General features: G+C 31.3%; 1 protein-coding gene across 2 annotated transcripts; it reads left to right on the forward strand.

The window, feature by feature from the left end:
* Positions 1-15,022: 15,022 nt before the first annotated feature.
* On the forward strand, positions 15,023-46,699 carry LOC110021942 (tRNA wybutosine-synthesizing protein 4). 2 transcript variants are annotated; one of them, XM_020720673.1, is made up of 13 exons: positions 15,023-15,214; positions 16,212-16,300; positions 16,396-16,538; positions 16,800-16,847; positions 16,960-17,041; positions 17,450-17,548; positions 27,649-27,752; positions 27,850-27,897; positions 29,417-29,500; positions 29,717-29,781; positions 39,618-39,669; positions 39,959-39,997; positions 46,252-46,699. In XM_020720673.1, the coding sequence occupies exons 1-13, from the start codon at positions 15,132-15,134 to the stop codon at positions 46,303-46,305; spliced, it is 990 nt and encodes a 329-aa protein (XP_020576332.1). In that variant the 5' UTR covers positions 15,023-15,131; the 3' UTR covers positions 46,306-46,699. The 2 variants fall into 2 exon arrangements, with proteins under 2 accessions (XP_020576332.1, XP_020576331.1); XM_020720672.1 differs by having other exon boundaries at positions 15,024-15,214; positions 17,450-17,552; positions 27,632-27,752; positions 46,252-46,698.
* Positions 46,700-51,236: the final 4,537 nt, after the last annotated feature.

Consider the following 51,236-nt stretch of genomic DNA (forward strand, 5'->3'; position numbering starts at 1 on the left):
TCTAGACCTCAACCAAAAGTGAGGTCAACATATGTAAATTAGGATCTTTTATTGGTGAAACCCCACACTAAGTATTTTTAATATTTATATTATTACAAGCTTGAGTTTAGAGGTATTGACTTGAATGGTATGATTTTTTATACTGTAGTGTATTTTGTCTACAATAAGATTTGAAAAATCTCTAAGTAGTTTGAGTTGTTCATTTTCTTTTGGTGGGTTTGATAGTTTTACTAGCTAATATCATTTTAGTCTTCTGTGATTTTCTAACTTTTTAATATTTCTTTTTCTATTTCAAGGTTAAGTGAAATAACTTTAATAGATTCAATCCTTTGCATGCAACACTTAAACTAAATGGTGATCGTAAAACAAATTACAGTTATAAGTCAATTAGTAAATAACCAACATTAATTAAAATCATAAATAAATGCAATAAAAAACACAACCTAGCACTGCGATGCTAAACACGTAGTGCGGCAACACAATCAAAATGTCATTGTGATGTTAGTAAGGTAGTGTTGTGGTGCTAAGCTATACAAATTGAAAACTTATAGATATTAAAAAGAAAACTATATAACAAAGCAACAAAGATACATTAGAATAATAACAAGCTTAAACACAATTGAAATAGAAGTTCAAACATTTAAATAATATTGTCCAAAGATAATATATTAATATCATTCCCCAACAACGGTGCACAAAACTTGATTTGTGGTGTAGAAGCACACACATTATCATGATAACGTACGTGTATATTAAGTATTATATAGATTTAGAGTCTAAGTATCAATCCCACAAAAAACTATGTTACTTCTTGAATTAATCAAATTATTATCCTAAATGTCTACTCATTTTATCCATTTAAATCAATTTTAAAATTGAGATTGAAAATACAGTTTCTACAATAAAAAATATCTTTATTTCCTTTAATTTTTTAGGTAAAAACCTCCCTTAAGTAGTGTTGTGTGTATATTTAAATCTAATGAAACTATGTATATTTTCACCGACAATCGAGAACAAAAATACTCTTTAACCTTTTCTAAGGTCATAAGAAGTATTGAGATTTTTTATTATAAATTAGTTCCCTAAATTAAGTAAAACCCAAAAAATTCTTTGTTATCCTATTGATTGCACTATCCAAGAAGCAATAGTTCTATTCTTCCAAAAAAGTGTGCATTATCTTAGTTGTTCCACAAGATTTTCTTTTGAAACTCAAATATCATAATAAATTTTAACAGATCAATTCACCAAATTCAATGTAAATGAAGCACAAAAAGTTAACACATCAAGATCATATACTCAATTGAATTTAACACTTTAGATAGATCCAAACAATCTACACACACACTTGACAAGAAAATTAAGACTTAGTTTCAAACCATATTTACAAAATATACATGAAAATACATAAAAATATTAAACTAAATACAAGAAAATATAAATAAAACATCATGATCCCAACTGTACATAATGTATTTGGATTTCCTTACTGAGATTCATCAAAGTGCTCCTCAAAATACACTTTGCTTTCACATATACATTTAATGCCCTCCAAAAGTCCTTTTTCCTTTGTTATAACATCCCCCTTTGTCCTACATTAACAAAAATCAACATAAACAATGTCAAAGTACATAAAAATTTGAACAATGTTGGTTTATGACTTAAGTGCACAATGATGTGGTGTTGTGGTGCTCCAATGGGCATTATGGCACAACATTTTAGAGTGATAGTGTTGAACTCCTTGGGTTTTGGACTCTTTTGCTGGGTCCGACTTCTAGGCGCTATAATAGTAGTGCCCCAATGTTGCTATTATGGGTCTCGGTGTTGCTGCATTAACTTTATTATATTACATTGTTACAATACTTTTATCATATTCCATAAATTTCCTGCATGAAACTAAACAAAACACTATAAAAAAAATAAAATAATATAATATTTATTCACAAATACACAATTATTTTTACATATTTTTACACTTAACACTCAATAGAATGAATAAAAAATTAAAGTAAATTAAAACAATCATATTTTGCTTACAAGTATTATTAGTTCATGTCTATGTCCATAAGAATGACTTAATAGAAAATGTGGTTTATTGCTTATTATTGAAAGGCCATGTCTGCTTATACATCATCTTTTAATATATGGTTGTTTTTGCTAGTCTACTAACTTCTATTTTTTTAATTTTAGATTTTCTTAATGAATTTCAAATATAATTCGAACTAAAGTTAGGTTTAGGGCATGTAGGAATACAATGACTAAGGAATGGTGTGAACACGTGATACTTTGCAAAGCCTGAAGGACTCATTCCTAAAAGAGAACAAATTGAGCAATAAGAAGACCCATAGTCAGATCTTATTCTAGGCTAAGTTACATAAGGGGAGAGCTCGATTGCTCATTTTACATTTCTTCCAAGTTGTACCTTAATACATGGTCACATCAACATTTCCCCATTATTATTATTTATTTTATATATTACGTGTTTATTTAGGTGCGTGTATTTTTCTGTGCACCATACATCAAATATTTTTTTTAGGATTCTTTGACATGTCTATGTATGTGTATGCCATGTTTCTGCCTTATAGGCTCCTACGATTAATTAACTATTATATCTAATCAAATCATCTCAAAGAAAATTTAATAAAAAAATTCAACGAAAATAATTAAATCCCATAGAAAAACTAATAAATAAAATATATTAGAAAATTTAGGAATAACAAATCATTTGTATATACGTATTGATTCATTCCTTATCTTTGGCATTCACATATTACACATAATGACACATTTTGCCTATGAAGATAACTGTCATTCTTAAGAAAACTACTTTAGAAATATCTCTTAAAACTCATCGCATGTATTCCATACATTAGATTACATATCTAGATTTTTAAAATAAAATCAAATAAAACATTTTAAATAAATTTTAGAAACTATAAAATGTTGTATTAGCTAGGTGTTGTGCATACTCATATTTTTAGGCTAATTAATTTATATGGCCGAGTTGCATGTCCCACCATTTTTTTACGATCTGAATAGAACCCTTATCTCATTAATCTGCATATGACCAAACTTTCAGATTATAAGATGTCAGGCGGGTTAGTTGATTACCCTTTTAGGCAAGGTTATAAGTCCAATAAAACCGGACATGATTCACTCTCTGTGTGTTTGATTCTGTAGGCTCATTGTATATCATTAGGTTGGGTTTAAGCTTCCTGCCTTATCAACAATCTTTTTCTATTTGTCTTGGATTATTTAATAGACATAGCTACACTCATCTATATTTAGTTTTCTTATATCTTATTGTTACACATTATTGTGTTTATACTTTGTGTTTAATTATGGATTGTTTGATTGAATTTTATTTTATGTACTATTTTATGTGAATTGCCTCATATTCATGCATTTATGATATGCTCTTAAGATAAGAAAACCTATTTTAAAAACTTTAATAAATTAACTAAGTAATTAAGATCAGTTAGATTTTTTTAATTAAAATTTTTTTCTCACTTTTAAATTTAAAATATTTTTCTACATCTCTAAGATGAAGATTATAATAAAACTTGTAATGCATTAAAGCCCCAAACAATAATGCATTTTTAAAATATACTCAATTTGTACACAAATAGAAGTTCCATTAACCAACAACAGATTATATTTTTTTAATGCAGCTTCTAGTACATGGATAGTTTTTATTTATGATACCAATGGTTCTTTATACATTAGATAGTGGTGATCCTATCCCATATAATATTGTAAGTCTAGCTGAATAATTTTGGCTATATATAATTATTCTATCTTTTTTTTCTCATTTGTTACCCATTCTTATACTACTAAAAGTTATAATCTCTACATGTTTCTAATTCAATACCAAAATTTTATCCATCCATGATTTTTTTTTTCATTCTTCAATTTGATTTCAAAAGAATAGTTTTTTATAGAAAAATTCATATTTGTTGATTGAATGTCTGATAGCTATGGTGGGTTCAGCGCCTTCTTGGTTAAGTGGTTTAAAGTTTAATAGCCTAGAATGACATTTCCATTAAATCATAATTATTTCTGCTTAATTTTCTTTTATTCATACCATTATCCATCACTTCTTTGAGCATTATATTATTTTTATGTCTTTGATGATTTAATAAATTTTATTATATAATTTTTTTTATGTAGAGAGATAGTTGCCTCATTTAGATCTGATAATTCGACCATTACCATATGGATGACCAATTCCAAAGCATAGACTACTATATCAAAATAATAATGTTTAAATCATAGTTTCCCTTAATGTAAACCTAAGCAGACAAAATAAAAAACATATATTTTTTATTAGGAGTACCATTTATAAGTGTTTTTTAGTGTAATTATCTTAGGAATCCTAGAATTTTTGGTAGATGATGTGCCCCTAGTGCGTGTTATTTTCCTGCATGTTTTATGTAAATTTAAATTCCCAGTAACAGTGTCAAAAACTTGACCTGTCTCGAAATTACACAGTAATTTAGCTTCCAAAATATGGCAAAAAACTTGACTCAATTTATATTTAGTGGTTAAAATCAAAATGTTATAAAATTTGTAAAATAGTTCACACACTAATGGTTCTATGCAAGTGCACGTATCACTTCAAGTAATATAGGATTTTCTTTAAGAACCTCAGCATCGATCCCACAGAGAGCGCAATAAGAAATCTCTTATGCTAATTCTAGTCTACTACTATCAAGTTTTAGTTTGGAAGATTGAAATTTTTATGATAATAACATAAATCACTATATTCAAACTATAAAAATTTAAAGTAAGACAAGTTAAAATTGGTTTAATGAATGCTAACAGAAATGTAATTAAAAGAACTAAGTTTACTAAACTAATTTTTAAACTTCAAAGTTAAATTTAGTAAGACTAAACAAAGTTTTGTGATGAAGAGTTCAAATTTAAGAAAGCATTCTTCCCCTTTACAATGAGTACATGGTTAGTGAAGTAATTCAAATCATTTAAAATTGTATTGTGTCAAATAGGAGGAGTTTTATTCTTTACCCTCTGTCAAGTGCATAAAAAACATTGACTAATCTAGAGTTTAGTCCCTAATTATGTGGTTAGGTTGGGAGGATAACGACTCTCACTCTAGAGCTCTCACTTCTCCCTCGCTTGAGAGCTAACATTCTCACATTAATTTCCAATCAACTGGACAAAATTGGGGATTTTAATCTGTCACCTTAAAATCTCCAATTTTGCATCCAACAAAGTATATTTCCTTATTTATTTGCATTCAATCCCATGGATTACATTCTTACCCATAAAATTGAATGTGACTCTTACCTTATTGTAGAAAGCATAACTATTTCGGATCTAATATTTCTCAACAAATTCTAACCTTTCAATTGACCAAATCAAAAAGTAAATGAATATTAGAGTTCAAATCATTATTAGAGTTCAAATCATAGTTCAAATCATCAAAAATTATTGACATTTAAAACCGTATAAAACAAAATTAATTCTTCACAAAACCAAATCTTATTATAAGGAGAATGATAAAGAAGACTACTCAAAATTCATGAGAAAGATACGACAGAACATGGATTTCATATAAAAAAATAAGTTTATAAAATAAAGAAAGAAAAGAACACAACTTATCTCGCACTCCTTCCCAAGCAAATCCCTAGAAGTTCCCTTTAAGCACTTTCTCTATTTGCAATCACACTCAATTCTCTCCTAGAAATGTAATGAAGAAGAAATCTCTCACCTTCTCTCTCCTTTTACAACCCTAAAAGAAAATTCCCTCCTCTCCAAAGCCTTCCTCTCACTATCACGCCACACTCATGCCCTACACTGCTCTCCTTTTTTAATTAGGGGCTGCCTCCTTTCAAAAAGAATTCAAAATTTCCTCCCAAATTTTCATCAAAAGTCACACCTTTTGAATCCCAAAAAATATGTCAATTCATTCAAGAGATATATCCCTTCATTAAAGAGTCTTTCAAACTATCTAGATGTATTGAATCACTCCATGGGGCATTTGAATCATTTGGAGCCTTCAAAATCCGCTCAAAATTCCTCCTGAACCGTCTTAATCTATCTTATATCGTCTCTGGCTCTTCTAACGCCAGTTCTTGCACCTCAGGCTCCAGTTCTATGGATTTTGGCACCTCTGGCGCCTGTTCTCTAAATTTTGGCACCTCAGGCGCCACCTTGCAGCAGCTCCACTGTTTGGCTCCATTTCAGCTATGTTTCTCCCCATTTCAGTTGTGTTCACTCCTAATAGATATACCTACAAAATAATCATGAAAACAACATTTCTTTAAAGTGTAATTTTATTTGAAAAACATATGAGAAATGTAAAATAGATTAAGCATAGAAATACATATCAAAATGTGTCAAGTCAAAATTTTCTTTCTTGCTCATTTTTGCTCCAAATTGAACCATTTTTGCTTCATTTTCTCCAAAATTCTATTTCTTATACCTGAAACCAAAAATATGCAAAATAACTTCCTTTAAAGTGTAATATCATTAAAAATCATTAAAATTGAGCATAAAATATATATAAAAAGTAGGTAATTTTTAGGCGTGTCAAAATCCCCCAAACTTAAACGTTACTTGTCATCAAGTGACTTTTTTACTACATAAAACTATGACTTAGGATAGAGATTAATTTATAAACTTCTATACTTTAGTTTAATAAATAAAATTTTATAATTTAAGAAAAACTTTTAATAACTTAGATTAAAACTATAAGTATAAGAATACTTAGTAATCAAATCTAAGATTTCTGAGTCTCCATTCATTTCAAGAAGAACTGTAATTTGTCATATCAAGGATACTTAGAATATCCATATAAAAAAGAATTTCATGAAAACTTTACTATTAATGGTGCTAATACTCAAATATAAGTTTAGAAAAATGTAATAAAGACTTTTCCTCAAGCTGATTCAAGTGAAGCCAATTTTTTATTAGGCATCTCCTATTCTGTATCTTTCCAATCCTTTCTTTTTTTTTTCTTTTTCAAGTGAAGATTACTATATGCAGATAACCTTTAATAATTTTGAACTTTACTATCCTCTTCTTAAAGTTAAAAATTTTTACATTTCTTCACTTTATAAATTCATATTAATTTTGATGATTTTTCATAAAGTCTCATTTTTTTCTTATTACATAAAACTCTAAGACTCTTAATACTTCAAAAATACAATTTCCTTTGCTTTAAATAGAAAAACATAATCTTATCCTTTCATACCAAATACTTTTAACTTTAGAATTAATCTTCATTATTAAAAACTTTTACCTAAATTTACCATAATATTTACAAACATAAATATAGTCATTAAAAGTTAAACTCCAATTCCAAGGTAATGTTACATTAATTTTAAAAATATAGTTAATTGAGGACAATAGTTTACTTCTTTTTATAAGAAATTTTTTTTTCTCCCAAACTTGAATTTTTAAATATTTTACACTTAATTTCATAAAATATAGCAGGAAGAAAAAATAAAAGTTGAATCTACTAACTACTACAATATCCTATCAAAGTCATATACGTGTATAATCGTGATAGAATGACAGCAGGAGAAAGTAAATCCAACCTAAAACATACTTGCAATAATATTAAACTAAAAGGAATTATACTAACTTTAAAATTTATTTTTCTTCCTACCCCCACACTTGATTTTAAACATGTATAAAATTAAATACAAAAATATAAGCAGGAAGAAAAATAGTTCATAAATTATGTCTATCACAAACATCTACAAGTATTCTTTGGGATGGAACAATATGCAATAGAAAGTAAGTCTAAACTAAAACTAGCTTAATAAAATGGAAAGAAAGGTCTAACAAGTAGAACAGAATCTTTATATTATTGTTCCAAATTTTTATATTATTGTAATATAAACACAAATACACATGATAAATGAGGTCAATTCTTCCCTTAACTCATTGCATCTCACCAACTTACTTCAAATTTCTAACGGAACCACTACACAGATATATTGGGAACTTATAAATGATTTTATAGATTTTAATCCCAAAGATAAGATTATCCCTATTACATTAGTTCATGTGCACCAACCTCAGACATCACTTTATCCTAATAATTAAGCACCTCTAGTAGTTATAAGGTTAGTGTAAATTCATCCACATGTTAATCATCAAATAGGTTAGCTACTCCTATCAAATGAAAACAAATTCAGAGAAAAGAAATAACAAAATTGAGATGGAATTGTCGTTGTTAAATTTATTGATGCCTCTTGTAAAACTTAAGTCTAAGTGAGACCCGAGTCGTAGTGGACTAGTCAATCCAACTACTACAAGAGAATATATAAGTCTAGCCATAATAAGAAGTAAAGGAATCACCTTCATCATGACACACAAAAAACTAATCAAACCACTAACAATCCAAAATTCTACCAATCATCAACCAAACTAATCATCCGCACTAAAGCAAACACAATACAATACTAACATTCATAACTCTCAAGCACACTAAATCAAACCATACTGATAACTAGGGTTGTCTGTCATAAAGGGTTTGTTTAACATCGTCAGCCGACAAATTATTCCACCTGGATCAAAATTCCATTTATCAATCACCCAATCTTTTCCAGATTAAGGGATTCTTACAAAGTCCTTGAATTTAAAATTCTCTTTCAGATTTTTCTTTTTAGATTGATTCATATCATTGTTCTTCATATTTCTTTCTAGATCCAATATTCTTCTAGTAATTTTCTCCATTTTCATATTAATATCATCCTTAAATTTTATAAGAAATGGATCTTTATAAGATACTTCATGATCTCCCAAATCTTGAATCAGATTCTCTCTAGATAATTCAAATTCTGGATCAAATTTATATAGGTTACTCTTTTATTCAGGGTTGTCTTTCAATTCTTCCCCTTGGTACTAAGTAAATCATAGAAGTGTTCTTTCTATATTTATCTTAGTTGAGGAAACAGGTTTTCTAATTCCTTGGGAATTTTTTCCATTGGTGTTTAATCTCTTTATCCTCATTTTTCAACTCAAAGTTCTTTTGAAACATATCCTCTAATTCTCTTCTAAATATTAGTTATTAGTTCAATAATTTTAAATCATTCATCTCCTTAGGGTTTATCTCAGGGTCACTAAGTAAAATCTCTTTGGAGTAACTATTAATTGCATTAATTAATTGCATTAATAATCAGCTCTAGTTGGTTTTTATATTTCTTATTGTGACCTCTTGATTTTCCAGCTCACTCTTTTGACTTTCCAACAGACCCGCCAATTGAATCACATCCTCTTCTAACAATGACTCATTTTCCTCATTGAGTGGGTTGGAGTTAAATCCATGAGGAAAAGAAAGTTCATTATTATAATAGCCATGATTATTCCAACTGCATGTCCTATTGAGTTGATTATCTTCCCAAAATTGGTCTTCTCCTCCAAAATTATTATTCTAGTTAAAATTCAAATGATTTTCCCAACCTAGATTATAATAATTGAAATAATAATTATGTATCTCATGGCTAGTTTCAAAATAGTTAGGCTCAATCAATTGTCCGAATAAATTTTCTTTAATAAATAGGGTCCTTGAGGATAACTTTCTATGTATTGATCTAACTTCCTCTCAATATCTGCAACTTTAAAAATTAAAATAGTGAGCATATCTTCTTGAAAATTTTGTACACTCTTGGGGTTTACTCTTTCAAAGCTAGTAGCATTATAATCTAAATCTGAATATTCAATCTGAATATTCATTATTTCATTATATCATTGATATGTCATTTCTACATTAAATTCATGGAGTCTTTTCAAATCTCTCCCAAAAGTTCTCTCCAAATCTGACCTGTAAAATTGAATGTCTGCAGCTCCTGAACTACGCATACAAATCTAAAGACTTAACTAATAGGACTGATATAAAAAATATTTTTAGTATTTTGGACTTTCTTTAAATTAAACACATAATAATTAAAAACATTATATAATAATACTATAAATTCCAAATCTCAGTCTTACAGTTTAACTAAAATTCTCCTAAAGTTCTTACCGTAGCTTCCCCAGCAACGACGCCAAAAAATAGATGTGTTCTTAATGTGTACTGTTTTTTTGCGTGTTTTATGTCAATTTAAATCCCCAGTAACAGTGTCAAAAAATTGACCCATTTCGAAATTAGATAGTAATTTAGCTTCTAAAATATGGACAAAAATTTGACCAATTTATATTTAGCGATTAAAATCAAAATGTTATAAAATATATAAAATAGTTCACACACTATTGGTTCTATGCAAGTGCATGTATCGCTTCAAGTAATATAGGGCTTTCTTTAAAAACACACTATTGATCCTACAGAGAAACGCAATAAGAAATCCCTTAGTCTACTACTATCAAGTCTTAATTTGGAAGATGAAAATTCTTTTGATAATAACATAAATCAAAATATTCAAACAAAAAAAAAAATTAAAGTAAGAAAGACAAGTTAAAATGAGTTTAATGAATGCTAACAGAAATGTAACTAAAATAAATAAGTTTTAAAATGTAACTAAAATAAATAAGTTTACTAAACTAATTTCTAAACTTCAAAGTTAAAGTTAGTAAGAATAAATAAAGTTTTGTGATGAAAAGTTCAAATTTAAGAAAACATCATTCCCCTTTACAATGAGTACATGGTTAGTGAAATAACTAAAATCATTTAAAATTACATATAAAAATATATTGTGTCAAATCGAAGCAATCCTATTCTTTACCCTCTCTCAAGTATATAAAAAATATTGATTAACCTAGAGTTTGGTCCCTAATTCCGTGGTTAGGTTAGGAGGATACCAACTCTCACTCCAGAGCTCCCACTTTTCTCTCACCTGATGACTAACAATCTTGCATTAGTTTCCAATCAATTGGACCAAATTGGGGATTTTAATATGTTACTTAAAATCTCCAATTTTGCATCCAATAAAGTATATTTTTCTATTTATTTGCACTCAACCCATGTATTACATTCTCAATCATGAAATTGAATGTGACTCTTACCTTATTGTAGAAAGCATAGCCCTTTCGGATCTTATATTTCTCAACAAATTTTAACCTTTCAATTGAACAAATCGAAAAGTAAATGAAAATCAAAATTCAAATCATCACAAATGATTGATATTTAAAACCGTATAAAACAAAATCAATTCTTCACAAAACCAAATCTCATTGTAGGGAGAAGGATAAAAAGACTACTTAGAATTCATGAGAAGGATACAAAAAAATATGGATTTCATTTATAAAAACAAGTTTACAAAATACAAGTTTACAAAATAAAGAAAGAAAAGAACACAACTTAGCTTACACTCATTCCCAAGTAAATCCGTAGAAATTTCCTTTAAGCACTTTCTCTCTTTACAATCACACTCAATTCCCCCCTAGAAATGTAATAAAGAAGAAATCTCCCACCTTTCCTCTCCTCTTACAATCCTAAAAGAAAATCCTCTTCTCTTCAAAACCTTCCTCTCACTCTCACACCATACTAATGCCCTAGACTCCTCTCCTTTTTAATTAGGGGCTGTCTCCTTTAAAAAAGAATTCAAAATTCCCTCCCAAATTCTCTCAAAAAGTCACACTTTTAAATCCCAAAAGACATGTCCATTCATTCCAGAGACATATCCATTCATTAAAGAGTCTTCCAAAGTGTCTAGATGTATTGAATCATTCCATGGGGCGTTTGAATCATTTGGATCCTTCAAAATCTGCTCAAAATTTGTCCCGAACCACCTTAATCCATCTTATATCTCCCTTCTTATATCGTCTTTGGCACCTCAGGAGCCAGTTGTCTAGATTTTGGTGCCTATGGTGCCTGTTCTCTCGATTCTGGCACCTCTGGCACTAGTTTTGGTGCCTCAGCGGCACCCTACAACAACTCCACCATTTTGCTCTGTTTGGCTCTGTTTCAGCTCTATTTCTCCCCATTTCAGTTGTGTTTCACTCCTAATAGATATAACTACAAAATAAACATGAAAAAAACATTTCTTTAAACTGTAATTTTATTCAAAAATATATGAGAAATGTAAAGTAGATTAAACATAGAATGACAAATCGAAATGTGTCAGGTCAGAATTTTCTTTCTAGCTCGTTTTTACTCCAAATTGCACCATTTTTGCTTCATTTTCTTTAAAAGTCAATTTCTTGTACCTGAAACTAAAAATATGCAAAATACCTTCCTTTAAAGTGTAATATCAATAAAAATCATTAAAATTGAGCATAAAATATATATGATAAGTAATTTTTAGGCGTGTAAGTAGACTAATTAACTTAGGTTCTCTACTTGATTTGACTTGATCTTAAATGATATGACCTCTCATGAGCATTTAAGATGGAATCTCTCTGCTTGTCTTATTCAGTAGAATTTTGCTTATGATACGAAAATAATCATATCCTTACTTTTTTCCCACAAAAAAAAAAAAAAAATCAAAATACCTCCATACTTTATGTGTAAGAAAGATCTCTCTACAAGAAGCAAGAGAGAAATGGTGGTTTGTAAGTGTATTAGAGTTCAAAAGCATGGACACGATGTAAGTATGAGTATGTAAATACATATTACATTAAAGATAAGGTTCCAAGAGACGTCCTTTGGAATGTTCTTGAGAAGAAAGGTGTTGATATGACTTATATTCAAATCATTAAAGATATGTATACTAAAGATGTTACTTGTGTTCGAACTGACGGAGGATTAACCAAATATTTTCCTATTTCTTTTGGATTACATCAGGGATCGGCTTTAAACCCATATCTTTTTTGCTTTAGTTATGGATGGTCTTACTGGACATTTACAGGAGGATGTACTTTGGTGTATGCTTTTTGTTGATGATATCCTTCTTGTAGATAAGACGAGAAAAAACCCAGGAAAAACTTGAATCACAATGGTCTACATTGGAGTCTAAAGGCCTTCATTTAAGTAGAACTAAAACTGAATACATGGAATGTAATTTTAGTAGTAGTAGCTCTAATGACAGAAGCGTAACTTTGGGTGATCAAATTATTAAAAAGTGTGAATGATTTAGATATATCGGGTCTGTTATTCAAAGCGATGATGATATAGATGGGGATGTTAATAGTAAAATTCAATTTGGTTGGTTGAAACAGAGGATAGCTTCAAGCCTTTTGAGTGATAAAAAAGAATCGCTTAGACTGAAAGGAAAATTTTATAAGACAGTGGAGTGACCTACAATGCTCTATGGCGCTGAATGTTGGCCTTTAAAAGAGAAGCATAGTACTACGTTAAGTGTTACCGAGATGGGATTGATTAGGTGGTTGAGTGGATTTACACTTAGAAAAAAAAAGGCGAAATTAATATATCAGTGATAGGGTTGGTGTAGCTCCAGTGATGGACAAAATTAGAGAGAGTCGTCTTAGATGGTTTGTTCACATTAAATGTCAACTATTTGAGGATCTGATTTGGAGAGTAGATGTTTTAGATTCAACTTATGTTAAGAAAGACAAAGGTAGACCTAGGAATACTTGGGGCTTATTGTAAAAAAAATGATATTAATTTATTAGAACTAAATGAAAATATGACACTAAATAGGACGCAATGGAGAAAAAAAGATTCATGTAGCTGATCCCACGTAGTGGGATTAAGGCTTTGTTGTTGTTGTTGTATGTGAATACATATATAGCAATATATGTTCTATATCCTGTCTGTAACTTATCTATATTAAGACAAACATGTATTAAAATACTCAACAACACATAATGTGTCTATGCATTAACATGCTTTATTTCTTTTCAAAGAAGCATTATTATCTGATTTTAGCTTATATTCTCTTGATATATTAAGGGTCTACTTGGGGAAATTACAACTTATTAAAAAGTAGTTGTGAAGCTGTTGAATGATAACCTGATACTCAAAAAGTTACGGTGACTATTACAATTTTTTTTAAAGTCAAACCACAACTAGAAAACTGTCACCGCACCTAGATAGAAGTGGTGTGAAAGCACAGATTTCAGCGACAATTTTTTGAAAAAATTGTCAAACCGCAGTTTACCCAAACAGACAAAGCTACGATGCAGTGACGCACCGCCACCATATCGCCGCCTCAAACAAACCCTATGTTAGATTGTAATTAATATTATTTTATTATCAATATCCTAAATCAATATTATTTTATTCTCAATATCCTAAATCAATATTATAATACCATACAAATAATGTATAATCTATAGACCTTGAAATCATAAGTTGAGTTTAAAGAAAACTTACTTATACCTCCCATAATATTCCATGGTTTAAACTTAGGAGCTTCTATAACTATTAGCTAGAGTCCTTTTACAAAAAATCCCATGAGATAAGAGAATTTAGGGTCTATTTGGGGCAGCTACAACTTATTAAAAAACAGCTGTGAAGCTGCTGAAAAGTAATCTGATGTTCAAAAAGCTGCGGTGGCTATTATAATTTTTTTTTTTAAATAATCACAGCTAGAAAGCTGCCATCACACTTATCTAGGACCGGTGAGAGAACATAAATTTCAGTGATAGCTTTTTGAAAAAGATGTCAAAACGCAGTTTGCAGTACAATGAATCATGTTTATCATGATTGAGGATAACAAAATTTATTAAAAAACACTCAAGCTTCCATGTATCATCTAGTATAGGTTACTTCATAAAACATTTCTAATTCTAGGTGTTCTTTTTAATCCTTTATCACCTTATGTTATTCTCCCATATCCTATAATTTTTAATCTTTTCAATAAGATTTCTTCATGCATTGTTTATTGTATCATATTCAATCATAAATAATCAACAAATATTATCATTAGCTTTCAGGGATAATGAATGGAGAAAACTAACATTATAGTATTTTATCATATCCTGAGCACATATGCTTTGCAATTTTTAAAACAAAAAAGGATTTGTGAAGAAGGCCAAGGAGCTCCTATGATTGAATTTTGCTAAGTATTTGTGGTAACTTATGAGACTATTAAGATTAAACAAATATATAAATTTTGATCTGATGAAAAATTTAAATTATGTTTTCTTAAGAAAAAAATAAAAGATAAATTTTTATATTTTCTATCATCAAGGGGCATGCAAAGTAAAATTTTTCAACCTAAATGGCGACATAAAAATTCTGCACTCACCGACCATAATAAGCCAAATCCTGCTGCAAATAACCCAAGTTCCTATAGGGTCATCAGCTATTTCCCACCTCAATGATGGCGAGAACGCCGGCCGACGCTCACAGCTCCACCACCGCCGTCCAGGCAACAAATGACGATGCGACCGCTAGTAAATTGTATGCTTCTTATGGTTTTTTATTCTCTCATTCATGATTTTCTGGAATTAGATCAAAATCAAATGAGAATACCTAGACCGATACGTAGGATTTTTGAACTCCAATTTATTCCTTGTTATTGCGGGTAGTTACATTTTTTTTTGGCGCATTCAGAAGTAATTCACGAGGTCTTCAATTATGGACGTCTTGGACTGAATTCTCCAGTTTTTTAAGGAATTTATAATTGACGTTTCCGCAAATGCTCAAAAACTTCCTTTTTAACTGTGAAGGTTGACAGTGTTTCATAAAATCCATTAGGAGACTTTATAGAAGGTTTTGAGAAAAATCATGGTTTAATTTTAGTATTTTATGGATAAATTTTGCGTAAATTTACCAGATGTATATTTAGTGAAGGAAAGCCTATCTGGCTGTGGACTATGGATGAGAGTCTTTTTCTCATTAAACTATGGGGCAATCGTACATAATTCTTAGGGCTTGATAATTTGTGATGAGGTCAATATGGAGTGAGGAAAGTTCGAAACTTTGAAGGTTGTACCTAAGAGAAGTAGCGGAAATGAAAGTTTCTGGCATAATATTTGTTTATTAAATTATCGATTAGAGATTTAATATTATGGTGAAAAAATTATTTGACTGTTTGTTCAATGTTGATAGCCTAACGTAACTACTGAAAACAGGCCTTGGCTTGATGATTTTTTGTTCTTTTTTAATATGGTGAACCACACAGATCCCCTATTTCTGTGAATTCTCGCGTCGTGCCCATTTAACAGGAAATGTCTTGATAATGGAAGTAATTTGTGCATTTTGAAGATCTATGGTATCTTTCTTTGCTAATGTAAAGCAGAGACAATTATCTACTCTAGAGTTTGCAGTGTTCATTCATTTTATTCTTTAGTGTGGCCTTAATCTGCTCATCCATTTTCTTAAACAATTGCACTGTTTATTGTTCAATAGAGAAATGTACCCTTATATTTTGTTCCATTCTATAATTTATGTACAGGTCCTGTGTTAAAAAAGGATACGTAAAGGATGATTTTGTTCATTTTTTCGTTAGAAGGCCTGTTAGGAGATCACCAATAATAAATCGTGGTATGAATTAATTTCTGTTGTCACCTAAAACAAAGCATTTCTACTCCTGAACATCCTGATTCTTACCCCATTTGTTACTCTAATGATTTGCAAAGGGTATTTTGCACGCTGGGCTGTTCTTCGGAAACTTCTTCAGCAGTTTTTAGAGATTAAGGACTATTCAAGTGAAAGAAATCTCATGAAGAAACAGATATTGTCTCTTGGAGCTGGCTTTGATACAACTTATTTCCAGTTGGTGGTAAGCAAAGATGCCATCTTATGTAGTCTATATCCATGTAACTCTAATATCATAGTTTTACTTCTTTTTCTCCACATATTATGCTATTAATGTAGAAAAATCTAAAATATTCTCACTTCTAACCATATTCCTTATTCTCCTCCTGAAAATTGAAAACGTTGCTAAAGTTTATGTATTGATATACTGAATTTTTTACTTACTTATCATGTTTCCAGCAGATGAACTTTTGTATTTTTGATCTTGACTTTTTCTTTTCTCTAGGAAGAGGGAATTGCGCCACATCAATATGTGGAGCTGGATTTTAAAGAGGTTTGATATTTGAAATATTCATATGCTAACTCCAATTATTTTCCAATAATAGTAGTTACTTTCAATTCCAATAATTCTGATTTGTTGATTGACCCATTTGTATTGCTTCCAGGTGACGAGTAAGAAAGCAGCCCTCATAGAGCACCATAGTCAGTTGAAGGATAAGGTTGGAGATGAAGCTTATATTTGTAAAGGTAATGGATTCTTACCCTATTAGATTTTTATACATTTTTGGTTCTCTATCATCACTGGCTTGCCTAATTTTGCATATATTTTAAATGCTTAATACAAAAATGCTTCCACCTTTTTGCATGTTTGGGCATGCACATTTTCTTTCTGGCTCAGCTTATGACATTTATTTTTACCTCTAATTAGTGCATGACAATATTGTAAGTTTTGTATGTCATGGGGTTATTTTTATTTCCCTTTGATTTTTTGTTCTAAAAAGTTATCTTTTCACTTGCTGAAGGCCTTTTCATTCTGCAACCTGTGCATTTAAAATAGCATCACAAGCATGCTAGCATTTATGTGATGGCAATATTTGCAGCATTTCCCTGAAAGTAATTTGAGTTAACACTGAAATAGTTTCACCACTTTTTCAGAAAGAGGTGAAGTTTTAGGTGAACATTATAAACTCCTCCCTATTGATTTGCGTGATATAAATCAATTGGATATGATGATGGATCTTGCTCAATTGGATTGTAGGTATGTTCTACATATTTTCTCTATTTCAAGTCGATACGTTTTTTATGTTGGTCTTATTAAACAGTCTATATTTGTTTTAAACATTTGTCATAGTGGCAGTGAAATTTTATTTTCTTATAGTTTTATAATCAACTAAACCTAATTTATGGGAATTGATGGAATTGTTTTTTTGTTCCATATCTTCTTATTCTTTATTTTCATAATATGCAGTGCAATAATTTAAAATGGATGTGGCTTGCATTTGAAGGAGAATGTGACAAGTATTGTAATTTTAATTGCAACTGACACATGATGTCTTGGGGAATGGGATTTTAGTGTAACCAAATAATGCAATGTATGAAGCTAAATAAATTAGTTTTAGCATATCACTGTTTCAAAGAACATCAATTAAGACAAATACTAGTTTTTTTTTTTTTCCCGCGTAGACTTAGAAATGTTAGAAATTCAAACTAAATGATTATTTAATGATTACTCAGATAAAGAAATTCAAATAAAATTAAATTACTACCAAAACCCAGACATCGTTTAAGGCTCGCTTTACCCAAAAAAAAAAAAAATCTTTTGTAATGAAGTGGACTAGAATTAATGCACTTAGAAAACAATATCTAAATAGTTTCACTTGGACAAATTTTGAAGGAATTAGAGTTCAATCAACCATAAAAAAAATTGGATAGAATAGAAAATTAATATTTAGAGAATATTATTGTTCGTCTTAAAATCTACTATTTATAAACATCGAAACCATAGAGCTAGTTGTCTATAATTTTTTTTAAAGTGGCTTTAATGTTATGCTATGTTTTTAGATAGGAGATTGACATGAATACAATCTACTAAATATGGAGTGATTATCGCAGAATCAATAGTATTGAATCAACGACAAAGTACTCAATATCATAAACTCGTGAATCTTATCTTAACTTGAATCTTGATCTCCACAGTATGGATATGCATAAGAAAGGCATATCATGTTAGGAAATAGATGAAACTTATGTAAATGCCGAAAGCGGAAAGCCTAAACTGGAAACAAAAAGTGAAGACCAACATACAAAAAACACAACTTTTATTCATGTTTACTTAATTGATGGTTGTCATATTATCATCGTTGTAGATTTCTTTATGATTTATTTATGAAGAAAATACAATTCCACGTTCAACATATGATGACACAACTTCTCATTATAAACAAAAATCCAGAGCAATTGAAAAAGCAAACAAATTTCTAAAGCACTCTTGATGAAATATTGATAAATGTTGGATTCAAGAGCTCTTTGCCAACTTTTAAACCCTTATAGTGACATTACTACGAAGGTCGACCTATGACTAATTTGCATAGTGCATTTTCCTTATTGGAGAAAAGCTTGACCTTACAACTTAACATATAACACTGTAGGTTTGATAGTTCTCGCATTCAAGAGCTACAAGGATCAAAGTCGCATATCATGCGAACTAAGGCTATGTGAATGTTGTTATTGGAACATTGAAGGGATTCCACATCAATCTGTTTGATTTAGAAAGAAAGTATAACTTTAATGAATTAAACTTTTGATATTCATATAGCAATTCTTATTATATGAAATTTGTTTCTTGTAAATCAATCTATTAATCATCCCATAAAGTTATGTTATGCTCGCACACAAGCTTTCCTTGGAATCCATTTTTAGTAGTGGACATAATTTCATCAAACTGTTTAAGGAACAAGGTGTGTAAAATGCTCTGACACAGCATTGGATGTGAATTCACTAGTAAGGGATGATAGATGAGAAGAATCCAATGCACTGACAATTGTTTTTTGAAATAGTGTCAAATCAAACGTCCAAGAATGTACCATTGCAATACCTCATAAGTGATAATCTTAGTGTTTTGCATAATTTTAAATGATCCTGCCATAGAAAAGAAAATTTGGTTAGGAAGTTTTCTTTGTTTATTTCACCATTGAGTATTTAAAATTCAAAATTATCAAGAAAAGAGTTGAAAATTATTACAACAACAACAACAACAACAAAACCATTATCCCACTAAGTGGGTTCGGCTACTTGAATTCCTTTTCTCCACTGTGTCCTATTTTCATTTAATTCTAATAAATTAAAATCATTTTTTATACAATATGCCCAAGTTTTCCTAGGTCTCCCTTTGCCTTTCTTAACCCTTTGCCTTTCTTAACATAAGTTCGAATCTAAAACATCTACTCTTCTAATTGGATCATCAGATGGTCGACGTTTAATGTGACCAAACCATCTAAGGAGACTCTCTCTAATTTTGTCCGTCACTGGAGCGACACCAAACCTATCACGGATAGGGTAGAGGTAGACCACTATTCATTTCTCATTTAGTCTTTATAATAATAAAATGATATCCTCACTTCAATTGGGATATCATCAAGTCTTACAGACTTTCCACCCTTGGTTTTCTTTAATGCATCCTCAACTTTTTTACTAATGCGACGGTAAAAATGAAACATTTTATTATTATAAATAATGTTAAGATCACTAAGGTCGATCGTATTTTTTGAAACTTCATTTAAAAACTTATCAAAATAACTCATCCACCTATTTTGAATATTTTTTTTCTAAGAAAAACATATTCTGATTTTCATCTTTAATACACTTTACTTGAGTTAAATCTTTACTTTTCTTTTGTTTGGCTAGTTTATACATATATTTTTTGCCTTTATTAGTATCTAATCTATTATAAAGATCACTAAAAGCATAATTTTTAGCGTCACAAATTGTTCTCTTAGACTCTCTATGGGCCGTTTGATATTTTTTCCTGTTCTCTAAGCTTTTACATTTCAACCAATTTTTATAACATCTTATATTTCATCTTTTCTTACATATTATTATTCCATCACTAACTATTTTTATTTATTTCTTTTGATTCTTCAAGTACAACTTTTGCCACTTGTTTAATAGGGTTTGTTACTTTATCTCACATAGCTTCTTCATGAACATCCCAAATTTTGAAATCTTGAATTTTACTCATAAATATAATTTTATTTGTGTTTTTTAGATACTCCTATATAATTATATGACGATGATTCCTAGTATTCTTTATTTTACAAATCTTAATTTTAAAATCTAGAATTAATAATCAATGTTGAGTAATTAAATCCTCACTTGAAATGACCTTACAATCTTTACATTATCGACAATCTCTTCTTCTCATAAGAAAATAATCAATTTATGTTTAATTAGATCCATTTTTATAAGTAATATTATGCTTATCTCTTTTCTTGAATAAAGTGTTTACAATAACAAAATCATATGCTAAAGACAAATCTAATGTATCTCTTTCTTCTTCATTAATCACTCCAAAACTGTAGCCACCATGAATATTTCTAAAATCTGCTACTACTCTACCGACATGTCCATTTAAATCTCCTCCAATAAAGATTCTTTCTTCAAGAGATATCATTTGTATTAAGTCTTCTAAGTCATTTCAAACTTTTTCTTTATAACCTATATCTAAATCTACTTGAGGAGCATAAACACTCATAATATTAAAAATCATAATATCAATAGTAATCTTATGGGCTATAATTCTATCTCCAACTCTATTCATTTTTACAACATTATCTTTCAAACTCTTATCTAAAATTAAACCTATACCATTTCTAGTGCGACTCTTACTTGAATACCAAATGTTAAAACCTAAGTTATCAATATCCTTAGTATTTTCTTCAATCCATTTAGTTTCTAGAACATATAAGATATTTATCTTTCTATGAATCATAATATCAACTAATTCCATTCATTTACTTTTGAGAGTACCTATATTCCAAGATTCTAACCTAATATTAGTTTCATGGACTAACTTTTTTACCCTCATCCATCCGTAATGTGGGAACCCTGACTTATTTGACACTACACCCGGGCGCCAGTGTAGCGGCCCTTGCACACTTTTCACTGTATTCAGACCATACAACGCGTAGCTTCTAGGGGACACCCAAACACTTACACAATAATCAAAAGGATTCATGTCATGATTTTTTCGATAAGTTTAATTCTGGTTGTGAACTACCTAACGCAACCCTCCACTTTTCACATCCGGGCTTGGGACCGGCAATGACAGTGCTAAAAATTATTAATCATAAATAATTTAAAAATTAAACTAGTTATCCAAAATTTTCTATCTTGGCTGATGGGAGGAGAGAGCAATCCTCGTCTCTCCCCTTTTCATGTTAAGTACATGAATCTATGGCACTCACCTTCTATATGAAGCACATGAATCTGTAGAAATTGTTTCATGTTATTCAAATGAATCTATGGTACTCTTTCTATGTAAGCATGTACATCTGTTTCACTTTTCCGTTCACGTTAAGCATATGTATTTATGGCATGTATTTTCTTTTATTAGCACTTGAATTTGTGTTTCGTTTCATTTATTATTTAGTAATAATAACATTTTCAACATGCCCCCTTAAATTGGATGGTAAAGATTTACCTTTTCAAACTTTATTGACATATTTTTTAATGTGAGATTGTAAAGTCATTTGATAAATATGTTGACGAGTTTAATTCTCGTTGGAACATTGGTTGTGCAAATTAACCCACTTTCTAGTTTCTATTTTGTGAAATGCCTATCTATCTTTACATGTTTAGTTCGATTGTGTTATAACAAACTATGGGCAATATTGATGATACAATAATTCTCATAAGTTCTATTCATTTAAATTTTAAGTTTTCTAGTGTGATAATAAATTGTAAGTTTTCACGAATATTTTGAGCATTTGCTCTAGATTTATGATTTAACATTTAACTTTAAGACAATAGAATTTTCTTACTTTTTCATGTCATTAGGTAAATTTTCAATAATGTGTGATTTCCTAAAATGGGTCTTATATCTTGCATAATTATTATGAATATCTGTATAACTTTTAATTTATAGCATTTTATATTTTCTATAGATAATCTTTTGTTCATGATTTGATTTTAAACATTTGGAAATTCTAGAAGTAGCTTGAAAGTGGGATTTTTTTTAGTTTATGCATAAATTGACTCGTAAGACTTATAATAAAGCAATGTCAAGACGGATGTGAGATAGATAAGATTAGTTTTCCAAGTAATTTTTGATATTGTCCAATATTAACTTTTATTCTATCTTTATTCGTGTCAAATTGTTGACTCAATTTAATTGGAGTTTCACAAGGTTTGTAAGCAATTATTTTTGTTCCTCTCAAAATTTTTATAATGTATTTTTATTGAGAAATAAAAGTTTTTTTCTTAATTGATTCAGTACTATATTCAGAAAATATTTTAGTTTACCAAGCTCTTCAATTTCAAATTTTGTGTTAATTCTTTTCAGAGTAATTGATCTCATTATTTTTATCTGCAATAACTACATTATCAACTTACATAATAAAAATTAATTTTTTTTTTGTTAATAGGATATTCTTAGAAGGTTGTATGATCGTTTTGTCTTTCTTTATATTTCTTTCTATCTATGGCTTTTGTAAGCCTACCAAATTATGCTCTTAGGAATTGTTTAAGGTCATATGGTGCCTTTTTAAATTTGCACATATTATTTTCTATGAGCTAGATATTAAACTTCTTCAACATCTCCATGTAAAAGGACATTTTTAATATCATATTCTTATATGAAACATGTAAGGTTAGCAACTAGAGAAATTGTGAAACAAATTATATTTATTTTAGTAATGGGGCCAATTATTTTTTTGTTAATCTATTTTGTAGGAATAATCATTTTCTATTATCTTTTGCTTCATATCGTTTGTTGTTTCCATCAAAAACTTGCATCATATAATTTTTTCTCTTCTGATCTCTCAACGATATCTTAATTATGAATTTTGGGTGTCAGGGTATGAGGATTGATGAATAATAAACTTTTTTTATTGAAAAAGACAATATAGCTTAAGTAAAATAATCTTGACATTTATTTGTCCAATATTTTTCTTAACCTTAACACTAATTTAATTTTTTTATCATAGAGATTGACGTTGATTTTTTTATAAGATAAACCCATGCCATGTGATTATATAATCTTTAATAAATATGACAGATCCTTTGACTTTAGAAATATTTGTAATTTTTTGAGGGTCTTTAAATATTAAAGTGAATTATCAATGAAAAAATTAGAGGATTTGAATTCATTTTTAGCAATTTCATAAGTTTTATAATGAAATTTTTCAATATCAATATTTAAAGAAAAAGAAAAAAGATTTAAAGATATATATACTATTTTAAAGGAGGGATATCTTTTCTATAATGATGGCTCCAAATACTATCTTTATTTATAATAGATATGGTTCTCAAACAAGTATAATTAATAAGTTTTTTTAGTTTTTCTAATCGTCTTCCTTATAGTGAGACCATGAAGAAAACAATGATTAGTAAAAAATATCATCTTATAATTATGGTCTTTGGCGAGTTTATGAATAGACAAAAAATTTATTGTTAGGTTAGAATCATGTTGCATATTATTGAGAGTAGATTCAGTTAGGTAGCCATTGGATACTTTTTTGTATTGTTGTGATAATATTTATTGATATAGAAAAGGTTGGCAAGGTTTATGATGCGATGGGTGGTCCTCGCATCTATTATCCACATATTTTAGAGAAACTACTTGAGGTATTAAAAATAAAAGTTAGAATTCTTACTACATTAAGCTAGAGTGCATGATTCAGAAGGTTTTTCAATAGAATTGAATTTTCTTAGCTTGTTTGAGTCCTTCTATTTAACAAGACATGCCTACATTTTTATTAGGTTTTTTATTTTCCCCAAGGCCTTGGGGCTTTCCATGGAGTTTCTCTCATTTCTCTTTAATATATATATTTTTTTCTTAAAGTACTCGCACTTCAAGTTGCTTTAGGAATAATCTCTTATCCCCATTTTTTTGGACGATTCGGCGATAAATGATACCAGAGTTACCCAAACAATAATATGAACATGTAATTACAATCGAACAAATGAAAATATGAAATAAAAACAAACATGACACATGACATGTGACCAGGGTGAAACTAGGGGTATTGTGGTGGCTGTTAGCAGTTTGGAAAGGTGGCGATAAGGTAGGGAGGTGGAGTAGAGGGGTGGGTGCAACTGAAAAACAACAGGTACTTGCTGTCTTGGATGACAATGCAGAGGGAGTGGGATGACACATGGAAAACATCTGCTAGAGGAGTTTCTAGGCGGTTGCAACCAATCATAGTGGCTAGAACAACGATGACAACAAAGAGAGTTGGAACAACAGTGACAACAAAGGTAGAGGGCTAGAACAACAACGATTGTGAATGTGGAGAGCTGGGCAGCAGTGGCAGCAAAGATGGAGACCGGAACACTGAGAAAGTTGTAGGAAAACAACCACAGGTGGCGGTTCTGGCCAACTACAGCTAGGATGGGTGACAGGGAGCGACCCTGGAAGCGAGATATAGCCATAGCACCACTTGCCCCTTGGATACAGCTCTAAAAGTGAAACTCGAGACACTGAAGACTGACCTAAATAGAAATGTGACAAAAGTAACCCTAATACATCAAGAAAATAAATTTATAATAATATGATAGCAAGGAGTGGGCCCAAGGGACTGACCGACACTCCATAACAAAGAAAAATCTGGACCGGTTTGGTCCGGGCAAGTAAGTGGCCATTGCTTACAGTCATTGGTTCCGCGTTCACCCCATTCAGTAAAAGGAAACTGTCGCATTTGACTTCTAGGGTTCAGGGAGCTTCGACCTCAGCCATCAAAGCTTCTATCTTCAAATAGTATAGCGTTTGGTCGACCACGTTGAAGGTGGTGGAGCTGTTGATAACAACCGGGTAAGTCAATCCTGCAGGCGTTGCCATTCGAAAGCTTATCCTGATAGAATAGATATCTGTCCTCTTTTGGCATAACCTGAACTGGAACATGAACCAAGCCTTGAGCCATTAAATATGTAATTGATTTTTTCCACTTATCGTACTCGTCTAAGTGTATCAGATAAACAAGGATATAAGGAAGAATCAACTCTGAGACATAATCTATGGCAATCTAGGAAACTCTCAATAGAAATCACTTTGAAGAGGCCTCCTCTTCTTTGTTGGAACCTGAATCCCATTGCAGAATGTTCTTTCCCGTAGGGCTCCTGAGGCGATTTCCAATGCAATGGTTCATCCATCTTGTTTGATCATCAGTCAGTGGGTACACTACTGAACTAATTTTAATACCCAAATAGCTTTAACACCCAAATAACATCATATAATCTTCTAGAAATGGCACATAAGCTTCCCACTTTTGACATGTTGAACCTCCCTCAGTAAGTGCAACTTAAGAAGAATATCCATTGTCCATTTCTTCAGTAGTGCACTGCTCGGTGAAATAGATTGTATTTTTGTTTGGGCAATCTGATGCACTATGTCCAAAATTGTGGCACTTGACGCTTTTTCTACTTGAAATGAATTTGGGAGTGTTGGATTGCTCCACCTATTCTCCACTTTGAAGCATGAGGTCCACACCACCCTTCAAACACAATTCAACCCCATGATCAAATAACAACAGCACACAGAGTGGAGCATCCCAAAGTCTACCCGTTAGAGGAAAAATTAGTTTAGAGTGGAGAAAAGGTGGAGGCTGCCAGTACTCTTAAGTCCATCACAACCATAAATTGCTTCAAGTGCCATGACTTCATACATATTACATCATATTGCTTAAACAAAAGAATGTTATCTTTCACTGAGTAGGGAGCAGTTGAAGAAATGGGCAGTGACATGAGAAATTGAATTCATCAAAAAGTAGTACCCGCTTGTAGCGACGGGGGAGAGTTGCTAGTGATTCAAACTGAGCCCATAAGAGAGATTCCAACAAAATTAACATTGGTTGTCCTTGAAGATCGTGAGTCCAAAGAGCCAATACTAGAAAAGAGGCAGTCCTTGATAGAGTGTTGATAGATATCCTAACTGATAATTTATCTCTATGTGCTTGCCAGTACTAAGAGAGGTCAAGCGTGCTTCACTTCAGATGAAAATGAAATGTTCTTGAGCAATTTTTGGAAGACCTTATAAACTAAGCCAAGGGCTAAGTTTCAGTTCAGTCCAACAGTGCATCCACCAACAAATGATCAAATAGGAGGGGTGAACCGCAATGCTGAAATTCTCCTTAGATGCTTTGTGGGAAAAAACGTCCAACAGTGGGATCCAGGTCCTTCGAGTGAAAGATGAAAAAACCTCTTCAATTAGAGGTGAATGATGTGGGAGGGTTCATGGGTTTACAAGATTGTATACCCATAATTTCAAATCGCGTGTGTTCCGCAATACTGCAGAAACAAGTGTTCCACGATCACAGGAAGACCAGACGAGTACTTTTCGCTCGTTTAACAATTTTGGGCATAGATACTTGCCGTTTTGATTTATTTTCTATTTTCTTATTTCTTTTTTGAGTTATTTCTATTAGGGACCTATTTATATGTTTTTATTTTGTTGTTTTGAAAAACTTTGGCTATTGTTATTGAGTTTTGAGATGTTGTTCTCTGTTTTATGCTCTTTAGAGCGTCTCTACCTTTTGCAAATGGTGTGTTTGTATTTTGTTCAAGAACATGTGGCAGATCCTCTTCGCAGTCTTAACGTCGCCGATTTGAAGTTCCCTTTGCTTTTTTTAGCCAGGACAGCTACTGAACGATGTCTATCCTCTGCCAAATGGCACCAACCTCGCATATTTTTGGTCTCTTGCTATTCTAGAACTATGTCTCCTCTAAATTCACTTCCAAAATACCTTCTAGGAGCTCTATAACAATATCATATAAAATTTGGGATCTGGTTGTTGATATTTTCACGCATGTATAAGTAATGGAAAACCTTATGAATATAATAAATTAACTGCCAATTTAGGTGAAGAGCATTGGAATGCAACTTTAACCTTGGAAAATCAGAAGGGTTCAATTAACTGTTGTTTGCCTACCGTTAATCTCACCGGTGATTTTTAAAACTTCATTGTTTGCTCTGAAAGGAGCCTGCTTCACTGATGTTTCTATTTCCATTTAACTCAGTTGTGCTATATTTTCTCCGATAAAGAAGCTTATTTGTCAAATTTGAGAACTGAATTACGTATATTCACAAAAGAAACTTGAAATTTATTATTCTAATGCTTTTATCAGTTTGCCAACGTTTATAGTTGCAGAGTGCGTTTTGATATACTTGGATCCGGATTCAACAACTTCTATTGTTAGATGGGCTTCAAAAACTTTCTCAACTGCCATATTTTTTTCATATGAGCAAGTAAATTTCTTTTTAATATGCTATGCTTTATTTTTAAAAATTTTAAACCCAAAAAATTTATTTGTTAATCATGCTATCAGTGCTCGTCTTTTTTTAGATCCATCCTGACGATGCATTTGGAGAGCAAATGATGAAAAATCTTGAGGTGTGTTTATTAGTAAAGCATGCATATCTTTTGCAAGTTAGTTTGATGCAATGTTTTCCTACTGCAAAGTTCATTAACAACTTATGAATGTCATACTGATAAATGGGAGACCTTTTATATTTTAAACCTTTGGTTCAGCTTTATAATAAACACTTAGGATAGGTTTGACATTGATGTCTTGTGTTACGTTGTGTGGGCTGTGTTTTCAAGTAAAGCAAATGACAATTTGGCAAAGTCATGCTAAGGTTACTGTATCAAGTGCTATAAAATGTGGTTGTTTAATGACTATCACTAATGAGTTGATTTAATAACTTAATTTGAAGTTATTATGATTTCATATACTTATATTATTATTTCATGTTAATATTTGCATAAATAAACAAGTAAATAAATAAAAAGTCTAAATAATTAAATGAAATGCTAAAATTCAGACAAAGTCTTTTTTTTTGGAGGCTACCGTCACTACAGTTCTAAGAAAGCTGCTTTTCAGTTATGAAACTGGACATTGTCTCAGTTATTTTTCTAAACATTCTTAAATTACCTCTGCTATTTAAGGAAGCTGAGAATGCATTTACAAAGCTATGCCAAACGAAGCCTCATTTTTGGATTTAGTTTTTGCCTTTTGCATTTGTTATATCAGTTCTCTTTCCTGGTTGACAGAATTTGATCTTTTGATGATTGGCAGCTTTATTCTCTTCTTTCTTTTGGAAGCTCTCAAACAGTTGGCAGTATAGCTAGGATAGCTTGATTTGTACTTCATTGATATTTGAGTGCCTTCATCTTCATAACTCGTAATTTTCTAGAAGTGTATCGGTGGAAAATTCTTCCTTAATGCACCTTTTTTAAAATTAAAAAGCCTTTAATCCATTATACAGGAGGAATGCATCTCTTTCCAACTTTTTTATGGTCTATCTTGTGTATAGGGCTCCATTAATGCTAGATCAGGGATGGAGTCAAAATTAGTATGGTTAATCTATCATAGAGCCTTATCCAAACATTTTACCGTCAATTTGTTTGTTTTGTCATTCGTCCTTTTGCCTCATTTCAACTCAACACATTTTTCTGCAGTTTTGTTCTTACTTGGAAGCGTATCCATCCATATAACTATTTAATTTGGTCTCATGTTGTTTAATTTTTGCATGTCGTGGGAACTCCCTCTCTTTTGGTTTTCAAGTTAGCCAGCATAATCACATTCTCCTGTCAAAAGTTAAAGTTTTTTTCAGCTGACTGAATGTATGTCTGTATTCGCATAAATATCACATTTTATAGTAGAGAAGGAAATTTTTCATGTCAAGCAAAGAAAAAAATAGGGCCCAACCTTCATAATAATGCATGTTTCTGGTGGGAGAGAATCTCTCAAGTGATAGCTTTGTGGCAATTTCAATTATAAAGTCACTCTTCTTACACTTTTTTATATAATCTGTGAGAAATATATTAACTTGCATTTTAATTTAATTTAGGTTTTAAATTTTTTGCATAAGTTTTGTCTTTTGAAGAACAGCTCATGTTTTGTTTGCAGAGCCGAGGATGCCCTTTATTAGGTATATACGCAACACCAACTTTAAATACCAAGGAAAAACTCTTTCTTGATCAAGGATGGCAGGTATGCTCATTTAGTTTGACTATTTTCTATCAAATGAGTTGTTTTCTTGAGAAAAATACTTCAGAAGTGCTGTTTATGGTCTGTTTTGTAATTCTTGCAAATAGACTTGAATTTCGAAAGAGGAATTGATTTCCATGGACATTGTTTCGTATTTGTATGCATTTGAATTTTGATTTCTTTCCTTTGTAACATTTTATTTGCAATTTGATATTCCAGAGGGCTGTTGCTTGGGATATGCTGAGGATCTATAATGAGTTCATTGAAGCTGAAGAAAAGCGCAGGTAACTGTTATTGGTAAACTAAGCTGTCACTAAGAGAATACTTGCTGAAAATCGAATCCTTGATTATGTGGTGACTTCACTAAATTCTCATTTATTTAGTTGTTTGTTTGAAATTTATTCAATGTTTAAAATTGTACAATTGAGTATTTAGCTGTTAATTCAAGTTTAAAACAACTAAGTATAGAAGAAGTCTGAGGTGTAAGTCTCACAATTTGAAAATATTATATTAGCATAATTACTTATATATTTTAAATATAGTAGGAACTTAGAAAATACAACTCCACACAAAAAGCAAATCTATGGATCCAAATTCCTGAGATTACAGCACGCACAATATAATCTCCAAAATGTACATGCAAACCAGCAGAACCCAAAAATGTTAGAAGTGAGCACATGTTTACGTCTAATGTATGGAATCTGTAATAAATCACCACGAAGAAGCTGACTAAGAGCAGGAGGGGAGATACCATGGCATCATTGGCCTGAGAACCACAATTAGCCAACCAGTTAGCTGGAGAATTGCCCTCTCTTGGAATAAGGCTCCATAACTTCTGCAGGTCACTAGTCAGGGCAAGGATACGCCTCAAGTGAACAATTAAATTCCAAATAGTCAATCATATCCAGGCATTCAGCTTCCAGATGTATACATTTCAAGTTCATCATAAAAGCATTCTTATCAGCAATCCAAACCACCCATTACTCGGCTTCAAGAGGGGAATTAGCACAAACAGGAAAGTAAAAGAAACAAACACATTTACCATTAGCATTTCTAAATACATCTCCAACACCAGCACCCTTAGAAGTTCAGCTCCCATCAGTATTTACTTTCATCCATGACCGGCAAGGTGTTCTCCACAAAACCTGTTGAATGCTAATAGTTTTCTTTGTCCTGTTGTCAGCCTTCACTTGATCATGAAAAAATAACTTAAACTAGCAAAATAGGAATTGCTAAACCTGCCATATGAGAAAACCTTGTGTAGTCAAGCTAACATATTAGCAGCCACACTATGTTCCTTAGCAACCACCTCGTTATGTTTAGCATTGTTCCTAGCCATCCAGAGAAACCAGATGACAATATGAGGAAAATCATTTAAAATGTGTTTAGAATGATTGTTCCAGAAAGAAAGGCAGTTAGCCAAGTTTCACCACTAGGTATATTGATATTAAAAGTGTCACCCGGAATTCTCCAAACAGCTAAGGCAAAAGGACACGCAAAAAACATGTGACAAACATTCGCCTCCCCCTTCATACGAAGAATGCATTTAGAAGGAAGCTTTAGACCTTTAAGCTTGAGGATATCATCAAAAGGCAACACTTGAAAATACATCATCCAAAGGAAAAAGGACATAGAAGGAGAGAAAGTTTTGCACCAGATACTCTTACCCCAGTCAGCCAGTTTCCAAGAGTAGAGATTAAGATAAATAGCGTTAGATATAGAGAAAGTAGAAGAAAATTTGGTAACCATAGTGTCTTTCTTGGAAATATCTATAGAGATCTTGGAAATGGAATTAGCAAGACCACAACCCACCTTCTCCCTAAGGATAGTAGTGTTCCATTCATTTTTATTCCAGAACTAAACCAGTTTGCAATCACCGTTTACCTCATTGATAAAGGAAGCCAAATTCTCCATGCACCACTAGTCTTTCAAAAAAGAAATATCTCCATTTCCAAGATCCCAATAGACCAATATCTAACTCAGTATGGCCTTCCAAAATTTGGAATCATCCATTCTAAAAAATGTTTGAGTAGGATGTTTATCTCTACAAAATACTTATCATACATAAAATTAGCCCACTCAGAGCTGTTGGCCCTAAACTTAAGCCAAAGCTTAATTGAATTAATTTCAACAATATAATGAAGCTCTTTAAAACCCATGCCACCAGTGAACGAAGGTTTACAAATTTTTTTCTAACTTGCCCAATGCTTTTTAATTCTTTTCCCAAGACCAAAGAAACTTGTTTAAACATAAGTCAAGCGTGTTGTGTGCTAGTTTTCATTTTTAGAACTTGAAGTGCATAAAGAGGGATTGAGTTTAAAACACTTTTGAGAAGAGTGACATGACCCCCAAATGATAGATAGGAATTTTTTAATCAATGATACTGTTTTTGATATTATCAACAACACCATCAAGTTGTATTTGTTTGACTCTACCTTTAATTAAGTTGACCCTAAGATATTTGATCGGTAGCTCAGATGTAGCAAACCCAATAAACTCCTTAATCCAAAGTCCTAAGGATCTCTTGACATTTTTTGCTCAAAAAAAGTTGACATTTACTGATCATAAAGGACACACCATAGATGTTTTGAAATTGCATCAACAAATTATAGACCTTTCTCGCAGAGGATTTCCCAACATTAGAAAAAATGATTGCATCGTTAGCATAGGCCAAATGGCTAATGATCATTTTGGATTTATGATGAAATTGTGTGATAAGACGATTGCTCTGTAACTTATTAACCATACGAGAAAAGTAATCAAAAGCAATAATGAAAATAATGGGTGGAAGGAGGTCACCTTTCTTAATTTTTCTAGTGGAAGAAAAGAAACCATAAGTACTCCCATTGATAAGCACATTATACTGGTTGCGCCTTAATCATCTAATAATAAGAGAGCAGAAATCAACTTTAAGACCCCTACTCTGAAGAACTTTGAACATAAAGTCCCAACTTATAGTATCATAAGCTTTCTTGAGATCAAGTTTCATAATCAGATTGCCACCCTTGCATTTTTTATCTAGATCATGAATAAGCTTTTAAGCCAATAGAATATTATCACTTATATCTTTGCCCTTGGTGAAGGTTGATTGGTTTAAGGAAATGAGAGAAGAGAGAAGAGAGAAGAGAGAAGTGGTCGGAGTCTAGCTACAATTGTTTTACTTGTAAATTTAGAAATCACATAAGTAAGACAAATTGGTCTGAAATGATCGCAAGTATATCTGATTTTTTTCCCTGGGAATAAGAATGATGGTAGAGGTTGAGAAGTAGTTGCGTGGATCTTCCCTTCTAAAGCAACTTTGGATGGCAACAACAACCTCCTTTTTAATACATTCCAACATTTCTTGTAAAAGTTAGTAGTAAATCCATCAGCTAACAGCTCTATTAGCATCAATAGTACAAAGTGCACCCCATATTTCTTTTTCACATGGAACCTTAGCTAGGTCAAGATTGCCAATAAGATGGCTTTGGTCTTCCAAAAGAGCATGATTGATAGGAGAATTAATCTCAATCCCGCTAAAGAGGTTCTCAAAGTAGTTAACAACACTTTTACCAATCTCAACTTGATCAGTAATCCAATTACCACATCCCTTCTGTATTTTTAAGTTAACATTCATCCTCCTTTTTTCTTAATGCAAGCATGAAAGCAGTGAGAGTTTCTATCCCCTCCTTAAAATGCACTTTCGGTTTCTTGGCCTTATAAATCCTCTTCCTATTTGATAGCAGTCAACAAAGTCTTATGAGAAGTGACAAGTTCATCATTATCCTTCTCGTTCACAACATCGATTTGCTCTAGTCTGCACACCTTAGCTTTAGCAGTAAACACCTTGTTATGCATATCATCAAAAACATTTCAATTCCAAGCCTTAGGTGCTTTGACAACATTCTTGTGGAGTTTTCATAATTTAAACCAAGAGTTCCCCATAAAAGTGGTCTTTCAGTTCTCCTTAACACAATTTATAAAATCATTTTGCTCAGACCACGTGTGAAAATATCTAAATTAATGCACTGAAGGTTTATCTATGAAGGAAATGATTAAAAGTAAAGGTCTGTAATCAGTGCATTGTCTAGGAAGATGTTGAACCTTAGAAATATGAAAATTACTTGCCCACTTCTGATTAGCCAAGATTCTATCCAGTCTCTCAAAGACCCTACCTCTTTTCCCCAAGTGGAACAGACCAGCCTCTATTAATGCATTATTAAAATCAGCCATAATTCTAGGATCCACAAGTCTGCCATCAATTTTCTCAGAGTTGCAAGATATCATATTGAAATCTCGACCCATAACCTAATTTCCATTCATCCCAATGCTCAGATTCTTTAGATTCTCTCAGTGATCCAATCCAAGAGAATAAGTAGAACTAACATACATAAAAGTAGCCCACTTATGGAAGATGTCTTTCTCAACATGGACATAAGGAATTGTGATTCATTTCTAATCACATTAACAGTAACATCTTTCTTTATAGAACAACCAAATCTTGTTAGATACTATCGTAAGAGTGGAACTTTCCAAGTTTTCTTAGGATATATTTATTATTTCTACTAACCAAAGGTTCCAAAATAGCAAAGTACCAGAGTTTTGGAATCCGTTTGAGTTTAAACAATCTATTAAGGGAAGCCAAATCTACAATTCTCAACCAAATGACCAAACATAAGTTAATGTTCGCAAAAATGGGCGTGCTATTCCACGACAACTTTCTGCCAATAGCCGTTATGAGCAGTACTAATCCAAAGCTCCTCCGCAACAGCCTGAGTAATATCCTTTTCAACTAAAACACGGGCAACAGATGGCCTTATTAAAATTTTAGTGCAGATATCCATCTTCATTGACCTCCCAAAGATAGCTCCTAAAGAAGAAAAAAATCTCATGATTGAAAAGTTGAAGTTTAAGTCCAGGGAACTGAAACCAAATAGGGACTATAGGAGGCTCTATCTGCATTCTACTTCAAAAGTTTCTTACTTTTGTTCTCAAATTTTAAGTATTTTTTAGTAAAAATCCACGCATAGTCCTCCCTACTCAATTGGATAAGAATATGTCAGCCATCCAATAATCTAATCTTCCACTCGCCAAGAAGTTTTTTTCGCACTAATTCCATCTTAGGATGACCATAAAGAAACTTACCAACTAATGCAAATTTGCAATTGGAGGAAAGATTTAAAGTGTCTTGATCAGAAAGAAATAGAATAGGCCTTCCACTTTTTCTACCAGCCTTCCTCACAAAAAGTTGCTCACCCACACCACCTAATGTGTTGTTAAGATTGAGGAAAAACATAGTTTTTTTGAATCAATAACCGTGAGAGCGCCAACACATCCGCAAAAGTGAGTTTTTCCATTAACCCACCATCGGAGAAGCAGCTGCCTCCAGATTAAGCAAATCGCCTCCATGTCGCCCTAATCCTAGCAGAGCAACATGCCTCCATAATTTGTGTGTGTGTGTGTATAAGAAACACATATTAACATTTTAGCATGGTAAAAAGTGATAAATTGTTTTATATGAAATAATAATTTTGTAAGTCTCAAAATATTATTTAACAACTTGCACAAAGTAAAAATATAATATGAAAATCAACCGATCAAGCCATTAAACAAACATATAATATGAAATGAAAGCAATATAAAATATCAAAGATAATTTAACATAGTGTGTGTGTGTGTGTGTATAAGAAACACATATTAACAGTTTAGCATGGTAAAAAGTGATAAATTGTAAAAAATGATAAATTGTTTTATATGAAGTAAATATTTTTGTAAGTTTCAAAATATTATTTAACAACTTGCACAAAGTAAAAATATAATATCAAAATCAACCGATCAAGCCATTAAACAAACATATAATATGAAATGAAAGCAACATACAATATCAAAGATATATAAAATATCAAAGATAATTTAACATAGTGTGTGTGTGTGTGTGTATAAGAAACACATATTAACAGTTTAGCATGGTAAAAAGTGATAAATTGTAAAAAATGATAAATTGTTTTATATGAAGTAAATATTTTTGTAAGTTTCAAAATATTATTTAACAACTTGCACAAAGTAAAAATATAATATCAAAATCAACCGATCAAGCCATTAAACAAACATATAATATGAAATGAAAGCAACATACAATATCAAAGATAATTTAACATAGTAGACTTTTCTCAATCCTGTTGTCCAACCAATATAATAACATCCATACTTCTACATAAGAACAAAAAAAAAAAAACAAAAGCTAGAGCAGCAAGCGACGACGTTGATAATAGGATCAACTGGCGGCAACGATATCAACAGGAGCGGCAGAAGGCTATAACTGAAGATGTAAGCGGCTATTTTAGAGGAAGTAACAAGCCTCAATGACAGTGGAAGCAACAAGCAATTGTGGCGATGCTAGCGGCAAAGGCAGCAGGCAGCAATGCAGACAAAGCCTAATTGAGGAGAATGGAGTTCTTGTGCATGAGAGGTGTTCGGTTCGTATTTGAACTATCTAATATGGGGTGGGGGAAAACTAAATGCAAGAGGTGGATGTCTCAATGAAATTTAGGTGAGGCATGCCTCATCCAATGTGATGTGTACACATTTATGGAGCCAATTGAGGCATATACCTCAAAGCATTTTTCTTTGAAATTGCGTTGAGGCGGCCCTCAAGGTGTGCCTCAGATTGCCCAATTTTAAACAGTGAATTAATTTAATATTACATGATAAAAATATGAATTACTGTTCCCTTTTACTCTATTTCGTTCTTTATTAATTTTTGGATTGTGCCGCATATGGTATGATCAATCCTATTGGGCTTAAGTTTTTGCAAGAACCATGTGATGCTACTAATTATAGAATTTATATTTTTACTTGCAAATCTGTTTGGTACTTAAGATATGAAAGGATGTAATTACATGGTGGACTCTGTATTAGCTTAAGTTTAGGACAAGAAAATGAAGTTTTGGTTCAGTCTCTGCCCCATTTCGCAAGATAAACATGCAATTCTACTTAGCCATACACTTTTATAGATACTCCATTTTTTTCTTTTCAAACTTCCTAGGCCCTTTTCCTTTTATGAAACCTTTTCTATCCCGGCCGTCTCCTTCAATCTTTATGTTGCAGCCATCTTTCTTCTCTGCTTTACCTATTCTTAGTACCATCACTGACACTGAATTTTCCCTTTTGAAACCCTCACTCTCATTGCCAATAATTTCAACATGCCTTCTCAACCTGCTTTATGCTGTTTTTAAGTGTATCCTTTCCATACCTTAGTTGGTACTGCTGCATTTATTGTTTTTTCCATCATTCGATACTCTGTTTTCACTTCTCTCTCACCCTTGCTCTTGACCAATCTCATCCACTGTTTTATAAGCCAACTCCAAACTCAATGTGCTTGTGGATATGGTTTATATTGATCTGTGCTCTTATTTTGGATTTGTGATAATAGTTTAACTTTGGGTCTGTTTTGGGCTCGTATAGCTGTTTGTAGTAGTAGTAGTTATAGAAATATTGTAAGAAAATTAGGTTTTCTTAGTTGTTGTAGGCATTATAAATTCTTTACATTTTGAAAAAGTTAAATATCAGTTTTCTTACAACTAGTACGTTCTTATAGATACTATTGTAAAAATTGCTTCTCACTAAAAAAAATTCTGAAAAACATCAAAAAAATTTTAGCCTAACAAAATTGTGGCAGCTTCTTAGAAAGCATAGCTACAAAAATGCCACCCTCAACAAAAACTTAGATCACTAACAATGAGTTCTTTTGCTACTGCATGAATCTCATCGGTTTATCATTTAATTATTTTTACATATTTATTGAAGTCATCTGATTTGTTTATCATGGGATCACCCTCACTATCATGGTTGTTATAGACTTGTTGCTTAAAATCAATTTTGCAAAAGCTACTATTGGTTTTATAATGTTTTTTTCTTTTTTAAAAAAATGGTTAATAACTTTCTTATGTCTACAATATTCTAGCAGATTTGGTTATAAAAATATGCTACCTACAACAAGAATTTTTAAAATAACAAAAAAGCTGAAATCAAATTGAAACTTGGCTACTATTTGAAAAGTAAAACTAAGAAAAATCTGCCCCAAATAGACCCTTATCGTGGTGATTTTTTTCTTATTGTTATGCATTACGCCGGTGTCTAGACTAAGGGAAATTTTGTATTTTATTAGCGTAAGGGTAATCTAGTCTTTTATTATTATTCTTGCTTAGTATAAATTGGGCTAATATATTTCGGGTAAGGGTATGCATGGGACTGTTGTTTTGAAACTTAGGTTTAGGGTTTTGGAGAGATTTTGTACCTCTCAGGTTGTAGGAATTGGGAGAGACCACCTATCTCTTGAATTGTAGGTGCTTATCTTTGTATTCGTGTAGAATGTTTGATGTTCTTTTAATAAAATGTGTGTCCTAATTTCTGTAAGAAAATTTGTCTTGAATCCTATCAAGTGTTATCAGAGCATTAGATTCTTGGCAACATAGAAGATCTAGCATGCCCTAGTTTCAATCTGAGAGCCAAATTTTTCACAGAGGAGCAATCGTGGGAAGGACCGCGACGTACAGAACGACTCGATCTTATTCTTCTTTGTAATACAGTCGCAATTTGGGACTAGAGGGGATGCAAGCGTCAAGATTGCGGCCTGCAGGGCCAATGATGTGATCACAATGTACAGGTTCATGGTTGTACAGAGCGACATGCATGGGCTTTGTGACCGAAGCTTGCAATTTAGTTGTGATTCATAGGAAAGACCAACGGTATTGTTGTGTGTCGGTGCTCCTTTGTCATCGAACGTTGATGCTACAGTTTCGAGGGAAGTGATGACTTGATTGACATGACTCAGAATCACTAAATTGCGGTGCAGTCGCGATAAGTGCTAGCTGGTAAGTGAAGACGGGGTTTCAGGGTACAAAAATTTTGCATTTGTGGTTAAAAGTTTTCCTAGGAGTAATAACGACTAAGAAAGTGGATGTTTTAGAGGAGAAATTGGGAAAGTGGAGCCACATCAGATTTGGAATAGAAGAACGTTTCTCAGCTATGAAGGAGCAGTTGAAGTGAAGATTCATAGCTCTGGAATAAATGATGACAAGCATCATTGTGTTTCACACAAAATGGCCTCTGCCAGCTGTGAGAATTCACACGACATCAAATTAGTGTCATTGTTTTAGGCAGATCGGGAGCCACGATATCGAGCCAAGGAATCATGAGTGAGCTTGAGCGGCAATACTTGGAAGAAATAGTGCAACATTTAGACAGTTGAACGAACGGAAGCAAGCATGATCGAAGTTGATAATGATGGACGAGATACATGGGACAAAGTTGACAGAGAATCTAGTGATTGATACATTATGGGATGAGTTGTTTGAGGTTGTGATATTCTCTAAGATTGACTGGAAGTCAGGACACCATTTGATTCAGTTGTGGCCGAAGGATGTGCACAAGATGAAATTTCGAATTTCTAAGTGTCGCTATGAATTTTTGATCAAAGGAAAAGGATTGCCAGATGATGACAAACATTGGGAACCATACAACTTGATCCAACAGTAGTTTTTCCCATCTGAAAGACAAGTTGTCTTTTTGGAAGGGGAGTTTTGTTACACCGGTGCCTAGTCTAAGTACAATTTTGTTTTTTATTAGCCTGAGGGCAATTTAGTTTTTTATTACTATTATTGCTTAGTACAAATTGGACTGATATGTTTAGGGTTAAGGTATGCATGAGATTGTTATTGTGAGTCTTAGGTTTAGGGTTTGGGAGAGATTTTTTACTTCTCAGATTTGTAGGAATTGAGAGAGATTGCCTAGCTCTTGAATTGTAGGTGCTTATCTTTTTATTCATGTTGAATGCTTGATGTCTTGCAATAAACTATGTGTTTGCCCTAATTTTTGTGAGAAAAATTGTCTCGAATTCTATCATTATGCTTTTCAACTTAATTTCCTGTTTTCGCTTCAACTTCTTGATCTTCTGTTTTATTGACTTGCTGTTGATTGCTTCCCCTTTTTTAATCGATTCCTCTATAATTTTATGTTTGCAAAATGTTGTCCTAGCTATATTTCTTTAAAATTCGTTGGTGTAGACAATATCAGGCACTGCCAGATAATGCAGGGCTCCTTTTTCTTAGAACTGTTTATAATGCTTCTGTTTTTTTTGCAGAATTGAGCGGCTTGAGTTGTTTGATGAGTTTGAAGAATGGTATATGATGCAGGTAAGCCTTGACTTGCATGTTGTAAACTGAGGGGAAGACTTTGACTCCATTAATCCGTTTATTTGCTACATTTTATGATGCAACTACATAGTCATTCATATTGAAAGGACTATAGGATGTCAGAGGCTTCAGTTTTTTTTTTTCTTTCTGGCCTGCCATAAATCTATTAACTTTAATTGGACGCAGTCACAGAAAATACAGATGATAGTATTTCTACTCGGCTAATAATAGTAGCTCTAACCTATTTAAATCGTTTTAGGCCGCTTCTGATATTTTTTTCTCTATACAGGAGCACTACTGTGTGGCCTACGCAGTCAATGATGCCTATGTGAGTAATCCTTCTTTTATAACTGTATTCCAGCAATTGATAATCATTGATTATGCTTCATACATGACTTTTTTTATTCACACCGTTATACTTTATGTGATATGCTTTCCGACAATTCTGCATTCATTTGTGATTGTATAATGTGTTCGGTGCAGTATAGTTGTCTCCATCTATGAATATAAGATCAGTGGAGTTGCTTGTTGGAGGGTTTCATTTTTGTAATGTTAATTGTTAGCCTCATGTCGCAGTTCCTTTGCCAACGAACCAATATATATCCATACAAATGTGGGAATTGGCACATACGACACAAATGTGGGATATGCCTATTTTTTAAAATGTATGACACGGATATATATTTCACATGGTATTATAATTTATATTCTTTTAAATTTTAAATTAATATATAAGAATTTCATAATTAAATTAACATGATATAATTCAAAAAACTAACATTATAGGGATGAAAAAGTATTAATATTTAATTATTATTAGATAAATTTCGTCTATTAATCCTTTGATTTATGGATGAAATTTCATCAGAATCATTCTAAGAAATGTTTGAAGATGGATAAGATATTCGTGGAAGAGTAATTGATCTTCTCAGATTGAACCTTATTATAACATCTCCGTCTGTATTTTGACTAACTTGTTCTACATCCTGATTTATTACAAGATGAGGATTTATAGCAGTTTATAACCGCCATGATTTAATGGAAGCTAACGTCATCCCATTTAATAATTCTATTAGTAGCTATATTTAAAGCTAATAGATTTGTTTCTACTATGGTAGATCTAACTGTAAGTTTTATATTATATTTAATATTTGAATATAAAGTATTCATATTTTAAAATATATTCTGTAGATTATAGCTATTGTTTCAAATCCAGGTAAGAAATTATACCAGTGTAATTTGATATGTAATCTAACTACTTGAAAGAGATTAATGTTTGTAAGTGACAGACCTAGATTTGGTAAAGTATTGAAGAAAACTGGTCCATGATAGAGACTAGTTTCCATTACTCCCATTAATGATTGTGCCCAGTCCAGGCATCTTGCATCCCATTAACGGTTTTTATTGAAGATTTTCCTTTGAAATCAAAGGTCCCATATTGTAGATTATAGACTTTTCCATTTTATGAATAGTTCATTTATTTAATTTTATCTTCATTTGCAGGGTATTGTTGCAATTCTGCATTTTAATGTTATTGTTTCTGGATTGAGAATTTCTCAGTTTTCGGGATAATAAGTTATTATTGTGTTTTATTATATAATTAAGTTATTACTTTGATTTAATATATTGATTAAATAATTATGGAAGTATAATTTATCTCATTATCAAATTTGATGTTAATTTATTTAAAGGCAAAATAACTCTTAACTAAAATTTTACTTGTATTAATTCTTTGAATTTACTGACTCTCCTACAATTCTCCCTTATGCGCAACGAGCTTAAATTCTTGTTAGTCTTACTGGCCTCAATTAACATAATTATATATTAACATGTTAAATGTATACCCCTTTAATATATAAAAAAAATTCAGCAAACAAGCCTAGCACATTCCTTTACCTCTGTTTTGCGTGGTTCAACAATTCCTGCACACTAAAAATTGCACTGGAGGATTCCGTCTTCCACACATGAGGCTCCTTCTTGACTGACTGCACAAAACCCTTCCTTTCAGTTTTCCTTCACACTAGAACACATGCAGTCACTCCTCTTTGATTTCGCTCAGGTCACCTCCTTCAAGTGAGAAACACACGATGTCGCTCAGCTCAGCTCGTCCTTTGATGTCTCATTGAACTTGTTCCTCTTTTTCTTCTCGCACACGAAGTCCTCACAAAGCCGCCTCCTTGCCTTCTTGCCACATTGAGTTTCGCCTTATTCGACTGCCTGTACCTTGGAATTGTTGATCTTCATTTAATAGAAAACCTCACTCATTCAGCCTTCTTCCTCTTTTCCAACCTGCAACTCGTCGACGCAGATATTCAAACCAGAGCTTGATCTTCTGCTTGATTTGATTTATCATGCGAGACAGATCTCTCTATTGTGAGTATATGAGGTTCGTCTTCTTCCCATTATTGGTACTGCACGCACCGGGACAGTCTTGCTCTCTTTCAATCTCCTTCTCATTCTCTTGTTCGACTGCTTGACACGAAACTGTCATGATGGTTATCCCTTTCTGAACCAAGACGACCCTTTAAAATTTATTTTATTTTATTTATTTATTTATTTATTATTTTTATCTGTTTTTTTTCCACTTATTACAAATATTTTACTTATGTTTGGGGAAATTTGGTTACATGTCGAAGTAAGAATATAATTTGGTGGCAAGGATTAGTGCTGAGATAGAATATTAGGCTATGACTAATGGAGCATGTGAGATGTTATGTATTGTTGAAGAGAATTTTTGAAGAGATGATCCCAATGAACATGCCAATGAAGTTGTATTGTGATAATAAATTTGTCATAAGCTTTGCAGAAAATCTAGTGCATCATGATTGCACAAAACATGCTGAGATTGATAGAATTTTTATAAAAGAGAAAATTGATTATGAAGCTTTTTGCATGCCCTTCACTTCGATAGTGCAATAAGTAGTACATATCTTCACCGGCTTGGTTTTGAGTTCCTTATAAGCAAAGTTGGGCATGATAGATATCTATGCTTCAACTTCAGGGGTGTCTCGGAATTTTAGGAATTTCTGTTTTTGGCATCTTTTTTATTATTATTATTTATTTTTAATAGTTTCTACTTCTAAAATTTTCTATTGTTGGTAATTTCTATTTCTTTTTTCTAGCATAGAGATTTTGAGGTTTTCTTAATGTGGTGACTTTCTCCTGCTTTTATCTTTTAACAGAGTTTTATGAAATTGAAGTATAATAGTTTTTTTTCCTTCTCCCAAACTTATAATTTCCTCATTTTCTTCAAAATGTTACTCCTTCTGAGCTGGTATATACAGAATTGTGTATCAAATTAACATTTATTTATTCATTATTTAATAAGAATAAATAAATATATTGTATTTATTTATTTAGTTAATATTATTTATTTCCATCAATTTATAATTTTAACGTTAGCTAATAAAATCTTCAGTAGTAACATTAAGGGTTTGTTTGAGGGTGGCTGCAATTTTTTAAAAATGTGGTTGTAAAGTTGTGGTGAAGAAAATAATTTATTAGAAAGTTATGGTGAGAATTATAAATATATACTTTTTCCAAAAATCAAAAATTTTTTTTCCAGCCACCGCAGTTCAACAGGTCGAGTTGAAAAAAATAGTCATCACAAAAATTTTTAAAATGCAGTTCCTCAGACAGAGTTGTGTTGGCAGTCTGAAATACAAAACAGGCATAAAACTATACCAAAAAGACCTAAGTTTGTCTTTCATTTATGGATTATTTACTCTTAAGATTCATGTTTGCATTATATTCAAATTTATTGATATACCTCATTATTCTTATATTTATCAATGCATATTTTCTTCCAATTAAAATTTTCAAGTTAATTAAACAAGAATTCTCTTTTTATTATATTTGTTATTATTCTCATATTATAATAGAATGTAAAATTAATTATTCTAATTTTAATTTACTAATTTATTTTTAAGGCTTTCTTACATCAAATCATCGATTTGATGGAATCTTAATATTCATGGAAAAAATATTTGTATAAACTTTTTGACCAAAGCTTCCAATTCGACATGCATGCATCGATGTCCTTTTTATTCTTCTAATCCCATAATATTAATTATAATCATTGTTTTAATTCGTCTTATAATAGCCCTAATCTTTTCAAAAAACATGAAGACTAAACTTCATGTTATTGCAAATCATCTCATAAATTCTACTTTAACTTATTCTTGATAAGTAATTCAATTTTTTAAATTCAGCTATCTATACATCGACCAAGATGACTCACCTGTCATATCTCCATCAAAATGAAATCCGTCAAGATGACAAGGAAGAGCTAATCATAATGCTACTTACAAAATACCATTAAAATGTTTAAAAATTTTGTAGTATTTTGATTCCAATTTAACACCACTATTTATTATTATATTTTCTTCAAGAAAAATTTAGAAATACTATTTAATTAAATTAAAAAGGTATTCTCGTAATTTTTTAAAAAAATCATTGTCAATTTTTTGAAGCAACTATTGAAGGTTGCTAGACTGTCTTCGTTGTTGCACGCCAAAGATTGTGGTTGTTGCTGGTCTCCATTCTTTGGTGCTCACAAAGGACTTGAGCGTCGAGGGCAATCCTTTTGGGCCCAAGTCTAGAGAAAGAAGCTCGTATGTTACTACTCGAGGGTGAAGGCTCGAATTTCTATTAGTCGTGGGCTGAGTTCTCACTCATCACTTTTTATATTAATGAATAGAATGAAGACATTCAACGTTATAATAAAGAATAGAATGAAGGCATTCAACTGGAGAAAACTGAGTTGATTAGAAGCTACTAAGTTGTAACATCACTACAGTGCACTTTCGTGAGTGACGGCATGAAGTGCTCACTTTGTTAACTCATGCTACGTGAGTACAACATGAAGCGGAAGAGGCTCGCATCATAGCACTTCATCTTTGAAGCGCACTTCAAAATGTGCTTTTAACAAGCCTAATATTGGCACCAATATTATTCTATAACATATTATATATCGTTCAACTTACCACACTCATATGTAGTCTTTCTTGGGCTACGTTTGATGGATTATTATTATTATTATTATTATTATTATGTACTTTTACATTCATTTTATGTTTTTGGTGTTCAATATACGTAGCATATAATTATTTAGGTACTTGACACATTCTTCTTCAAAGCCTTTGAATGTATCTACATATTTAGCACCTATGCTTTTTTTACTAGTAAAATAGCACCTTAATTTCTTTAATATTTGTAAAGTAGTAAACCAAACCACCATGTCTTTAGCCGTAATTTGGTTTCCAACCCCTGTCAAGCACCACAGGCCTATGATTTGAAAGTCTTACTTGTATAATAAGCTATTCCATGATCAAGTTGCATTCTAGCTTAGTTCCTTTCTTTGTAGGACTTTAACCCAGTTTTATCTCGTAACCTCAACTTTTCCCTAATTTTTGCTGCAGAAATGCGTTAACCCTGACACTTAACAATGCCACCAGGAAGTTGGCTATATGACATTTAAGAACGATTGAAAATAATGTTTGTGGTTGATCCAGGGCTATTTTGTTGATTTGCTTGTAATAATTGTAATCAAGTAGGTAACATTGCACTTTTGAGTTTTTCAAGTATATCTCGAACTAATTTAAGGTGCTAATGTTGAATCCTTCCATTTTTCTACACTTTATTGATTTTAACATTCGATACTGCAGGCTTATGATCCTTTTTTCTGCAAACAGTATTATTACCCATAAATCGTTTTTGCAACTTACATATCATAAGACAGTATTCTTACACTTATCTTCAGCCTCCACGATTGGTGATTAAAGTCTTAAAATTAAATTTCTGAAACTTACTTTAATCAAGAAGGTTTTGTAGTTGAGCGTCCCAGTGACCGGCACCAATTCAAACAACAACAACAACAACAAAGCCTTTATCCCACTAAGTGCGGTCGGCTACATCAATCCTTTTTCTCCATTGTGTCCTATTTCCTATTTCGTGTCATATTTTCATTTAGTTCTAGTAAATTAAGATCATTTTTTATACAATAAACCCAAGTGTCCTAGGTCTACCTTTGCCTTTCTTAACACAAGTCGAATCTAAAACATCTGCTCTCCTAATCGGATCATCAGATGGTCGACGTTTAAAGTGACCAAACCATCTAAGACGACTTTCTCTAATTTCGTCCGTCACAGGAGCTACACCAACCCTACCATCTATAAGACTGGCACCAATTCAAACAACTTCAAAAATTAATTTTTTCCTTGCATTTTATTTGAAGCATGAAAATCTATGGCTCTGCGTCCCTCATATCAAATGACAAATTTAAATAATATGAGAATATTGGCAAAATAGTCCTCTTAACTCTTTGTAGGGGGGTCACTTTAATCCCAAAATCTATAAAAGTGTCAATTTAGTCCCCAGGTAACTTTAATGAGTGCTGACTATTGCAGCACCAATTTAAAAAGTGTGGATTAATTTGACACTTTTATAGACTGAGACATTAAAATGGCCCCATGAAAGTATTCAAGGGATTATTTTGACGCTTAAAAAAATAAATAAATTCATAAAGTTTGGCACTCAGCTATCTCTTCATTGCCAGTTAACAGCAAGTTTCTTTTAATGCAGAGCATCTTCAGCGATTTTGGATTCTCTAAGATTAGTCCATCTCGAGAACCATAAGAGAGGTAAACTTTGGAGTTGCTTTAGTTCCTCAAAATCTCTGCTTCTACTTATTTTAATGTTCATGAAACCAAAATTTTGTTACTTATGTTGTGCTGTTTTAACTCTTATAATGATTGCGTTTGTTAGCTGTGGCTTGCTTAAAGGAAGGCACAATATGTATTGTTTTATTTCTCTATTTTAATGTGAGAATTGGTTTCCAATGTGTATTGTATGCTTTCTATCTAGAAAGACATGGGGATTGATTGCTACCATCACCTGTAAGGAATTTATTATGGGTGTTCCTACAGGGAATGGGTCATCACGTGGCAAGTGGGACCTTTTTTTTTTTTCTTAGCATTTATAGGGTTAAGATTTTATCATAAAGTGTCTCGTTGAAACAACTTTTTTAATATTACGAACAAGTTAATGTAAATTTATGATTTTCAACATCATTAGCTTGAGCTTCTTTAATTTATCCAGTTTTTGCTTGAAGTTTTAGCTTACTTCTATGAGTTTGAATTGATTCACGAGCTGATTTATTCATTTGGAAAATCTGATTTTGATTTAGATATTTATTTTAATAAAAAGATAAGAAAATAAGAAACTATATAAGAAATAAAAGAAATCACTTAAATCAGTGAAATCTAATTTCAGAATAATTAAAACGTAAACACTTGAATTTTAGCTTATTTAGAGTGTTTTTATATTAAATAGATAACTTGAGCAGATTTCTCGAATCATAAACTTTTAACATTTATTGATCCCTTCAAAAAATTTTGTAGTAGTTTTTTTAAATGCTGTTTCTTAGTTCGGTCATGCTAACATTCTTCGTGTTTGAAAGGGATCAACTAACGCCTGTTTGGTTTCATTTGAAGGTAAATTTCATGTACTTCAGAGTGAATATGGTTTGTGAGAGTTAATTTTAATTGAAAGTGTATACTTTCATATTTATTTTCACTAGCAAATGGCAAATGATGATTATTATTCTAAATTTATTGGCTTCTAATATTTTTCAGTTTTCAAATTCAATATTATATGATTTTGACTGTAGCAAGATATAAAAATTACTAAGATATAATATATGATTTCCCCCTTTTCTGAGATATTGTATTGACAAGCCAATAGATTTAGAAGTTTTTTATATTGTGCATATCGTTAATTTTAACAATCCTCAGAGTTGTTATTTAACTTTTATGATAAAAGTCACGGTAAAGCTGTCATTGTCGGGTTTCATGCTCTGGATGCAAAGTGGATAATTGTATTAGGTAGTTGACAGTCAAAGTAAATATTTTGTTGAAAAATTATGATATGAATATTTTAAATTATTGTGTCAACACTAGTGCGTCCCTTGAATGCGATAAATTTTATGACTTGAATACAGTGAAACGTGTGCAATGGCTACTACATCGATGTCTAGGTGCAGTGTTAAATAAGCAATGACTCTCATGGATGCGGACAATTAATTTGGTTCATGAAACTAATATTAGTATAAGAACTTGGAATATAGATGCGCTTACAAGTTAGTTAATGGAATTAATAGATTATGATTCATAGGAACATAAATATCTTATGCATTCAAGAAAGTAAATGGGTTGGACAACATGCTAAAAATATTTAAAGCTTAGGTTTTAAAGTTTGATATTCAGACAAGAGTCGTATTAGAAATGATACATGTATAATTATAGAAAAAAATTTAAAACATAAGTTGTAAAAATTAATAAAATTAGAGATAAAATTATTACTCCAAAGATTGTTAAGTTAAAATTAATAGAACTAGAGATAAAATTTTAACTCTAAATATTATTATTGATATTAAGATTTTTAATGTTATAAAACTTATGTTCTTTAAGTTGCTTCATATAAATGTTCAAAATAATTTTTTGGATTACTGAAGAAAATATTTTTGATTATTTTTGTTGGAGAAGATTTAGATGGGCATGCTAGTAGAGTGGTAGAAGATTTTAGAAGTATTTTAGTGACTATGATTTTGGAGTGACTGATGAAGAATGCAGAGATATATTTCATTTTTAACTTATGATTTTATTATTACCAATACTTTATTTAAGAAAAAAAGAGTATACTATCACTTATAAGAATGCATCAAATAAAACACAAATTAGTTATATTCGTTTTGAAAAATATAACGTCAAGATTTTTGAATTTATAAACTCATTTCAAATGAAAATTTAATACCTTACATCAATTATTATTTTTGTATCTTAAGATGAAGGATTAGAAGATAAAAAAACAAAAAAAAAAAGAGAGTAAACTTCAAAATCATTAAGACAAAATCATTAAGATTTAAATTTTTTTTGAAAAAACTAATACTATATGGGTGGGCTAAAGTAACAAGTACTATTAAGGAAGTTACCAAATATGTGTTTGTAGAGTAAAATAATAAATTTCCTTTAAAAAAATATAGTTCATGGTAGAATATTAATGTGTAGGAAAAGAAAAAAAATAGAAGTTTTGTGATAAAAATTGAGTTAGATGTAAACACTTAAAATATTGGAAAGAATATAAGGTGATTTGCAGGGAGTCAAAGATAATACTTTGTGATGTAAAGAATTTTACTTGCAGTCATCTCTATAATAAATAAAATATCAAGAAGGTTGAAAAATGTATATAAAAGCCAGCCAAATTAAGAGATACAAAAAAAGTAAAGATTTAGTTCAAGTAAATTTCCTTGATGAAGAAAATCAAACATTGTTCTTTTCTATATAATGATATTCAATATAGGTGAGAGATAATTTCATAAAATTTTCAATGTAGATTATGAAAATATGCTCAACTTTAATGATTTTAATATCTTAAATAATAACGAAACTTTTTAATTCTGCCGCCATATCAGTAAAAAGAAAGTTGATGAAACGAAAGAAAATGAAGTGTGAAAAATTAGTAAGGCAGGATGGTATTTCAATATAAGTGTGAAAATATTTACGAAACTTGTGAATGTTTTGGCTTATAAAACTTTTTTTAATTTTCTTTAGAATCTAAAAAGATATATAGTGAATGGAGAAAGAGTATATTATTTCTTACTTTTAAGAATAAAGGAGATGCACGAATTTGTGCAAATTATAGAAAAACTAAGCTAATATGTCATAAATTAAAATTCTGAGATGGAATAATTAAGCATATGTTACAATGTGATACACAAATTTTTCAAAATGAGTTTGGATTCATGCCAAGAAAGTCTAATGTGGAAGCTATACAATTATTGAGAGGTTCAATGGAGAAACATAGAGAGAGTACGAAAGATTTACATATGATTTTTGTTGATTTAGAAAAAAAATTATGATATGATTTCAAGAGAAGTACTTGGGAGAGTTCAAGAAAATAAAATGTTGATATTGCTTACATTCAAGTCATTAAAGCTATGTATATTATAGATGTTACTTGTGTTTGAGCACAAGGAGGATTACTAAGTATTTTCCTATTTTAGTTGGATAATATTGAGGATTGACTTTAAGCCCATACCTTTTTATTTTAGTTACGAATGTTCTTACTTGACATTTAACAGAGTATTTACCTTGGTGTATACTTTTCGATGATGATATCCTTCTTGTGGATTAAACTTAGTTAGATTTTGGTGAAAAATTTAGTTATGGAGGTTTACTTTATAGAGTCTAAAGGCTTTCGTTGAGTAGATATAAAATTGAATACATGACATGTAAATTTGGTAGTAGTAGTTCTAATTGCTAACAATATGTGATCAAGTCAGTAAATAGAGTAAATGCTTTAGATATCATAGGTTTATTTTCAAAGTGATGGTGATATAAATGAGGATGTGATTAGTATAAATCAAGTTGGATGGTTGAAGTGGAGGAATGCACCAAGCTTATTGTGTGATAGAAAAGTATTGTTTAGATTTAAAGGAAAATTTTATAAGATGGCATGCATTATGACGTTGAATTTTGACTTGTAAAGGAGAAGCATAAAATTAAGTTAAGTGTTGCTGAGATGAAAATGCTTAGTTAGATTAGTAGCTTTACACTTAAAGACAAAATGTGAAACGAATTTATCCGTGATAGGGTTGAAGTGGCTCCAGTGGTAAATAAGATTAGTGAGAGTTGCACGGAATGCTGGCTAGTGAAAGAGAAGCATAAAATTAAGTTTAAGTGTTGTGAATATTTCCGTGAAATACCTCCAGTGGCAAACAAGATTAGAGGGAGCCACCTTAGATGATCTGGTGATGATAAATGTTTTACCTTTGATTTGTGTTAAGAAAGAGATAGACCTAAAAAGTACTTAGCATGTTTTATAAAAAATGATCTTAATTTATTAGAATTAAATGAAAACATGACACTCAATAAGATATAATATAGATATAATATAGAAAAGACACTCAATAAGATATAATATAGAAAAAGATTCATGTAATCGACCCCACTTTGTGGGATAAAGGCTTGTTGTATTTGATTAATAACTCAAAATTTTTATTTATTTTTAGAAATTTTTATAATGACGAAAAAATTTGTGGTGTGATGGTTTTGATAACATTGTAATCCTTTCTTTTTTTTGGTTTTAAATTATAATAATCATAACAGTTTTCAAAAAGCAATTTTTATCAAATTATCTTATAGTTAATTTTACAAATACATACATTTCATATTGAATCCTAAATTAAAGGGCATTTTTATTGTGATACACAATGTAATCCCTAAATGATCCAATTAAAAAGAAATAGTAAAATATTTTAATGTGCATTATACTCGCAACTATTTTTTTCATAAATGCCACACATTTTCATGTATTTACATATATGACATTTAAACATTAATATATATTTATACTACTTTAACAATGCATGAAATAAGTGTAAAAGTTCGTTATAAATGTCTAAATTGAAGTATGTGTTAACCATATAAATACATAAAAAATATGCGGCATGTATGTAAATGCCCAACATAAAAACATCAGCATCATTTACATATATATATATATATATA

Source organism: Phalaenopsis equestris, unplaced genomic scaffold (genome assembly GCF_001263595.1).
Source record: "Phalaenopsis equestris unplaced genomic scaffold, ASM126359v1 Scaffold000152, whole genome shotgun sequence".
NCBI lineage: Eukaryota > Viridiplantae > Streptophyta > Magnoliopsida > Asparagales > Orchidaceae > Phalaenopsis > Phalaenopsis equestris.

What these genes read in the sequence shown, in the direction of transcription:
- LOC110021942 (XM_020720672.1), top strand. Translation starts at nt 15,132, where the DNA reads ATGATGGCGAGAACGCCGGCCGACGCTCACAGCTCCACCACCGCCGTC. An exon ending in CAACTTATTTCCAGTTGGTG is followed by an intron (nt 16,539 to 16,799) that starts GTAAGCAAAGAT and finishes TCTTTTCTCTAG; the next exon opens with GAAGAGGGAATTGCGCCACA. An exon ending in TTCTTGATCAAGGATGGCAG is followed by an intron (nt 29,501 to 29,716) that starts GTATGCTCATTT and finishes TTGATATTCCAG; the next exon opens with AGGGCTGTTGCTTGGGATAT.